The sequence below is a fragment of the Melanerpes formicivorus genome, unplaced genomic scaffold (genome assembly GCF_026170545.1).
Source record: "Melanerpes formicivorus ecotype bairdi unplaced genomic scaffold, bMelFor1.0.p_v2 SCAF_171, whole genome shotgun sequence".
Classification (NCBI taxonomy): Eukaryota; Metazoa; Chordata; class Aves; order Piciformes; family Picidae; genus Melanerpes; species Melanerpes formicivorus.
The window spans coordinates 515,298-582,989 of record NW_027142523.1 but is presented as its reverse complement, the minus strand read 5'-3'; the positions used below and the strand labels follow the sequence as shown (position 1 = coordinate 582,989).

At 58.3% G+C, this 67,692-nt stretch overlaps 1 protein-coding gene across 3 annotated transcripts; it reads right to left on the bottom strand.

The window, feature by feature from the left end:
* Positions 1-30,253: 30,253 nt before the first annotated feature.
* ASAH2 (N-acylsphingosine amidohydrolase 2) lies at positions 30,254-66,076 on the bottom strand. 3 transcript variants are annotated; one of them, XM_068169202.1, is made up of 21 exons: positions 66,010-66,076; positions 63,813-63,958; positions 61,513-61,592; positions 59,570-59,719; positions 57,065-57,241; positions 52,375-52,502; positions 51,654-51,731; positions 50,943-51,063; positions 49,325-49,450; positions 46,647-46,733; positions 43,367-43,471; positions 43,185-43,266; positions 42,808-42,923; positions 41,609-41,703; positions 39,435-39,474; positions 38,005-38,100; positions 37,156-37,251; positions 35,922-36,071; positions 34,528-34,587; positions 32,564-32,652; positions 30,254-30,482 (listed from the first exon to the last, which is right to left on the bottom strand). In XM_068169202.1, the coding sequence occupies exons 2-21, from the start codon at positions 63,946-63,948 to the stop codon at positions 30,293-30,295; spliced, it is 2,202 nt and encodes a 733-aa protein (XP_068025303.1). In that variant the 5' UTR covers positions 63,949-63,958; positions 66,010-66,076; the 3' UTR covers positions 30,254-30,292. The 3 variants fall into 3 exon arrangements, with proteins under 3 accessions (XP_068025303.1, XP_068025301.1, XP_068025302.1); XM_068169200.1 differs by lacking the exons at positions 63,813-63,958; positions 66,010-66,076 and having other exon boundaries at positions 61,513-61,588; XM_068169201.1 differs by lacking the exons at positions 38,005-38,100; positions 63,813-63,958; positions 66,010-66,076 and having other exon boundaries at positions 61,513-61,588.
* Between the last annotated feature and the right edge of the window lie 1,616 nt (positions 66,077-67,692).

Below are 67,692 nucleotides of genomic sequence, written 5' to 3'. Positions count from 1 at the left end.
GGCCGGGGCTGGGGCAGGGGCTGGGGAGGGCTGGGGCTGGGCTGGGGGCTGAACCCGGTGCCGGGGCTGGGCTGGGGCAGGGCTAGGGCTGGGCTGGGGCCGGGGCTGGGGCTGGAGCTGGGCTGCTGCTGTGCTGGGGTTGGGCTGGGGAGGGCTGGGGCTGGGTCCGCGGCTGGGCTGGGGCTTGGGGCTGGGCTGGGGCTGCGGCAGGGCTGGGGCTGGGGTCAGGGCTGGGGCTGGGCTGGGGCTGGGGCTGGGCTGGGCAGGGCCGGGGCGGGGGCAGGGCTGGGGCCAGGGCTGGGGCAGGGCTGGGGCTGGGCTAGGGCTGGGGCTGGGCAGGGATGGGACTGGGGCAGGGCTGGGGCCAGGGCTGGGGCAGGGCTGGGGCAGGGCTGGGGCTGGGCTGGGGCAGGGCAGGGGCTGGGGCTGGGCTGGGCTGAGGTTGAGCTTGGGCTGGGCCGGAGCTGGGGCTGGGGCTGGGGTCAGGGCTAGTGCTGGGCTGGAGCCGGGTCTGGGGCATGGCTGGGGACGGGTCTGGGCCAGGCGTGGGGGCAGGGCTGGGGGCAGGTCTGGGGCCGGGGCCAGGGCTGAGGTGTGGCTGGGGCTGGGCTGGGGCTGGGCAGGGATGGGGCTGGGTTGGGGCCGGGGCTGGGGCCGGGGCTGGGTTAGGCCTGGGGCCGGGTCTGGGCCCGGGCTGGGGGCAGGTCTGGGACCTGGGCCAGGGCTGAGGTGTGGCTGGGGCTGGGCTGTGGGCAGGGCTGGGCCGGGGCTGGGTGCAGGGCTGGGCTGGGCTGGGCTGGGGGCTGGGGCCGGGGCTGAGGGCAGGACTGGGGCTGGGGGCAGGGCTGGAGCCTGGGCTGGTGCTGGGGCTGGGCTGGGGGTAGGGCTGGGGCTGTGCTGGGGCTGGTCTTGGGACTGGGGCCGAGGCTGGGGCCGGAGCTGGGCTGGGGCTTGGGGCTGGGCTGGGGCAGTGCTAGGGCTGGGCTGGAGCCAGGGCTGGGGCACGGCTGGGGCCAGGTATGGGCCAAGCCTGGGGGCAGGGCTGGGGGCAGGTCTGGGGCCGGGGCCAGGGATGAGGTGTGGGTGGGGCTGGGCTCTGGGCAGGGCTGGGGCCATGGCTGGGGCCGGAGCTGGGCTGGGGCTTGGGGCTGCGCTGGGGCTGGCGCAGGGCTGGGGTAGGGCAGGGGCCGGGGCTGGGGCCGGGTCTGGGCTGGGGCTGGGGGCTTTGGTGGGCTGGTCTGGGACAGGTGCTGGGGCAGGGCTGGGGCAGGGCTTGGGCCGGGGCTGGGGGCTGGGCTGGTGATCGGCTGGGGGCAGGGCTGGGCTGGGCTGGGGCCAGGGCTGAGGTCGGGCTGGGGAAGGGGCTGGAGCAGGGCAGGGCTGTGGGTAGGGCAGGGGCCAGGGCGGTCTCAGGCAGCGCTGGGGCTGGGCAGAGACGGGGCTGGGGTCAGGGCTATGGCTGGGGCTCGTGCCGGGACTGGTGCCGGGGCTGGGGCTGGGCTAGGGCTGGGGCAGGGGCAGGGCTGGCGCTGGGGCTGGGCTGGGGCTGGGCTAGGGCTGGGGCTGGGGCAGGGCTGGGGCCGGGGCTGGGCTGGGGCTGGGCTGGGGCAGGGCAGGGGCCGGGGGTAGGCTGGGCTGGGGTTTAGCTTGGGCTGGGCTGGAGCTGGGGCTGGGGCTGGGGTCAGGGCTGGGGGCAGGGTGGGGGCAGGTCTGGGGCTGGGGCCAGGGCTGAGGTGTGTATGGGGCTGGGCTGTGGGCAGGGCTGGGCAGGAGCTGGGGCCGGGGCTGGGGTCGGGGCTGGGGTCAGGCCTGGGGCTGTGAGCAGGGCTGGGGCCGGGTCTGGGCCAGGGCTGGGTCAGGGCTGGGGCCGGGGCTGGGCTCGGGCTGAGCTTGGGCTGGGCTGGAGCTGGGGCCGGGTCTGGGCTAGGGCTGTGGGCTGGGCTGGGGCCGGGGCTGGGGCTGGGCTGCGGGCAGGTCTGGGGTCGGGGCCAGGGCTGAGGTGGGGCTGGAGCCGGGACTGGGTGCTGGACTGGGGTTGGGGGCAGTGCTGGGGCAGGGCTGGAGGCTGGGTTGGGGCAGGGGCTGGGGCAGGACAGGGGTCGGTGTTGGGGCCAGGGCTGGGGGCTGGGCTGGGGCCTGGGTCTGGGGCTGGGGGCTGCGGTGGGCTGGTCTGGGATAGGTGCTGGGGCAGGGCTGGGGCAGGGCTGGAGGCTGGGGCCTGGGCTGGGGCTGGGGCTGGGGGCTGCGGTGGGCTGGTCTGGGACAGGTGCTGGGGCAAGGCTGGGGCAGGGCTTGGGCCGGGGCTGGGCGCTGGGCTGGCGCTCGGCTTGGGGCAGGGCTGGGCTGGGCTGGGGCCAGGGCTGAGATGGGGCTGGGGCTGTGGTGTGGGCAGGGCTGAGCCGGGGCTGGGGCTGGGGCTGGGGTCAGGGCTGGGGAAGGGGCTGGGGCAGGGCAGGGCTGTGGGTAGGGCAGGGGCCGGGGCGGTCTCAGGCAGGGCTGGGGCTGGGCAGAAACGGGGCTGGGGTCAGGGCTAGGGCTGGGGCTGGTGCCGGGGCTGGGCTGGGGCTTGGGGCTTGGCTGGGACTGGGGCAGGGCTGGGGCCGGGGCTGGGCTGGGGCTGGGGGCAGGTCTGGGGCCTGGGCCAGGGTTGAGGTGTGGCTGGGGCTGGGCTGTGGGCCAAGACTGGGGCTGGGTAGTGACTGAGCTGGGGCTGGGCTTTGGCTGGGGCTGGGCTGGGCGTTGGGCAGGGGCTGGGGCAGGGCTGGGGCTGGGCTAGGGCTGGGGGCAGGGCTGGGGCCTGGGCCAGGGTTGAGGTGTGGCTGGGGCTGGGCTGTGTGCCATGACTGGGGCTGGGTAGTGACTGAGCTGGGGCAGGGCAGGGGCTGGGGCTGGGCTGGGGCTGGGGCAGGGCTGGTTCCTGGGCTGGTGCTGGGTCTGGGCTGGGGGTAGGGCTGGGGCTGTGCTGGGGCTGGTCTTGGGACTGGGGCCGAGGCTGGGGCTGGGCTGGGGCCAGGGCTGGGGCCGGAGGTGGGCTGGGGCTTGGGGCTTGGCTGGGACTGGGGCAGGGCTGGGGTAGGGCAGGGGCCGGGGCTGGGCTTGGGCTGAGCTTGGGCTGGGCCGGAGCTGGGGCCAGGTCTGGGCTAGGGCTGTGGGCTGGGCTGGGGCCAGGGCTGGGCTAGGGCTGTGGGCTGGGCTGGGGCCAGGGATGGGGCTGGGGCTGGGCTGGAGGCAGGTCTGGGGTCGGGGCCAGGGCTGAGGTGGGGCTGGATCCAGGACTGGGTGCTGGACTGGGGCTGGGGGCAGTGCTGGGGCTGGGCTGGGGCTGAGCTTGGGCTGGGCCGGAACTGGGGTTGGGGCTGGGGCAGGGCTGGGGCTGGGCTAGAGTTGGGGCTGGGGCTGGGCTGCGGCAGGGCTGGGGCTGGGCTGGGGCCGGGGCTGGGGCAGGGGCTGGGGAGGGCTGGGGCTGGGCTGGGGCTGGGGCCGGGGCTGGGGCAGGGCTGGGGTAGGGCTGGGGCTGGGCTAGGGCTGGGGCTGGGGCTGGGGCTGGGGCTGGGGCTGGGCTGGGCAGGGCCGGGGCGGGGGCTGGGGCTGGGCTGGGCTGGGCTAGGGCTGGGGCTGGGGCAGGGTTGGGGCCGGGGCCAGGGCTGAGGTGGGGCTGGGGCTGGGGCTGGGCTGTAGGCAGGGCTGGGCCGGGGCTGGGGCCAGGGCTGGGCTGGGGCCAGGGCTGAGGTGGGGCTGGGACTGTGCTGTGGACAGGGCTGGGCCGGGGCTGGGGCCAGGGCTGGGGCCAGGGCTGGGGTAGGGCAGGGGTTGAGCTTGGGCTGGGCCAGAGCGGGGGTTGGGGCTGGGGTCAGGGCTGGGGCTGGGTTGGGGCTGGGGCCGGGGCTGGGTTCAGGGCTGGGGAAGGGGCTGGGGCAGGGCAGGGCTGTGGGTTGGGCAGGGGCCGGGGCGGTCATGGGCAGGGCTGGGGCTGGGCAGGGCCGGGGCTGGGGCTGGGTCAGGACTGGGGCTGGGCTGGGGCTGGGGCTGGGGCCGGTGCTGGGGCAGGGGCTGGGGCAGGGCTGGGGCCGGGGCTGAGGCTGGAGAAGGGGCTGGGGCTGGAGCTGGGCTAGGGCTGTGCTGGGGGTGGGCTGGGGAGGGCTGGGGCTGGGCTGGGGGCTGGGGCCGGTGCCAAGGCTGGGCTGGGGCAGGGCTAGGCCTGGGCTGGGGCTGGGGCTGGGGCTGGGGCTGGGGCAGGGCTGGGGCTGGTCTGGGGCCGGGGCTGGGGCTGGGGCTGGGGATGGGCCTGCGGTCAGGTCTGGGGCTGGGCTGGGGCCAGGTCTGGGGCTGGGGAAGGGGCTGGGGCTGGAGCTCGGCTGGTGCTGTGCTGGGGGTGGGCTGGGGAGGGCTGGGGCTGGGTCCAGGGCTGGGCGAGGGCTGGGGCTGGGCTAGGGCTGGGGTCAGGGCTGGGGCTGGGCTGGGGCCAGGTCTGGGGCTGGGGCCGGGGCAGGGGCAGGGCTGGGGCAGGGCTGGGGCCAGGGTTGGGGCAGGGCTGGGGCAGGGCTGGGGTTGGGCTGGGGCCGGGGCTGGGGCCGGGGCGGGGGCAGAGCTGGGGCTGGCGCTGGGGCAGAGATGGGGCAGGGATGGGACTGGACAGGTGCTGGGGCTTGGGGCTGGGCTGGGGCTGGGGAAGGGCTGGGGTTGAGCTTGGGCTGGGCCGGAGCTGGGGCTGGGGCTGGGGTCAGGGCTGGGGCTGGGCTCGGGCTGGAGTTGGGCTGGGGCTGGGGCCAGGGCTGGGTCCGGGGCTGGGGCTGGGGCTGGAGCTGGGGCCGGGGATGGGGCTGGGGTCAGGGCTGGGGAAGGGGCTGGGGCAGGGCAGGGCTGTGGGTAGGGCAGGGGCCGGGGCGGTCTCAGGCAGGGCTGGGGCTGGGCAGGGCCGGGGCTGGGGCTGGGGCTGGGGCAGGGCTGGGGCTGGGCTGGGGCTGGGGCTGGATTTGGGCCGGTGCTGGGGCTGGGGCTGGGGCAGGACTGGGGCTTGGGCCAGGGCTGAGGTGTGGCTGGGGCTAGGCTGTGGGCAGGGCTGGGCCGGGGTTGGGTGCAGGGCTGGGGCTGGGCTGGGGGCTGGGGCCAGGGCTGAGGGCAGGGCTGGGGCTGGGGACAGGGTTGGAGCCTGGGCTGGGTGCCCAGATTGGGGCTGGGTAGGGACTGAGCTGGGGCTGGGCTTTGGCTGGGGATGTGCTGGGGCTGGTCTTGGGACTCGGCCGAGGTTGGGGCTGGGCTGGGGCCAGGGCTGGGGCCGGAGCTGGGCTGGGTCTTGGGGCTGGGCTGGGGCTGGGGCATGGCTGGGGCTGGGGCTGGGGCATGGCTGGGGCTGGGGCTGGGGCCGGGGCTGGGGCGGGGGGTGGGGCTGGGGCTGTGCTGGGGCCGGGGCTGGGGCAGGGGCTGGGGCAGGGCTGGGGCTGGGCTAGGGCTGGGGCTGGGGCAGGGCTGGGGCAGGGCTGGGGCTGGGAAGGGCCGGGGCTGGGGCAGGGCTGGGGCAGGGCTGGGGCTGGGAAGGGCCGGGGCTGGGGCCGGAGCTGGGGCAGGGCTGGGGCAGGGCTGGGGCTGGGCCGGGGCTGGGGGCAGGTCTGGGGCTTGGGCCAGGGCTGAGGTGTGGCTGGGGCTGGACTGTGGGCAGGGCTGGGCTGGGGCTGGGTGCAGGGCTGGGGCTGGGCTGGAGGCTGGGGCTAGGGCTGAGGGCAGGGCTGGCCTGGGGACAGGGCTGGAGCCTGGGCTGGGGGCCCAGACTGGGGCTGGGTAGGGACTGAGCTGGGGCTGGGCTTTGGCTGGGGCACGGCTGGGGAATGGGCTGGGGCAGGGCAGGTTCCTGGGCTAGTGCTGGGGCTGGGCTGGGGGTAGGGCTGGGGCCGGAGCTGGGCTGGGGCTGGGGCAGGGCTGGGGTAGGGCAGGGGCCAGGGCTGGGCTCGGGCAGAGCTTGGGCTGGGCTGGAGCTGGGGCCAGGTCTGGGGCAGGGCTGGGGGCAGGTCTGGGGCCGGGGCCAGGGCTGAGGTGGGGCTGGAGCTGGGAATGGGTGCTGGACTGGGGCTGGGGGTAGTGCTTGGGCAGGGCTGGAGGCAGGGACGGGGCCGGGGCTGGGGCAGGACAGGGGTCGGTGTTGGGGCCAGGGCTGGGGGCTGGGCTGGGGCCTGAGGCTGGGGCTGGGGCTTGAGGTTGGGGCTGGGGCTTGGGGCTGGGCTGGGGCTGGGAGCAGGGCTGGGGCTGGGCTGGTGCCCAGGCCGGGGCTGGGCAGGGGCTCAGCTGGGGCTGGGGTTTGGCGGGGGCTGGGCTTGGGGCTGGGCTGGGGCTGGGGCAGGGCTGGGGAAGGGGTTGGGGCAGGGCAGGAGCCTGGGCTGGTGCTGGGGCTGGGCTGGGGGTAGGGCTGGGGCTGTGGTGGTGCTGTGTTGGGGGTGGGCTGGGGCCGGCAGGGGCTGGGCTGGGGCCAGGGCTGGGGTAGGGCTGGGGCTGGTCTTGGGACTGGGGCCGAGGTTGGGGCTGGGGCTTGGGGCTGGGCTGGGGCTGAGCTTGGGCTGGGCCGGAGCTGGGGCCGGGTCTGGGCTAGGGCTGTGGGCTGGGCTAGGGCCAGGGATGGGGCAGGGCTGGGAGCAGGGCTGGGGAAGGTGTTGGGGCTGGGTCTGGGCTGGGGATAGGGCTGGGGCTGTTCTGGTAATGTGCTGGGGGTGGGCTGGGTCTGGGTCTGGGCTGGGTCTGGGCTGGGGCCGGGGCTGGGGCAGGGCTGGGGCTGGGCTAGGGCTGGGGCTGGTGCAGGGCTGGGCCTGGGCAGGGGCTGGGGTTTGGGGCTGGGCTGGGGCTGGGCAGGGACGGGGTCGGGCTGGAGCTGGGGCCGGGGCTGGGGCAGGGCTGGGGCTGGGCTAGGGCTGGGACTGGGGCAGGGCTGGGGCAGGGATGGGGCTGGGCTGGGGCCGGGGCTGGGGCTGGGGAAGGGGCTGGAGCTGGAGCTGGGCTGGTGCTTTGCTGGGGGTGGGCTGGCGAGGGCTGGGGCTGGGGCCGGGGCTGGGCTGGGGTTGAGCTTGGGCTAGGGATGGGGTAGGGCTGGGGCAGGGATGGGGCTGGGCGGGGCCGGGGGTGGGGCAGGGCTGGGGCTGAACTGTGGCCAGGGCTGGGGCAAGGCTGGGGCAGGGCTGGGGCTGTGCTTGGGCCGGGGCTGGGGCAGGGCTGGGGCTGGGCTAGGGCTGGGGCTGGGGCAGGGCTGGGCCTGGGCAGGGGCTGGGGCTTGGGGCTGGGCTGGGGCTGAGGCAGGGCTGGGGTAGGGCAGGGGCCACGGCTGGGCTGGGCTGCAGTTGAGCTTGGGCTGGGGCGGAGCTGGGGCTGGGGCTGGGGTCAGGGCTGGGGCTGGGCTGGGGCTGGGCAGGGCTGGGGCTGGGGCCGGGGCTGTGCAGGGCTGGGGCAGGGCTGGGTCCGGGGCCATGGCTGGGGCCGGGGCTGGGGCTGGGGAAGGGGCTGGGGCTGGGGAAGGGACTGGGGCTTGTTGTTGGTGTTTGTTTTGAGCAAGAGGGGACATGGGTCCCAGGAACACCTGTGCAATTCAGGCCTTGAAGAATTCTCTGTTGATAATATAGTGGCGGAGTAGGAGATGTGAGAAAGTGCTGATTGCTTGATATGCTGAAGTCCAGCTGCCCCTGAGATGGGAGGCAAGCAAGATAAGGAGGAGGCGAGATCTGGGAAAGAGAGCAATTAGGCCGGATAGAAGAATTCCACAGAGTTGTGAAAACAATGATGTAACCTGTTAGAGAGCAACCAATAGTATGTTGCCAAGTGGGCATAATTATAGCAAACTGTATATAAGATGTGTCTGATGCTCAATAAAGTTGGATTCCGCTGATCACATTGGTTGTTAAAGCGGCCCCTTCTTGCAGTAAGTGGCGCTCGAACACGGGACCCTAATGAAGACAAACGTTAGGGTTTAAGAAGTTCTTCGGGACGTTGGGAGATTCGCAGTAAGCCGGGAGGCAAGAAGGCGGCCGGCCCGGGATAGCAGTACCCGAGGCTGCCAGAAAAGGGAAGGCAGCCTTGAAGCCGAAGACGCTGTAGAGCCGGGAACTGCTTAAACAAGGACTGTGCGCACAGGTATTAACGTTTAAATACGGACATGGATAGGCAGGCAGCGTATGATTTATTTATATGCTTTTTAGAAAAGCGACAGTGTAAGTTAAATTTTACAAAGGATTTGGTGCCGCTGTTAAGCTATGCAGAAGAGTTAGGATATTTTAAGGACCCAAATGAGGTGTTTGAAAGATTGCAGTGGAAAAAGTCTGGACAAGACTTGTGGCTGCATGGCTTAGATGATGAAAAACGAGCAAAGGAGTGTGGAAAATGGTGGAAGATGGTTATGACAGCATTGGATCAGCATCGTGCTGAGCAAATGGCAGCCTATCAAGCCAGGGTACGATTAGATCATACGGACCCAAATGGAGCAAGTGTTACACACGCTGGGTTGCCTTTGTCAGAAGAGGTTCAGGATTATTTAAGAAAGGAGAAGGCTGCGTGTGTAAAAGGACTAGGTGGCAGAGTTGAATTACAATCTGTAACACAGGACTCTGCTGAGGAGCCTTCCCCGTCTCTTTTAGCTGAGCAAATTGTACAGGAGAAGAAAGTAGGTGAGGGAGAGGAGACAAACAGGCCGGTAGATCCTGGAGGTGGTGTTAAAGATCATGCCAGAAAGCACGCAGAGTATTGGCGAAAGGTTGCAGAACACTTAAACACCAAAGGAGATCAGGAAGGGCTTAGCCGGCTGGCTGCTTCACATCAAGCTTTTCCAGTGATGTATACACAGGTCCCTGGGGAGCAAAATGTTGTTCAGGCTGATGCAACTCAATTGCCATGGAAATTGTTATCTCAATTAAGACAGACTGCGAGTCAGTTTTTGGTTCAATCTGAACCAACTAGACAGATGATTGATTTTATTTACATGAACTATAATATGTTACCTAGAGATTCTTATAATGTTATGAACCTGATCCTAACAGCATCTCAATTTATGACATTTTTGAATGAGTGGGAACACCTAGCTAGACAATCAGCTGGAGTACAAAGACAGCAAAACGATCCATTATTTGGTGTAACAGTAGATCAGTTGTGTGGAACGGGACAGTATGAGAGACCAGAGTTACAGGCACTTTTACAGCCGCCTGTTTTGCAAGCATCAGCCCAGATAGTGAGGATGGCTTTTGACAAGCAGAAGGATGGAAATGCAAATCCTCACTATATGGGAATTAAGCAAGGTAGACAGGAACCTCTTGGTGAATTTGTAGATAAGTTGCTTGCCGCACTTAGAGCAGCAAGCGTAGGAGAAGGTATCCGAGAGGCAATTTTAAGGCAGTGTTTAATGCAGAATGGGAACCAGCAGACGCAGCAGCTTATTACATCAGCAGATCCTAGATGGACGGTAGCCGAATTGTTGCAGAGGGCTCAGGACTTGCCAAGCAATCCGATGGCCATGTTGACGGAGGTGATTGATAAGGGATTACAAAAACAGGCTGAGGTGTTGTCAATGACAATGACAAAACAGCTTGAGCATAGTCAACAGGTTATGGCAGCCTTAGTACCTTTGCGCACAAACTCGAAAGGGCAAGGCCGACCCTATAAGCAGTCATCAGACGAAATACAGTGTCATCGAAAAGCGTAAGGCGGAGATATCGTCTAAAGTAATGCCCGGACTTTTGGCCCATAGATCCGCTTTAGGGCATTTCCCTAGCGGAGATAGTTATTTTGATGAAGCTTGTTGGAGAGAATACAGGAACAAGTTGTGGGACTTGGTTATAGATGGTGATAAAACTGCTATAAAGCTGCAAAAGTCGTGGCGAGAATGCATGAACTGTGCTAAAACCTATGAACTGAAACAGCGAATGGCTGCTGCAGTTAGAGCAACTTTGTCAGGACGAGATGCAGCGCCAGGTGTATCTGAGTTGCAGCTGAAAGATGTGTCTGAGAACTGTCGACCGATCGACCGGGGCCGCCCCCGATACATCTTGCGGCGACCACACCGCGTTTACCAGCCGTCACCACTGCCGTTTGCACACAGCGGGGAACCTTCCTCTGACATCGCCAGCGACGGCTCGGTTTCGGAAGACAATACCGGCAGCGAGGAATTCAAACAGCGCCGACTTTGCTTTACGGCCCCTCTTAGAAAAAAAGGAGCGCTTGGAGGCTTGCGGTTACAGCGTTCCTGCCACCGCACTCCTCCCGCGAGCCCTGCCGGCCCCCGCGGATACCGACGGCTCCGACCAAGGCGGTACCGGCTGACGCACCACCGACACCGACAGCACCGACAGTAGCAGCGGAGCAGCTGCCACGGCAGCAGCCCCCACCCCTTTCCCCCGCAGCGGCTTTAGCCGCACTACTCTGTTTTGATTTAAAGCAACAGTACTCATTTTGTCATTTCTGATTGTAACGTCTTTCAGAGATTTGTTATTTAGAGTTTTGTTAAGTTTTTCTAAGAAGCATAATGAATAAGTAAGCATTTGGTATTTATAAGTACTTAGTACATAGTAATTGCAGTAAGGTGTATGCACTTAGTTAAGAGTTCAAATTGTAAGATTTTCTTTTGGTTCGAACCTTCTTAGTTGTCTGCCTAGGCATTTCAAAGGAGCTCCATGTAATATAGTTAAGGAATGTATAAACAGGTTTTAATTTTGGAAAGTGTTTTTTAGTTAATGTAACAATTTTATTTCTTTTTAGACACTGATTTGCTGGATTAATTTTAACATAGTTTTTTAAGGTTTTAAGGATTTTTTGGTATAAGTTAAGGTTTGTAGTAAATAGGTATTAATTTTAACAACTATTCCTTCACTAATGTGCAGAAGAACCAAGACTGAGAGGAAACAGCATTTCCCATGAAGTCGAACATCGATCACAATAACTGTTATGATAATCTGGGGTCAAAAGTATGATCAAAATAATATTTTGTCCTGAATGCTGAATTTGAAAATAGGCAGTTTGGGCTGGTAAATACAGAAAACCTATTTTGTGGTGAGAAAAAGGATTTAAATCCCCATGGAAAATTATTGAAAGGGATTGGCATAAGTGGGAAATAAAGACTAGAGAAATTTTAGTTGGGAAATATCAGGAATAATTAAAAGGATTAGTAAAAGGAAGAGTAAGAGACATAAGATTTTGAAGGCAGAGGAATTGAAATAACAAAAGCACAATGGAAAATGGTAAACAAACTAACCAAGGAAGTAGAGAAGAGACTCCAAATGGAATTTTGAAGTGGGTTAAGGAGTTAAAAAATCTGTAGGGCTCCTGAAGAATGTAGCTGCTACCGAGAAGAAAATACACCCGGCTGCTGGTTGCACCCCAGCAGGCCGAGGAGGCAGAGTTCACATATACTTGTGGAGCCTAATTTTGATCCTAACCCTATTTGTACATAAGTAGTCCAATCGAAATCAAAAACCACGTTCCCATGTGTGGAATCTTGATCAGATCGGAGAGAAAAGACTTGAACTTGAAAAAGCAATAGTAAATTTTTCTGCTACAGTTGAAATCATGATGAATGCAAGTATAGATGCAATAAAAGTGCAGCAAATTGAAATCAATAGTCTCTCGAAAATATCTACTCAGAATAGATTAGCTTTGGATTTTTTATATGTTAAGGAAGGGGGTGTATGTGTAGTCATAAATGTAAGTTGTTGTAGTTATGTTAATCTAGATAAACGAGTGAAAACAGATTTACAGGCGATTGTAAACCACAATCAGATATTACATCAGATTTCTTTAGATGATACTTCTTCTGGATTTAAAGAAATATGGGATAAATTAACTTTCTGGTTACCAAATCTAAATTGGCTTAAACATTTGTTTGTAATATTGTTGGAATAATTGTAATATTGCTATGCATAATACTCTGCAATTGTTGTTACAAAATACTAAGACCTTTAAGTAAGATTGCTCATGTCAACAAGTTACAAGTAGAGAATTATGATCAGAATGTGATCAGAACAGATGAACTTAATTATGATCCAATTAAGAAGGTTCTGAAATATCTGGAAATTTTAACACAAATCAATGGTGACAAAGAAAAAAAAAAGGGGGGGAATTGTGATGAATATACTGGTGATTCGTGTTAAAATTGTAAGACTTAGAGTGCACTGGGATTAAGGGTCAGGATCTTGTGAGGCCTGTTTAGAGGGTAAAGAGAAAGAAACCTCTCTTGCAGACTTGCAAGGACACTGTCTGGTTAATTGGAGACATCACGGCTGAGAAGGAGCTGTCTTAAAGATAAACATTCAGAACTGGGAATTTGTTTTCTTCAGATAAGAAGCCTGCACAATTGGGCATGTGTGAAAGTGGATGCTTTGACCCTTACCACACTGAATGTAGGGAGAAGGGATTTATATGTTATCTCACCAGTTCGCTATAATCTTACACACCTAGAGGGAAAATCAAAATTCATAACAACACAACATGCATTTTCATTTTCGGTTGAAAACATCAACAAATGGTACCAATAAGAGATCAGTATTACTAGGATGAGCAAAAACACATTATTATGGGTAATTTTATATTGGGCAAAGCAATGAAGCTCTTTTGCTCTTGCTGATTGCCTGCAAGTTTTCTGTCTGTGAAGCTAGAGCCTGGCCAGATCTACCTTTACAGATTAAAGAAATCTTGCTACCATTAAACAAATTATGATTTTTGACCATCCTAGAGAAAATAGAGGTGCAACATAACAGGTAATAATGAATTGATTGAACTTTTTCAGACATGTCTGATAGGGATACCCAGACTTAATGTTAATATGTTTGTTAATTATAGTAGTAAGTTTTAAGGTTCTTAGGTATTATTGTACTCATTTTGATTATTGTTAAACTTGTTTATAATTGTATTATGCAAAGTGTTCAAAGAATAACTTCCAAGGCCTTACTTGCACAAAAGAAAAACGGGGGAATTGTTGTCGGACAAGAGGGGACATGGGTCCCAGGAACACCTGTGCAATTCAGGCCTTGAAGAATTCTCTGTTGATAATATAGGGGCGGAGTAGGAGATGTGAGAAAGTGCTGATTGCTTGGTATGCTGAAGTCCAGCTGCCCCTGAGATGGGAGGCAAGCAAGATAAGGAGGAGGCGAGATCTGGGAAAGAGAGCAATTAGGCCGGATAGAAGAATTCCACAGAGTTGTGAAAACAATGATGTAACCATTTAGAGAGCAACCAATAATATGTTGCCAAGTGGGCATAATTATAGCAAACTGTATATAAGATGTGTCTGATGCTCAATAAAGTTGGAATCCGCTGATCAAATTGGTCGAATAAGCGGCCCCCTTCTTGCAGTACCTGTGTCCACCCACTGGGCTGGACTTCTGGACACAGGAAACACCCCTGTAGCAGAGGGCACCCAGCCCAAACTACGACACCTGCCCATCCTTGCCCTTCCCTGCTTTACTCTGCCCTGCCCTGCCCTACTCTAACCTGCCCTGGCCTGCTCTACCTTGCCCTGGCCTGCGCTGCCTTGCCTTGCCCAAGTCTGCCTTGCCCTGCCCTGCCCTGCCCTGCCTTTTACTGCCCTGCCCTGCCCTGCCCTGCCCTGCCTTTCCCTGCCCTGCCTTGCAAAGCCCTGCTCTGCCTTGCCCTGCCCTGCCCTGCCCTGCCCTGCCCTTCCCTGCCCTGCCCTGCCCTGCCCTACCATGCCTTGCACTGCCCTGCCCTGCCCTACCATGCCTTTCACTGCCTTGCCCTGCCCTACCCTGCTTTTCCCTGCCCTGCCTTGCCTAGCCCTGCCCTGCCCTGCTCTGCCCTGCCCTGCCCTGCCTTCCCCTGCCCTACCCTGCCCTGCCCTGCCTTCCCCTGCCCTACCCTGCCCTGCCCTGCCTTCCCCTGCCCTGCTCAACCCTACCCAGGCCTGCCTTCCTCTGCTCTACCCTGTCCTTCCCTGCCCTGCCCTTCTCTGCCCTATCCTGCCCTGCCCCGCCTTGCCCTGCCCTGTGTTGCCTTGCCCTGTCCAGCCCTGTCCTGCCCTGCCCTGCCTTGCCCTGTCCTGCCCTGCTCTGCCTTATCCTGCCCTGCCCTGCCTTGCCCTGCCATGCACTGCATTGCCCTGCCCTGCCCATCCTTGCCCTTCTCTGCCCTACTCTGTATGGCCCTGTCCTGCACTGCATTGCCCTACCCTGCCCATCCTTGCCCTTCCCTGCCCTGCTCTGTCTTGCCATGCCCTGCCCTGTCCTGCCCTGCCCTGCTCTAACCTGCCCTTCCCTGCTCTACCTTGCCTTGCCCTGCGCTGCCTTGCCCTGCCCAACTCTGCCTTGCCCTTTCTGGCCCTGCCCTACCCTGTCCTGCCTTCCCCTGCCCTGCCTTACTCTACCCTGCCCTGCCCTGCTCTGCCCTGTGTTGCCTTGCCCTGCCCTGACCTGCCTTGCCCTGTCCTGCCCTACACTGCCCTGCCCTGCTCTACCTTGCCCTGGCCTGCACTGGCCTGCCCTGCACTGCCTTTCACGGCCCTGCCCTCCATTACCTTGCCCTCCATTGCCCTGCCCTGCCTTTCCTGGCTTTCCTCTGTCCTGCCTTGCCCTGCCCTGCCTTCCATTGCCCTGCTCTGCCTTGCCCTGCCCTGCCATGCTCTTGCCTTACCATGCCCTGCCTTGACTTGCCCTGCCCTACCCTGCTTTTCCCTGCCATGCCCTGCCCTGCCCTCCCGTGCTTGCCCTGCCCTGCGCTGCCTTGCCCTGCCCAACTCTGCCTTGCCCTGTCTGGCCCTGCCCTACCCTGCCCTGCCTTCCCCTGCCCTGCCTTACCCTACCCTGCCCTGCCCTGCCCTGCCTTCCCCTGCCCTGCCTTCCTCTGCTCTACCCTGCCCTTACCTGCCCTGCCCTCCTCTGCCCTATCTTGCCCTGCTCTGCTCTGCCCTGCCCTGCCCTGCCTTTCACTGCCCAGCCCTGCAAAGCCCCGCCCTGCCTTGCCCTGCCCTGCCTTGCCTTGCCCTTCCCTGCCCCCCATTGCCCTGCCCTGCCTTTCCTGGCTTTCCTCTCTCCTGTCTTGCCCTGCCCTGACTTCCACTGCCGTGCCCTCCTTCCACTGCCCTGCCCTGCTGTGCTCTGCCTAGCCCTGCTCTGCCCTGCCCTGCCTAGCCCTGCTCTGCCCTGACCAACTCTGCCTTGCCCTGTCTGGCCCTGCCATGCCCTGCCCTGCCTTCCCCTGCCCTTCCTTACCCTACCTTGCCCTGCCTTCCCCTGCTCTACCCTGCCCTTCAATGCCCGGCCCTGCTCTGCCCTATCCTGCCCTGCCCTGCCTTGCCCTGCCCTGTGTTGTCTTGCCCTGCCCTGCCTTCCACTGGCCTGCGTTACCTTGCCATACGCTGCCCTACCCTGCCCTGGATTTTCCCCCCCTTCTGTACCTAGCCCTCCCTCGCCCTTCCCTGCCCTACTCTGTCTTGCCCTGCCCTGCCCTGCCCTAATCTGCCCTTCCCTGCTCTACCTTGCCCTGCCCAAGTCTACCCTGCCCTGCCCTGCCTTTCCCTGCCCGGCCCTGCCCTAGCCTGCCTTGCCCTGCTTTGCACTGCTCTACCTTCCGTCCCTTTCCCTGCCCTGCACTACCTTCTCCTGTCCTTCCCTGCACTGCCTTGCCCTGCCCTGCACTTCCCTGCCCTCCATTGCCATGCCCTGCCTTTCCTGGCTTTCCTCTGTCCTGCCTTGCACTGCCCTGCCTTCCACTGCCCTACCCTGCCTTGCCCTGCCCTGCCATGTTCTACCTTGCCCTGCCCTGCCTCGGCTTGCCTTGCCCTGCCCTGCCCTACCATGCCTCGCACTGCCTTGCCCTGCCCTACCCTACTTTTCCCTGCCCTGCCCTGCCTAGCCCTGCTCTGCCCTTCCCAACTCTGCCTTGCCCTGTCTGGCCCTGCCCTACCCTGCCCCGCCTTCCCCTGCCCTACTCTACACTACCCTGCCCTGCCTTCCTCTGCTCTAACCTGCCCTATCCTGCCCTGCCCTGCCTTGCCCTGCCCTGTGTTGCCTTTCCTTGCCCTGCCCTGTCCTGCCATGCCCAGCCTTTCCCCGACCTGCCCTGCCTTTCCCTGTCCTGCCCTGCCCTGCCTTGCCCTGTTCTGCCCTGGCTGCCTTGCCCTACCCTGCTCTGCCCTGCCCTGTCCTGCCCTGCCCTGGCTTGCCCTTCCCTGCCTTTCACTGCTCTGCCTTATCCTGCCCTGCCCTGCCTTGCCCTGCCCGGCCCTGCCCTACCCTGCCCTTCCCTGCTCTACCTTGCCCTGGCCTGCGCAGCCTTGCCCTGCCCTGCCCTGCTTTTGACTGCCCTACCCTGCAAAGCACTGCCCTGCTTTAACCTGCCCTGCCCTGCCTTTCCCTGCCCTGCCTTGCAAAGCCCTGCTCTGCCTTGCCCTGCCATGCCCTGCCTTGCCCTGTTCTGCCCCAGCCTGCCTTGCCCTGCTTTGCACGCTCTACCCTTCCCTCCCTTTCCCTGCCCTGCATTACCTTCTCCTCTCTTTCCCTGCACTGCCCTACTCTGCCCGGCCCTGCCCTTCCTGTCCTTCCCTGCACTGCCTTGCCCTGCCCTGCCCTGCCCTAGCCTGCCTTGCCCTGCTTTGCACAGCTCTACCATTCACTCCATTTCCCTGCCCTGCCCTACCTTCTCCTGTCTTTCCCTGCACTGCCCTACTCTGCCCGGCCCTGCCCTTCCTGTCCTTCCCTGCACTGCCTTGCCCTGCCTAACTCTGCCTTGCCCTCTCTGGCCCTGCCCTACCCTGCCCTGCCTTCTCCTGCCCTACCCTGCCCTGCCCTGCCCTGCCTTCCACTGCCCTGCCTTACCCTACCCTGCCCTGCCTTCCCCTGCTCTAACCTGCACTTCCCTGCCCTGCCCTGGTCTGCCCTATCCTGCCCTGTCCTGCCTTGCCCTGCCCTGTGGTGCCTTGCCCTACCTTGACCTGCCCTGCCCTGCCCTGCCCTGCCTTCCACTGCCCTGCGTTACCTTGCCCTACCTTGCCCTGTCCTGCCCTGGCTGCCTTGCTCTACCTTGCCCTGTCCTGTCCTTCCCCGGCTGCCTTGCCCTGCCCTGCCCTGGCTTGCCCTTCCCTGCCCTTCCCTGCTCTGCCGTTGCCTCCCTTGTCTTACCCTGTGTTGCCTTGCCCTGCCCTGTCCAGCCCTGCCCTGCCTTGCTCTGTCCTGCCATGCCCTGCCTTGTCCTGCCCTGCCCTGCCTTCCACTGCCCTGCGTTACCTTGCCCTACTCTGCCTTGCCCTGCCCTGCCTTTTCCCCCGCTTCCGTACCTAGCCCTCTCCTGCCCTGCCCTGCCCTACACTGTCCTTCCCTGCTCTACCTTATCCTGCCCTGCCTTGCCCTGCCCTGCTCTGCCTTGTCCTGCCCTGCCCTGCCCTGCTTTTCCCTGCCCTGCCCTGCAATGATCTGCTCTTCCTTGCCCTGTACTGCCCTGCCCTGCCCTGCCTTGCCCTGTCCTGCCCTGCCCTGCCTTGCTCTGTCCTGCCCTGGCTGCCTTGCCCTACCCTGCTCTGCCCTGCCCTGTCCTGTCCTGCCCTGGCTGCTTTGCCCTACCCTGCCCTGGCTTGCCTTTCCCTGCCCTTCCCTGCTCTGCCTTATCCTGCCCTGCCCATCCTTGCCCTTCCCTGCCCTACTCTGTCTTGCCCTGCCCTGCCCTGCCCTGCCTTGCCCTGACCTAACCTGCCTTTCCCTGCTCTACCTTGACCTGGCCTGTGCTGCCCTGCCCTGCTCTGCCCTGCCTTTGACTGCCCTGCCCTGCTCTGCCTTGCCCTGCCCTGCCTTGCCCTGCCTTGCCCAGCCCTACCATGCCTTGCCCTGCCCTGCCTTGCCCTGCCCTACCATGCCTTGCCCTGCTTTGCACTGCTCTACCCTTCCCTCCCTTTCCCTGCCCTACCCTACCTTCTCCTGTCCTTCCCTGCACTGCCCTACTCTGCCTTGCGCTGCCCTTCCCTGCCCTGCCCTAGCCTGCCTTGCCCTGCTTTGCACTGCTATATCCTTCCCTCCCTTTCTCTGCCCTGCACTACCTTCTCCTGTCCTGCCCTACCCTGCCTTGCCCTGCCCTGCCATGCTCTGCCTTGCCCTGCCCTGCCCTACCATGCCTTTCACTGCCTTGCCCAGCCCTACCCTGCTTGTCCCTGCCCTACCCTGACTTCCGCTGCCCTACTCTACCCTACCCTGCCCTGCCTTCCACTGCTGTAACTTGCCCTTCCCTGCCCTGCCCTGCTCTGCCCTATCCTGCCCTGCCCTGCCTTGCCCTGACGTGCCCTGCCTGCCCTGCCTTGCCCTGTCCTGCACTGGCTGCCTTGCCCAACCCTGCTCTGCCCTGCCCTGCCCTGCCTTCCCCTGCCCTGTCTTCCCCTGCCCTACCCTGCCCAACCCTACCCTGCCTTCCCCTGCCCTACCCTGCCGTGCCCTGCCCTGCCTTCCTCTGCCCTGCTCTACCCTGCCCTGCCCTGCCCTGCCCTGCCTTCCTCTGCTCTACCCTGCCCTACCTTGCGCTGCCCTGCCATGCCCTGCCCTGCCTTGTCCTGCCCTGTGTTGCCCTGCCCTGCCCTGGTCTGCCCTGCCCTGTCCTGTCCTGCCCTGGCTGCCTTGCACTATCCTGCCCTGCCCTGTCCTGCCCTGCCCTACCTTGCCCTGCCCTGCCCTGCCTTTCACTGCCCTGCTTTACCTTGCCCTGTCCTGCCCTGCCCTGCCCTGCCTTGCCCTGCCTTGCCCTGTCCAGCCCTGGCTGCCTTGCCCTACCCTGCCCTGGCTTGCCCTTCCCTGCCCTTCCCTGCTCTGCAATATCTTGCACTGCCCTGCCTTGCCCTGTCCTGCCCTGCCCTGCCCTGTCCTGCCCTGGCTGCGTTGCCCTACCCTGCTCTGCCTTGCATTGCCCTTCCCTGGCTTGCCCTTCCCTGCTCTTACCTGCCTTCTCCTGCTTAGCCCTGCCCTGCGCTGCCTTGCCCTGCCTAATTCTGCCTTGCCCTGTCTGGCCCTGCCCTACCCTGCCCTGCCCTACCCTGCCCTGCCCTGCCTTACCCTGCCCTGCCTTACCCTACCCTGCCCTGCCTTCCCCTGCTCTATCCTGCCCTGCCCTGCCCTGCCCTACCCTACCCTGGCCTGTCCTGCCCACCTATGCCCTGTCTTCCTCTGCCCTGCGTTACCTTGCCCGGCCTTACCCTGCCCTGCCCTGCACTGCATTGCCCTGCCCTGCCCTACCCATCCTCGCCCTTCCCTGCCCTACTCTATCTTGCCCTGCCCTAACCTGCCATGCCCTGCACTGCCCTGCCCTGCTTTTCCCTGCCCTGCTTTTCCCTGCCCTGCCCTGCTTTTCCCTGCCCTGCTCTGCAAATCCCTGCTCTTCCTTCCCCTGTTGTGCCCTGCCCTGCCCTGCCCTGCCTTCCACTTCCCTGCCCTGCAAAGCCCTGCTCTGCCTTGCCTTGCCCTGCCCTGCCCTGCTGTGAGAGTCTAATAATTTTGTCTCTCTCTATGTGAGTCAAGAAAGATAAAGTGATAGCAGAGCCACTGGAAAGAAGGTGGAAAGAATCCTGTCCACCAATCCTGGATGCAAATCAGCTTGTGATTGCATCGTGATAACACGGGACTACATCAATAGGACCCAAGGACCCAGCCATCACACCTTTAGGGCAAGATAATCACCACCTGTTTCCTGAGCCTTGCCTGGATGGAGACGGGGTAGACGGAGATTCCCCCCCCCTCCAGCCAGGATCTTGCCCAAACACACAGATTTCCTGCCACTGGAATTCCTGAGGGACAATATTTGACTACATACCTAAGGACTAAAAACTGTATCAAAGACTGGAGCAACTACTGGTTTGTAGAGAGAAACAGAGGAGAGAAACAGAGGAGGAAAACGGGGAGAAAAACGGAGATGAAGGAAAACACAGGAGATGGGCCAGGCCGCTGAGAAGAGAAAGCCGGGACAATGCTGCTCTAGAGAAAAGAAGCTGCCCGGAGGACCACAGCTCCAGCCAAGCCTCAGCACCCTTTCTCTACAGACCCAGGCTGCCCAGAGGAGCCTCAGCACCGTTCCTCTATCAACCCAACATCTCCCCAGAGGACCACAGCTGTTCTCCAGCAAAAGCCTCACCACGGTTTCTCTACAAACCCAGCAGCACCTTTCCTCCATAGACTTTAACTGTCTTGGGGGCGATGAGGGGTGTGGTAATATAATTCCTTTCCTCTTCTCTCTCTCTTCTATCTCTCATCTCTCTCTCTCTCTCTCTCTCTTTTCTCCCTCTCCCTTCTTATGTCCACTTTATTTATGTAATAAATAGTCTAGCTGTTGATACTTTGGCCTCGTTTGTGCCTTTAATTTCACAACATGGGAATATTTAAAAGAACTGTGTCTCCGGACCGAGACATCTAATGTCTCCGGACCTTGACACCTGCCTAGCCCTGCTTTGCCCTGCCCAACTCTGCCTTGCCCTTCCCAACACTGCCTTGCCCTGCCCTGCCCTGCCCTGCCCAGCCCTGCCCTGCCTTCCCCTGCTCTGCCCTGCCCTTCCCTGCCCTGCTCTGCCCTGCCCTATCCTGCCTTGCCCTGCCCTGCCCTATCCTGCCTTGCTCTGCCCTGTCCTGTCCTGCCCAGGCTGCCTTGTCCTGCCCTGCCCTGGCTTGCCCTTCCCTGCCCTTACCTTCCTTGTCCTGCCTTGCCCTGCCCTGTGTTGCCTTGCCCTGCCCTGTCCTGCCCTGCCCTGCCCTGCCCTGCCCTGTCCTGCCTTGCCCTGTCCTGCCCTGCCCTGCCTTGCCCTGCCCTGCCCTGCCTTCCACTGCCCTGCGTTAATTTGCCCTACTCTGCCCTGCCCTGCCCTGCCCTGCCTTCCACTGCCCTGCCTTACCCTACCCTTCCCTTCCCTGCCCTGCCCTGCCTTCCCCTGCCCTGCCTTACCCTACCCTGCACTGCCTTCCTCTGCTCTACACTGCCCTTCCCTGCCCTGCCCTGCTCTGCCATGTGTTGCCTTGCCCTTCCCTGCCTTACCCTGCCCTGCCCTGCCCTGCGCTGCATTGCCCTGCCCTGCCCATTCTTGCCTTTCCCTGACCTACTCTGTCTTACCCTGCCCTACCCTGCAAAGCCCTGCTCTACCTCGTCCTGGCCTGCACTGCCCTGCCCTGCACTGCCTTTCACTGCCCTGCCCTGCAAAGCCCTGCCCTGTCCTGCCCAACTCTGACTTGCCCTGTCTGGCCCTGCCCTACCCTGCCCTACCTTCCCCTGCCCTACCCTTCCCTGCCCTGCCCTGCTCTGCCCTATCCTGCCCTGCCCTGCCTTGCCCTGCCCTGTGTTGCCTTGCCCTGTGCTGCCCTGTCCTGCCCTGCCCTGCCATGCCCTGCCTTGCACTGCCCTGCGTTACCTTGCCCTACTCTGCTTTGCCCTGCCCTGCCTTTCCCCCCGCTTCCGTACCTAGCCCTCCCCTGCCCTGACCTGCCTTGCCCTGTCCTGCCCTGCCTGCCCTGCCCTACCCTGCCTTGTCCTGTCCCGCCCAGGCTGCCTTGCCCTGCCCTGCCCTGGCTTGCCCTTCCCTGCCCTTCCCTGCTCTGCCGTTACCTGCCTTGTCCTGCCCTGTGTTGCCTTGCCCTGCCCTGCCCTGCCTTGCCCTGCCCTGCCTTCCACTGTCCTGCGTTACCTTGCCCTACTCTGCCTTGCCCTGCCCTGCCTTTCCCCCCGCTTCTGTACCTAGCCCTCCCCTGCCCTGCCCTGCCCTGCTCTGCCCTGCCCTGCTCTACCTTATCCTGCCCTGCCCTGCCTTGCCCTGCCCTGCCTTGCCCTGTCCTGCCCTGCCCTGCCCTGCCTTGCCCTGTCCTGTCCTGCCCTGCCTTGCTCTGTCCTGCCCCGGCTGCCTTGCCCTACCCTGCTCTGCCCTGCTCTGTCCTGTCCTGCCCTGGCTGCCTTGCCCTGCCCTGCCCTGGCTTGCCCTTCCCTGCCTTTCGCTGCTCTGCCTTATCCTGCCCTGCCCTGCATTGCCCTGCCCAACCTTGTCCTTCCCTGCCCTACTCTGTCTTGCCCTGCCCTGCCCTGCCCTACCCTGCCCTTCCCTGCTCTACCTTGCCCTGGCCTACACTGCCCTGCCCTGCCCTGCCCTGCCTTTCCCCGCCCTGCCTTGCAAAGCCCTGCTCTGTCTTGCCCTGCCATGCCCTGCCTTGCCCCGCCCTGCCCCAGCCTGCCTTGCCCTGCTTTGCACTGCTCTACCCTTCCCTCCCTTTCCCTGCCCTGCATTACCTTCTCCTGTCTTTCCCTGCACTACCCTACTCTGCCCTGTCCTGCCCTGTCCTTCCCTGCACTGCCTTGCCCTGCCCTGCCCTGCCCTGCCCTGCCCTGTCCTGTCCTGCCCAGGCTGCCTTGCCCTGCCCTGCCCTGCCTTGCCCTTCCCTGCCCTTCCCTACTCTGCCCTTACCTTCCTTGTACTGCATTGCCCTGTCCTGCCTTGCCTTGCCCTGCCCTGCCCTACCCTGCCCTAGCCTGCCTTGCCCCGCTTTGCACTGCTCTACCCTTCCCTCCCTTTCCCTGCCCTGCATTACCTTCTCCTGTCTTTTCCTGCACTACCCTACTCTGCCCTGTACTGCCCTGCCCTGCCCTGCCCTGTCCTTCCCTGCACTGCCTTGCCCTGCCCTGCCCTACCCTGCCCTGCCCTGTCCTGTCCTGCCCAGGCTGCCTTGCCCTGCCCTGCCCTGCCTTGCCCTTCCCTGCCCTTCCCTACTCTGCCCTTACCTTCCTTGTCCTGCATTGCCCTGTCCTGCCTTGCCTTGCCCTGCCTTGCCCTACTCTGCCCTAGCCTGCCTTGCCCCGCTTTGCACAGCTCTACCATTCACTCCCTTTCCCTGCCCTGCCCTACCTTCTCCTGTCTTTCCCTGCCCTGCCCTACTCTGCCCTGCCCTGCCCTTCCTGTCCTTCCCTGCACTGCCTTGCCCTGCCCAACTCTGCCTTGCCCTCTCTGGCCCTACCCTACCCTACCCTGCCTTTGCCTGCCCTACCCTGCCCTGCCCTGCCCTGCCTTCCACTGCCCTGCCTTACCCTTCCCTGCCCTGCCTTCCCATGCTCTACCCTGCCCTGCCCTGCCTTGCCCTGCCCTGTGTTGCCTTGCCCTACCTTGACCTGCCCTGCCCTGCCCTGCCTTCCACTGCCCTGCGTTACCTTGCCCTGCCTTGCCCTGTCCTGCCCTGCCTGCCTTGCCCTACCCTGCCCTGTCCTGTCCTGCCCAGGCTGCCTTGCCCTGCCCTGCCCTGGCTTGCCCTTCCCTGCCATTCCCTGCTCTGCCATTACCTGCCTTGTCCTGCCCTGTGTTGCCTTGCCCTGCCCTGCCCTGCGTTGCCTTGCCCTGCCCTGCCTTGCCCTGCTCAGCCCTTCCCTGCCTTGCCCTGCCCTGCCCTACCCTGCCCTGCCCTGCCTTCCCCTGCCCTGCTCTACCCTACCCTGACCTGCCTTCCTCTGCTCCACCCTGCCCTTCCCTGCTCTGCCTTATCCTGCCCTGCCCTGTGTTCCCTTTCCCTGCCCTGCCCTGTCCTGCCCTGCCCTGCCTTGCCCTGACCTGCCCTGCCTTTCACTGCCCTGCTTTACCTTGCCCTGCCTTGCCCTGCCCTGTATTGCCTTACCCTGGTCATGGTCTGCCCTGCCCTGTCCTGTCCTGCCCTGGCTGCCTTGCACTACCCTGCCCTGCCCTGTCCTGCCCTGCCCTGCCTTGCCCTGACCTGCCCTGCCTTTCACTGCCCTGCTTTACCTTGCCCTGTCCTGCCCTGCCCTGTCCTGCCCTGCCCTGCCCTGTCCTGTCCTGCCCTGGCTGCCTTGCACTACCCTGCCCTGCCCTGTCCTGCCCTGCCCTGCCTTGCCCTGACCTGCCCTGCCTTTCACTGCCCTGCTTTACCTTGCCCTGTCCTGCCCTGCCCTGCCCTGCCCTGTCCTGCCCTGCCCTGTCCTGCCCTGCCCTGCCCTTCCCTGCTCTGCAGTATCCTGCCCTGCCCTGCCTTGTCCTGCCTTGCCCTGTCGTGTTCTGCCCTGCTCTAACCTGCCCTTCCCTGCTCTACCTTGCTCTGCCCAACTCTGCCTTGCCCTGCCCAACTCTGCCTTGCCCCGCCCAACTCTGCCTTGCCCCGCCCAACTCTGCCTTGCCCCGTCTGGCCCTGCCCTACCCTGCCCTGCCTTCCCCTGCCTTGCCCTGCCCTACCCTGCCCTGCCCTGCCCTGCCCTGCCTTCCACTGCCCTGCCTTACCCTTCCCTGCCCTGCCTTCCCCTGCCCTGCCTTACCCTTCCCTGCCCTGCCTTCCCCTGCTCTACCCTGTTCTTCCCTGCCCTGCCCTGCGCTATCCTGCCCTGCCCTGCCTTGCCCTGCCCTGTGTTGCCTTGCCCTACCTTGACCTGCCCTGACCTGCCCTGCCCTGCCCTGCCTTCCACTGCCCTGCGTTACCTTGCCCTGCCTTGCCCTGTCCTGCCCTGCCTGCCTTGCCCTACCCTGCCCTGTCCTGTCCTGCCCAGGCTGCCTTGCCCTGCCCTGCCCTGGCTTGCCCTTCCCTGCCCTTCCCTGCTCTGCCGTTACCTGCCTTGTCCTGCCCTGTGTTGCCTTGCCCTGCCCTGCCCTGTCCAGCCCTGCCCTGCCTTGCCCTGTCTTGCCATGCCCTGCCCTGCCCTGCATTACCTTGCCCTACTCTGCCTTGCCCTGACCTGCCTTTCCCCCCGCTTCTGTACCTAGCCCTCCCCTGCCCTGCCCTGCCCTGCCCTGCCCTACCCTACCCTTCCCTGCTCTACCTTATCCTGCCCTGCCCTGCCTTGCCCTGCCCTGCCTTGCCCTGCCCTGCCCTGCCTTGCCCTTCCCTGCTCTGCCTTATCCTGCCCTACCCTGCCTTGCCCTGCCCTGCCCATCCTTGCCCTTACCTGCCCTACTCTGTATTGCCCAGTTCTGCCCTGCCCTGCCCTGCCCTGTCCTAACCTGCCTTTCCCTGCTCTGCCTTCCCCTGCCCTGCCTTGGCTTGCCTTGCCCTGCCCTGCCCTAACCATGCCTTTCACTGCCTTGCCCTGCCCTACCCTGCTTTTCCCTGCCCTGCCTTGCCCTACCCTGCCTAGACCTGCTCTGCCCTGCCCAACTCTGACTTGCCCTCCCCAACTCTGCCTTGCACTGTCTGGCCCTGCCCTACCCTGCCCTGCCTTCCTCTGCTCTACTCTTCCGTGCCCTGCCCTGCTCTGCCCTATCCTGCCCTACCCTGCCCTACACTGCCTTGGCCTGTCTTGCCGTGCACTTCCCTACCCTGTCTTTCCCTGCTCTGCCTTGCCCTGCCCTTCCCTACCCAAGTCTGCCCTGTCCTGCCCTACCCTAACCTGCCCTGCAAAGCCCTGATGTGCCTTGCCTTGCCTTGCCCTGCCCTGCCTTTTCCTGCCCTGCCCTGCCCTGCCTTGCCCTGCCCCGCCCTGCCTTGCCCTGCCCTGCTTTCCCCTGCTCTACCCTGCCCTTCCCTGCCCTGCCCTGCTCTGCCCTATCCTGCCCTGCCCTGCTCTGCCCTGCCGTTCCCTCTCCTATCTTACCTTGTCCTGCCTTGCCTTGCCCTGCGGTGCCTTGCACTGCCCTTCCCTCCCCTGCTCTTTCTTTCACTGCCCTGCCTTGCCCTGCCCTGCCCTGGCCTGGCCTGGCCTGCCCTTCCTTGCCCTGCACTTCCCTGCCCTGCTCTGCCTTCCTCTGCCCTGTCCTACTCTGCCGTGCCCTGCCCTGACTTTCCCCCGCCCTTCCATACCTAGCCCTCCCTCGACCTGACCTGCCATACCCTGCCTTGCCCTGCCTTGTCCTGCTCTACCCTTCCCTCCCTTTCCCTGCCCTGCCCTACCCTTTCCTGTCTTGCCCTGCCCTGCCCTGCCCCTCCCTGCCCTGCCCTGCCTCGCCCTGCCCTGCGCTGTCTTGCACTGCCCTGTCCTCCCCTGCTCTCTCTTACCCTGTCCTGCCTTGCCCTGCTCTGCCCTGTGTTCCTGGCCCTACCCTTCCCTGCCTTGCCCTGCCCTGGCTTGCCCTGCCCTGCTCTGCCCTTCCATGTCCTACCTTGCCCTACCCTGCTCTGCTATGCCCTGCACTGCCCTGCCCGGCCTGGCCCTGCCCTTCCCTGCCTTTCCCTACCCTGGCTTGCCCTTCCCTGCCCTGCCCTGCCTTTCCATGTCCTACCTTGCCCAGCCCTGCCTTGCCCAGTCCTGTCCTGCCCTGCCTAGCCCTACCCTGCACTGCGTTGCACTGCCCTGCCCTGCCCTGCCCAGCCCCGGGTGCCTGGCCCTGCCCTTCCCTGCCCTGCCCTGCCCTGCCCTGCCATGTCCTACCTTGCCCAGCCCTGCCTAGCTCTACCCTGTGCTGCCTTGCACTGTCCTGCCCTCCCCTGTTCTGCCTTGCCTTGCCCTGCCCTGCCCTGCCTTCCACTGCCCTGCCCTGCCTTCCACTGCCCTGCCCTGCCATTCCTGGCTTTCTTCTGTCCTGCCTTGCCCTGACCTGCCTTGCCCTGCCTTGCTCTTCCCAGCCCTGACATGCCTTGCCCTGCCTTCCAGTGCCCTGCCCTGCCCTGCCCTGCCCTACCATGCCTTGCCCTGCCTTTCCCTGCCCTGCCCTGCAAAGCCCTGCTCTGCTTTCTCCTGCCTCACCCTGCCTTGCTATGCCCTCCCCTGCCCTGCCCTGCTTTGCCCAGCCCTGCTCTTCCCTGCCCTGCCTTGCCCTGCCCTGCCTTACACTGCCCTGTTCTGCCTTGCCTTGCACTACCCTGCCTTGCCCTGTGTGGTGGGTTAACACCTTTTTCTGAAAACAAAAGAAGAAAGCAGGGGGGAGGGCTTGCGGGTACTTTACACTCCCTGAAGGGCGTCTCCCCCCTGGGAAAGCTGAGTCTGTTCCACTCCCCCCTCCCTGCCCAGCAAGGGTATAAAAAGCAGGACTTCATAGCTGTTGGATCTCCTTTTTGGCTCCTGCCTCTGCTGGATGAGAGCTACTGCAGCTGCTCTCCTGATCCTCAGCCACGTGGCCGGACCTGATCCTTCTCCCTGCTGCCTCTGCGCCTCTTCAGAGACAGACTGGTTTTGTATTATTTTTTTTTTCTATTCCCCTCCCATCCATTCTTGTTCCTTGCCCTTGTGAACCTTTTTTCCCTGTTATTGCTATATATATATATATTTTGAAGAAAAAAAATTACTTGCCTCTCTACTTCCAAGCTGACTCCAGATTGTTGATTAGTGGGTTTGCTCCTTACCTTTTTTTTTCCCTCCTCTCCCTGTTTGGAGGGAGGAGGTGGGGGGGAAGTGGGGAAGAGATTCTCAGCCTTTTCCCCATTTGAGCTTTTAACTCTCAGTTAAGACTCAAACCACTACACCCTGCCCTGCTCTGCCCTGCCCTTCCTTGCACTGTGTTGCCATGCCCTGCCCTTACCCTGACCTGCGTTGCCCTGCCCTGCCTTGCACTGCCCTGCCTTTCCCTGCCCTGCCCTGTCCTGCCCTGCCTGTTCTGCCTTGCCCTGCCCTGCCCTGCCCTGCCCTGCCCTGCCCTGGGGGAAAGGCTGAGAATCTCTCCCCTGCTCCCCCCTCCTCCCTCCCAACAGAGAGGGAAAAAAAAGGGAAAGGAGCAAATCCACCAAACAACAATTTGGAGTCGTCTTGGAAGTAGAGAGGTGAAGAGTTTTTCTTTAAACAAAAATAAAACAAAACAAAAAATACACATCAATAACAGGTAAGGGTCACAAGGGCAAGGAACAAGGAGGGATGGGAGGGGGACAACGAGGAAGAATACAAAACCAGGTTTTTCTCTGAAGAGGCATGGAGGCAGCAGGGAGAAGGATCAGGCCCGACCGTGTGGCTGAGGAGCAGGAGGGCAGCCGCAGTAGTTCTCATCCAGGAGAGGCAGGAGGCAAAAGGAGAACTAATGACCCCAATGCTTTCCCTTTTATACCCTAGCTGGGCAGGGAGGGGGGGAGTGGAACAGACTCAGTTTCCCAGGGGAAACGCCCTGCAGGGAAGGCAAAGCACCCACAAGCCCTCCCCTCTTTGTTTTCAGAAAGGGCATTAACCCACCACAGCTACCCAGAGAGGTTGTGGAGTCTCCTGCTCTGGAGCCTTTGCAGCCCTGTCTGGATGTGTTCCTGTGCAGACTGCCCTGGGTGACCCTGCCCTGGCAGGGATTTTGGGCTGGATGATCTCTGGAGGTCCCTTCCAACCTCAGATCTACTCTGACACTGTGGTCTCCACATGGTTAGGTCAAGATGGGGTTTTCTGTGTCCCAGTCTCCGAAGGGGTATGAATGCACTGTGAAGTTGAGAGAGATAGGGGGCTCCTAAGAATCAGGAAGTTCTAGGGGCTCAAAGCTAGGATCCAAGGGGTATGAAAACCAGGGGTGATTGCTGCATGCCTCCTCAAGACGACTAGTACCAGCTACACCCCTTGTCCAATTGCTTGTCCTTAGAAACCATTTGGGCCAAGCCAGCATCCCCTCCATAGGCATGGGTACATTCCCAGAGGGCTCTGTGACAGGACACTTGCTTTGGCTGAATTTTTGCCCCTCTCATATTCCAAACATTCAAAGCACTGGGAGGCCAAATTGTATTAATGCTTCTGAGCTGCTGTGCTTCTATGATGCTGTTCTGTCCCGTGACTGAATCCAGCAATGATTCCCAGTGTGATGGACAACATTGCCTGTTACAGTCCCTATTGGTGGTCTGGAACAACTGCTCTGCACTCAGCCTCTCCAGGAGAGCCTGCTCACCACCAGCAAGGACTTGTCTGAGGACTAAACAGAACCACAGATATCTTTTTATTACAGCAATCAACTGCAGTGAGATCTGGCCAGGCTGGGAACCAGTGCAAAGAGAATACATTGGACTGGTGAGATCAAAGCCAAAGCTGCGCAGGAATGCTCAGTGAAGAATGCCCAGCAGCAAGCAAGGGACAGCAGTCATGTAGAGATGCCACAATAAACCTCCTGGGCATGAACTGTGAACATCCCAGGGATCAAATCTCCTCTTCAGAGGAAACAATTCAACAAGAGTCAGTGCAGGGTTGTGGCAGTTTAGGCTAAGTGCCTCCTGCTGCTGCCACACAAGACACACCTCTGGTGTCAGGAGTGTCCAGCCCAGGGGGTGGACACAGGGAATAGCCTATTTCATCCCCATCATGTCCTGCTCCCTATAACCCTATCAGCAAGGTCTCACACTTGTTCTTTCTTCTCTCCCTACTCCTGTGGGAGATGCTCCCTATGTGGTAATGGTGGGGGCGTATCTCAAGGCTCTTAGGCCAGGCTAGGCCTAATGCCAGGAGGAGAAAGGAGGTGGGGGAGGGAGGAGGCAGTTTCAGACCTGACCAGCCTGAGACCAGCCTAGCAGGGGAGGGGGAAGAAAGAGCCCTGGGGGTTAAGGGTGTACCCTCAGGAAGGGAGAAGGGAAATGTTTTGGGAGGCTTTTGGGTGTGCTGTAAGGGACTCCGTATGCTTTGGGTTTGTCACTATGCTTGTAGCTTCTGTAAAACACTTTGCTGCTTTCCCATTTAAATTTTCCATCACTTCTGCAATCCACTTGTGTGAGTCTCATTTTTCTGCCCCAGTGGGAGGCAAGAAAGGATATGCCTGGCCTCAAACCGGGACAAGGATCCTGCCCCTGGGGAAGAACAACCTCCTGCAGCAGGACAGGTTGGGGGTGACCTGCTGGAAAACAGCTCCAAGGAGAAGGACCTGGGAATGCTTGTGGGCAACAAGTTCTGCACGGGACAGCAATGTGCCCTGGGGGCCAAGAAGGAAAACAGGGTCCTGGGCTGCATGCAGCCGAGTTCTCTTCCCCCTCTGCTCTGCCCTGATGAAATCAAATCCAGAGGATTGTGCCCAGTTCTGGGCTGCACAGTTCAGGGGGGACAGGGATCTGCTGGGGAGAGTCCAATGGAGGCTACAAAGCTGCTGAAGGGAAGTGGAACATCTGTCCAGTGAGGAAAGGCTGAGAGCCCTGGGGCTGTTGAGTCTGGAGAAGAGCAGCCCCAGAGGGCATCTTATTGCTGTTTATAAATATCTGAAGGGTAGAGGTCAAGAAGCAGGGGCCAGGCTCTGCTGAGTGGTGCCCAGTGCCAGGCCAAGGGGCAAGGGGCACAAAGTGGCAGGCAGGAGGTTGGAGCTGAGCAGGAGGAGAAAGTTGTTTGTTGTGAGGCTGCTGGAGGCCTGGAGCAGGCTGCCCAGAGAGGTTGTGGAGTGTCCTGGTGTGGAGAGCTTCCAAACCCTACTGGATGTGTTCCTGTGTGACCTGCCCTGGGTGATCCTGCTTGGGCAGGAGGTTGGAACTGGATGATATCTGGAAACCACTCTGTGATTGTGTGATTTTATGATTGCATGAATGCTTTTAATAAGTGAGGCCTCCTATTGAGCTGTGACCTCAAATGCTGAAGATGTGCCTTCAAAAGGGACAGTGATGACGAGAAAGATGGAGACTCTTCTCCTGTAGTGCCCGAAGTATCGTATCCTGTAGAGGCCTGGCTCTGTGTCACTGGGGATGTGCCACTCGATGGTCACGTTGCTCGCACCCAGGGATCCTTTGGTCCAGTAAAATCTAGCAGGCAAACCAAAAAACTGTGGTCAGCAAGAAAATCACAAAACCACAGAATGCTCTGGCTTGGAAGGGAGCTCCGGAGCTCCAGAGCTCAGCCAGCCCAGCCCCCTGTACTCAGCAGGGACACCTCGAATACTGTGTCCAGTTCTGGGCCCCTCAGTTTAGGAAGGAGGTTGACTTGCTGGAACGAGTCCAGAGAAGAGCAACAAAGTTGGTGAGGGGTTTGGAACACAAGCCCTATGAGGAGAGGCTGAGGGAGCTGGGGCTGCTTAGCCTGGAGAAGAGGAGACTCAGGGGTGACCTTATCACTCTCTACAACTACCTGAAGGGAGGTTGTAGACAGGCTGATGATGGTCTCTTCTCCCAGGCAGCCAGTACCAGAACAAGAGGACACAGTCTCAGGCTGCGCCAGGGGAGGTTCAGGTTGGATGTTAGGAAGAAGTTCTATAAAGAAAGAGTGATTGCCCATTGGAATGGGCTGCCCGGGGAGGTGGTGGAGTCGCCGTCATTGAAGGTGTTCAGAAGGAGACTTGCTGGGGTGCTTGGTGCCATGGGTTAGCTGTTTGGGTGGATTGGATTGGTTGATGGGTTGGACACGATGATCTTGAAGGTCTCTTCCAAGCTGGTTTGGTTTATTCTATTCTAATAAAGACATCCTCCACTGGAACAGGCTGCCCAGAGCCCTCTCCAGCCTCCCCTGCAATAGCTCAAGGGCTGGAGTCCAACCTCAACCACCTCCCTGGGCAGCCTGCTGCAGTGTTCCAGCAGCCTCCTGGGGCAGAACTTGTTCCTCACATCCAATCTCAATCTGCTCTGCTCTGCTTTGCAGCCCTTGCCCCTGCTGCTGTCCCTGCAGGCCTTTGGGAGCAGTCTCTCTGCAGCCTTCTTGTAGCCTCTTCAGGTCCTGGCAGGCTGCTCTGAGGACTGCCTGGAGCCTTCTCTTCCCCAGGCTGAACACCCCCAGCTCCCTCAGCCTGTCCTCACAGCAGAGCTGCTGGAAACCCCTGAGTATTTTCATGACCTCCTCTGGACCCTCTCCATCAGGTCTATGTCCTTCCTGCATTGAGGGCTCCAGAGCTGGATGCAGTAGAGCCAAGGGATTTTTCATCCAGCCATGATGGAGCACTTCTTGTGAAGATAAAGAAGATGAACCAGCTGTTCTTTTGATAGTACCAATGAGGGACACAATGAGGAGTTATAGCTAATTGAGGGAGTTCTAGGCTAGGTTAAAGGAAGACACTTTTACAGTGAGCCCAGAGAGCTGGGAGCTGCCCCATGGCTGGCACCAGTGCAGCTCAGGTTGTTTGGGGCTGTGAGCAACCTGCTCTGGCTGCAGATCATAGAATACTAGAATCACCTGTGTTGTAAGGGACCTCCAAAGCTCATCCAGCCCAATCCTCTTTGCAGTCAGCAGGGACCTCCTCCTCTCAATCAGGTTGCCCAGAGCCCTGACCAGCCTCACCATCTCCAAGGATGGGACCTCAACCACCTCCCTGGGCTACCTGTTCCAAGATTCCCCTGCTGGCTGCAGGTGACTTGGACTGGGTGACCTTCGAAGCTCCCTTCCAGCCCAAACCAATCTGTGGTCCCTTGGTAAGCCATACTCAAGGGAAAAACTGATTCTTGTGGCCTTATCAAGTTCCCCAACCAAATAGGAGCTATTCCATCTCCAGGAAGAATCATCCATGGGGACAAAACCAACATAAAGTTGGCAGCTCTGAAATTAAGCCCTTCAAGTCAGCTGATAAGGGACTTTTCAGGTTGTCAGGGAGGGATAGGAGTGGGGGGGATGGAGCAAAAGCAGAAGTGGGGAGCTGGAGCTTGGCTGTGAGGAAGAAGTTGTTGGCCAGGAGGGTGGTGAGAGCCTGGCCCAGGCTGCCCAGGGAGGTGGTGGAAGCCTCCTGCCTGGAGGTGTTTGCAGCCAGGCTGGAGGTGGCTGTGAGCAACCTGCTGTGGTGTGAGGTGTCCCTGCCCATGGCAGGGGGTTGGCACTGGACAATTCCATGATTCTGTGATTCTAAGTTAAAACCAAGTTACTCCCTGGAGCCCATGGAAGAGGGAAATCTGATCAGGGCACCCACCTGGTGTCCCAGGAGGCATCATTCTGTACCACCTGCCAGCTGGCTGCACTGCTGTTGTGTCTCTCCACTGTCAGGAAGTTGTGTTCAGTCTGCAATGACAAGGACAGAGATAGGCAGTGAACGGACAGGCACTTGAAACAGGAGGAGGCTCTGTGCCCCTGCAGCCCAGAAGGCCAATCACAGCCTGGGCTGCATCCAAAGCAGTGTGGCCAGAGATCCAGGGAGGTGATTCTGACACTTTGCTCCGCTCAGACCTCGCCTGGAGTGCTGTGTTCAGGTCTGTGGCCCTCAGCACAGCAAGAACGTGGACCTGATGGAGAGGGTCCAGAGAAGGCCACAAAAGTAATCAGGGGGTTGAAGAAGCTCTGCTGTGGGGAGAGGCTGAGGGAGCTGGGAGTGTTCAGCCTGGAGAAGAGAAGGCTCCAGGCAGACCTCAGAGCAGCCTGCCAGGACCTGAAGAGGCTACAAGAAGGCTACAGAGAGACTGCTCCCAAAGGCCTGCAGGGACAGGAGCAGGGGCAAGGGCTGCAAAGCAGAGCAGAGCAGATTGAGATTGGATGTGAGGAACAAGTTCTGCCCCAGGAGGCTGCTGGAGCACTGCAGCAGGCTGCCCAGGGAGGTGGTTGAGGCTCCCTGCCTGGAGCTATTGCAGGGGAGGCTGGAGAGGGCTCTGGGCAGCCTGCTCCAGTGGAGAATGTCCCTGCTGAGTGCAGGGGGCTGGGCTGGCTGAGTTCTCGAGGTCCCTTCCAAGCCAGAGCATTCTATGATTCTGTGGCTCTGTGCTTCACTGGCTGATGCGGTCAGGGCAGGCAAAAATCCTTGCATCTTGCTGCCAAAGCACAAATGGAAGCTGAGAAGATGCAAAGACTGAGCAAAGAACTCAGTCATTGGAGAGAGGATGAGGAGGTGAGGTGTTCACTGCCAGTGGCTGTGCAAGAGGAGTGCTGGGAGGAGTTGGAGGCTTCTCTGCTTTTCATTGTGCTATGAAAACAATGCATCAGGCTGAGAGGATGGAGAGCAGAGACTGCGCTTGCCACGCTGGGTGGCACTGGACACCAAGCCAGGAAGGGTCCTGCCAAATGCACACCATGGGTGCCTTCAGCTTCAGAACTAGGAAGAGATCAATCAGTGGTCTCCACCTGACCAAACTAAGAGCTTTGCCCCAGAAGTGCTCTGGGGTTGTGAATTCCCAGTGGAGATGCTGAGAGGAGAAGCTATCTGCTTCTAAACCCCCAGCAAGGAGAAAAGGCACTGGGAGCACCAAATCCTCCTTCTGAAACCTGAATGGCAAAGATCAAAATGTACCAGGGAGTAACTAAATTGGCCAAGGAGGGTCCTGGGTTGCATGAAGAAGAGTGTGGCCAGCAGGCCACCTCTACTCTGACCAAGTGAGGACACAACTGACTCCTGGCTCCAGTTCTGGGCTCCCCAGTTCCAGAGGCAGGGAAGTGCTGGAGAGAGCCCAGGGCAGGCTGGGAAGCTGCTGAGGGGCCTGGAGCAGCTCTGGGAGCAGCAAAGGCTGAGAGCCCTGGGACTGAGAGCCTGCAGAAGAGCAGCCCCAGAGGGCAGCTGAGCAATGCTCAGCAAGAGCTAAAGGAGCTGTGGGGGGCAAGAGGCTGGGGCCAGGCTCTGCTGAGTGGTGCCCAGGGCCAGGCCAAGGGGCAAGGGGCACAGAGTGGCAGGCAGGAGGTTGGATCTGAGCAGGAGGAGAAAGTTGTCTGGGGCGAGGCTGGTGGAGGCCTGGAGCAGGCTGCCCAGAGAGGTTGTGGAGTCTCCTGGTGTGGAGAGCTTCCAACTCCCCCTGGGCACTGTGCTGCTGGGCAAGCTGCTGGGGGTGCCCTGCTGGAGCAGGGGCTCGGGCTGGGGGATGTCCAGAGGTCTCTTCCAGTTTACACCATGTTGCCATTCTGTAAATATTCCCTCCCCACACTCCCCCAGCTCCAGCAGCATCTTCTCATATTTACCACATTCTCTGCAGAAGTCCTGGGATTGGCACCTACAAAAGTGACTTCAGCAACTTCACTCTGTGGGGAAAGGAAGATTCACTCAGAATCTGAGCTGCACATGGCACACAAAAGCACTCTTGGAAGATGCCACAAGAGCATCACAGCTTTGGCTGTGGGTTGGCTTTCTCTTGGAGTGGGTCCAGAGGAGGTCAGGAAGATGATCAGAGGCTGGAGAACCTCCCCTGTGGGGCAGGCTGAGAGAGTTGGGGCTGAAGAGAAGGCTGCAGGCAGACCTCAGAGCAGCCTTGCAGTATCCCCAGGAGGCTCCAGGAGAGCTGGGGAGGGACTTTGGACAAGGGCTGGGAGTGTGTGGTGGGTTAACACCTATTCTGAAAACAAAGCAGGGTGGAGGGCTTGCGGGTACTTTGCCCTCCCTGCAGGGTATTTTCCCCTGGGAAACTGAGTCTGTTCCACTCCCCCCTCCCTGCCCAGATAGGGTATAAAAGGCAGGACATCACAGCTGTTGGCCCTTCTTTTGCCTCTTGCCTCTGCTGGATGAGAGCTACTGCAGCTGCCCTCCTGCTCCTCAGCCACCTGATCCTTTTCCCTGCTGCCTCTGCACCTCCTCAGAGAAAGACTGGTTTTGTATTATTCTTTTTTGTCCCTCTCCCATCCATCCTTGTTTCTTGCCCTTGTGAACCTTACCTGTTATTGATATATATATATATATATTGTTTAAAGAAAATTCTTTACTTCTCTACTTCCAAATTATTGTTTGGTGGATTTGCTCTTTCCTTTTTTTTCCCCTTTCTGTTGGGAGGGAGGAGGGGGGGAGTGGGGGAGAGATTCTCAGCCTTGCCCCCATCTGAGCTCTTAACTCCCAGTTAAGGCTTAAACCATCACAGAGTGCCAGGCCCAGGGACAATGGCTTTGAGCTGGGAGAGGAGAGATTGAGAGTGGAGAGGAGGAAGAAATTGCTGAGAGTGAGGGTGGGGAGACTCTGGCACAGGTTGCCCAGGGAGGCTGTGGCTGCCTCCTGCCTGGAGGTGTTGCAGGCCAGGCTGGATGAGGCCTGGAGCAAGCTGGGCTGGGGGGTGTGTGTGTCCCTGCCCATAGCATGAGGTTGGCACTGGATGATCTTTAAGGTCTCTTCCAACCCAAGACCCCTCCTGTGCTGCCATGACAGGAAGAGTGCAGGGCTGATATTTTCCTCCTCCTTTACCCATTTCAGCCTCGCTCATTACAGTGACATTGGCCTGCAAACCTTCCGTCTCTTTTTCAATCATCTCCACTCAGAGCAAGGAGACCTTTGTGGTCTGAGAACACCACAACCCTTTAGAACAAAAGAGGACTTTTTCAGCTGAGGGGTCAGAATGTAAAGGCAGTTAGAAGCATAGCCTTGGAGCTCTCACCACTCGGTACTGTGGCCTCACTTCTTGGAGCACGTCCCCGAAGGTCATGTTCTGTGGCGCGCGATCCACCCCCACAGCAGGCACCAAGGTGAGGTTGACTAGGTTGAAAACTGGGGGCTCTGGACCAGGTGGCAAATCCTGGACTGTGTTCTGGTGGGGAGGGAAGATGAGCTCATCATTCACGCATCTAGGTAACCAGCAACTCCCTGGTGAGGCACACCCCTGCTGCAGCTCTTCCCCACCCCTGCTCTGGAAGGGGAGTTGGACTGGATGATCTTTGGAGGTCCCTTCCAGCCCCTAACTTTCTGATTCTCTGATTCTCTGATTCTCTGATTCTGATTCTGTGATACTGTGATTCTGTGATCATGTGATTCTGTGATTCTCTGACTCTGTGATTTTGTGATTCCTTGATTCTGAATCTCTGATTCTCCGATTCTATGATTCTGTGATTCTGTGATTCATCCAAGGCCACTACTTGAGTAGGTTTTAGGGACAAGAACAGTAAAGTGAGCACACAAAAAAAACCCAAAGAATCTTCATCTATTTTGTGTCCAGTTCGGGGCTTCCCAGTGGGGGTTGGAAGCTCTCCACACCAGGAGACTCCACAACCTCTCTGGACAGCCTGCTCCAGGCCTCCACCAGCCTCACAACAAACAACTTTCTCCTCCTGCTCAGCTCCAACCTCCTGCCTGCCACTCTGTGCCCCTTGCCCCTTGGCCTGGCCCTGGGCACCACTCAGCAGAGCCTGGCCCCAGCCTCTTGCCCCCCACAGCTCCTTTAGCTCTTGCTGAGCATTGCTCAGCTGCCCTCTGGGGCTGCTCTTCTGCAGGCTCTCAGCCCCAGGGCTCTCAGCCTCTGCTGCTCCCAGAGCTGCTCCAGTCCCTTTATCACCCTTGTGGCTCTCTGTTGGTCTCTCTCCAGTCTATCCCTTTCCCTCTTGAACTGAAGAGCCCGGAACTGGACAGAATATTCCAGATGTAGTCTACTTAGGGCTAAGTAGACAGGGAGGAGAACCTCCCTTGCCCTGCTGCCCACATTCTTCTCAATGCAGCCCAGGTTAGCCTTGGTCTTCTTGGCCATCAGGGCACATTACTGTCCTATGGAGAACTTATTACCAACCAAGACTCTGGGGTTCTTCTCCTTGGAGCTGCTTTCCAGCAGGTCACCTCCCTCTACCTGTAGCGTACATTTAAGTTTCTTGAGCAGCAGGTGACAGAGAGAGCACTTGAATTACCGTGGCAATGGCCCTGGCCAGTCCTCTGTAGAGCTGGATGTAAGCAGCAAGGGTGTGTGGCCCATAGATTGTTGACGCCGCCTCGTAGCGCTGAGCCTAGCAAAGCACAGAGTTAGAAAATGAGGGTTTGAAAGACTCCTTCAAAACCAGCACCACACCTCAAGGGTTTGTTGTCTCCTTTTACTGCTAGGGAGACAGCTCAGCAACTTGCCTAAGTACTTATGCTGCAATTTGAGGTCACTCTTTGTCCTCCCAACCCATCACAGACAGGAAGGGACAGTTGTCACCCTTCCTGTGCTTTCACACTCTCAAAGGTTTCTGAGGAAGACCATCTCCCCTCCAACGTTTTGGGTAGGACAAACCTCCCAGTTTAGGGTTTCTAAACCCAAGGAGTCCAGCCAGTGGTCCACAGCAGAGTTTTGGGGAGCCTTCCAAGTGGGTCTTCCAAGATGTACTGTGGTTTTCCCCACAGCAGCATAGCACTGCAATCCATCACCACCTTACAACCCTGCAGCTCCCTGTTTGCTTCTAGTGGTTTGGCCACCTGCTGAAGGTAATTTCTCATTCATCCAAGCCATCAGGAGGTTCCTAGACCAGACCTGAGCTCACAGGAGTGAGTACCCCTGGCCATTTCCACACAAAATCATCCATATCTACTCTCTAGCTGCAGGCACAAAACCACTTTGGCCCTTGGACCACATTATTGAGGGCAGAACAAACACGGAGGTCTTTGTGACTACTGCTTCAGTCTCTTGAGCTCTTTGTGGCAGAAGATTCTAATCATAAATAGTTTCACAGAGCCAAAATCCCAACTCAATCAATTGAATGTGCTGAATGCTTCCCAGTTACCTGGTACTCTTCATAGGTGGTGATGTAGTGGGTATAGACGTTGCACAGACCTGCAATGACAATGTCCATTCCTGCTCTGCCATGGGAAGCAAATTCCTAAGGGAGGGAATAAATCACTCAGCTCCTGAAAACTGCTTCATGCACAGTTAAAGAGCTGCTATTATTGCTTGGGTTGCTATTGCTATCATTATTGTTGTTGTTATCATCATTAGTCATCATTACTATTAGTCATTATTGTTAGCAGCAGCAGCAGCAGCTTTGTTTTCCAGAGTCACAGCTTGCATCGGGTTGGAAGGGAGCCTCAAAGTTCAAATTGTCCAAAACCCCTTGCCCTCAGCAGAGACACCTCCAGCTACAGCAGGCAGCCCAGAGCCATGTCAAGTTTGACCTTGAATGTCTCCAGGGATGGAGCCTCAAGCACCTCCCTGGACAGCCTGTGCCATTGTTTCCCCACCCTGACTGTGCAGAACTTCTCCAGTTTCAAACCATTGCCTGGATGAAATCTCAGTGAGCTTCTGTTGCTCCCAGGGACTGAAATTTGATCCATTTGGCTCTTCTGTGGAGGACACTCCTTCAGGCAGCACAGGCAAAAGTTGCCTGAAGCAACTGGGGTCAGAGTGGCTGGAGAGCTCCCAAACAGAGAGGGACCTGGGGGTGCTGATCGACAGCTGCCTGAATATGAGCCAGCAGTGTGCCCAGGTGGCCAGGAGGGCCAATGGCATCCTGGCCTGCATTAGGAATAGTGTGGCCAGCAGGAGCAGGGAGGTCATTGTGCCCCTGTACTCTGCATTGGTTAGGCTGCACCTTGAGTCCTGTGTCCAGTTCTGGGCTCCTCAGTTTAAGAAGGACATCGAAACACTTGAACGTGTCCAGAGAAGGGCAACAAGGCTGGGGAGAGGCCTTGAGCACAGCCCTGTGAGGAGAGGCTGAGGGAGCTGGGATTGTTTAGCCTGGAGAAGAGGAGGCTCAGGGGTGACCTTATTGCCCTCTACAACTACCTGAAGGGTGGTTGTAGCCAGGAAGGGGTTGGTCTCTTCTCCCAGGCACCCAGCACCAGAACAAGGGGACACAGTCTCAAGCTGTGCCAGGGGAGGTTTAGACTCGAGGTGAGGAGGAAGTTCTTCACCGAGCGAGTCGTTCATCATTGGAATGTGCTGCCCAGGGAGGTGGTTGAGTCATCGACCCTGGAGGTGTTCAAGAGGGGATTGGATGTGGCACTTGGTGCCATGGTCTAGTCATGGGGTCTGTGTTGATAGGTTGGACTCGATGATCCTCGAGGTCCTTTCCAACCTGAGTTATACTGTGATAACTGTGAGACACAAGACCCTGAATGCAAGGCAGAAGACAGGGGAAGAAGCAAAAGTACGAAGAACCAGAGAGCTTCTCTTAGATATGCTGCACCTGCAGAGAGCTCTCCCTCTGCAACTTACTCTTTGAACAGCTTCCCGTAGCCTGCGTCCAGACATGGTCCTGGGGACACAGAGGGAACAGTGTCAGTCTCCAGAAATGCAAGGAGCTAGGGCAGGGACCACTGGCTGGGTACACCAGCAGAAATCCCTACAGTGCTTGCAGCGCTGTTCAGCTGTGAAGAGCTCAACCCCAACATCTCAGGACATTTCACACACAGCAGCACAGTCAGGGTGAGGCTAGAAGTCAGGATGAGATAGACAAATACCAGAGCCCCAGCATGGGGAGGGCTGGAAGGGACCTCTGGGCATCACCCAGTCTAACCACCCTGCTCCAGCTGGGCACCCACAGCAGCTGGCCCAGCAGCACAGCGCCCAGGGGGGGTTGGAAGCTCTCCACACCAGGAGACTCCACAACCTCTCTGGGCAGCCTGCTCCAGGCCTCCAGCAGCCTCACAACAAACAACTTTCTCCTCCTGCTCAGATCCAACCTCCTGCCTGCCACTCTGTGCCCCTTGCCTCTTGGCCTGGCCCTGGGCACCACTCAGCAGAGCCTGGCCCCAGCCTCTTGCCCCCCACAGCTCCTTTAGCTCTTGCTGAGCATTGCTCAGCTGCCCTCTGGGGCTGCTCTTCTGCAGGCTCTCAGCCCCAGGGCTCTCAGCCTTTGCTGCTCCCAGAGCTGCTCCAGGCCCCTCAGCAGCTCTTAAGCCTGCCCTGGGCTCTCCCCAGCAGTTCTCTGTCTTTCTGGGACTGGGGAGCCCAGAAGTGGAGCCAGTGATTCAGACGTGGCCTGGCTGGATAAAGGTTGAAGTACACACTGCCCACCCAGATCCATGAAGCAGCCTTCTTCTAAGGGCCACAGCAAGGAATCCATTTCCTACTTCTAGATTTTAGTTTGCTTGTAAATCCAGCTTCATTGGCTTCCAGACCTTCTCAGCTAGCCTGGTGATTTATTTTGGGAGTAATTCACAACATTAAAGCTGGGGGGTGGGGGTGAGCAATTCCTACACCTGCTACAGGGGAGGGGGGAAAAGAGCACCAAGGCCCTGAGCATTAAATGAAGTTACAGCTGGGGAGAAGGTTGGGTTTTTTTCTTGGTGTGTAGTGTGGATTATGGATTTGGTGTATTCTATATGCTTGGCACTGGAGCAGGTAGTTGATTTCAACTTCCACATTCTATCCAATCCACCTGTGAGGTGTTTCTCACCAGCTCAGAGGATGGGAGGGGTTGGAAGGGAGCTCTGGAGAGCTTCCAGCCCAAGCCCTGCCAGAGCAGCACCATAGAATCCAGCACAGGTCCCACAGGAACACATCCAGACAGGGCTGCAAAGGCTCCAGAGCAGGAGACTCCACAACCTCTCTGGGCAGCCTGCTCCAGGCCTCTGGCAGCCTCCCAGGCAAGAAGTTCCTCCTCCTGCTGAGCTGCACCCTCCTGGCCTGCACTTTCCATCCCTTGCCCCTTGGCCTATGCCAGGGCACAGTGAGCAGAGCCTGGCCCTGGCCCTTCCTTCCTGCCCCCCAGCCCTCAGCTCTTGACAGACATTGAGCAGATCCCTCTCAGCCTTCTCCTCTCCAGCCTCAGCAGCCCCAGGGCTCTCAGCCTCTCCTCAGCAGCAGTGCTCCAGGCCCTTCAGCAGCCTTGCAGCCCTCCCTTGGCCTCTCCCCAGCAGATCCCTGTCCCTGCTGAGCTGGGGAGCCCAGAGCTGGCTGCAATCTTGCAGCTGGGGCCTCAGCAGGGCAGAGCAGAGGGGGAGGAGAAGCTCCCTGGCTCTGCTGGCCACACTCTGCTGAGTGCAGCCCAGGAGCCCCTTGGCCTTCTTGGCCCCCAGGGCACACTGCTGTGCCCTGCAGACCTTGCTGCCCCCCCAGCACTCCCAGGTGCTTCTCCTTGGGGCTGCTCTCCAGCAGATCCCCTCCCAGCTGTGCTGCTGCAGGTTATTCTTCCTGCCCAGCTGCAGGACTCTGCACTTTATCCTTCCTGACCCTCCTTAGGTTCTTCTGTGCCCAGCTCTCACTCTGTCCAAGTCTCTGAATGGCCTCACAGCCTTCAGCTGTCTCATCAGAGCCTCCCAGCTTGGTATCATCAGCAACTGCTTTGAGTTCAAGGGAGCCTGCCTTGCTGACAATAAACCCAAGAGAAGAGGTTTGAAGCAAACCTTGCTGACTGCAGCAGAGAGAAGGAGCCAAGAGACACCTACGTGAACTCTCCAGGGACAGCAACGATGGCCAGTGATCCAATGGTAGCTATCTGAACATCCACAATGTCAGGGTGCCATGGGTGAGGCCAACTCATCTGAGGGGGAAATGAAACACTGGGGTTGACTTTTGTAGAAAAACCAAAACAAAAACAAAGAAAGAAAACCAAAGCCAAACCCAAAAGGTAGCTGGGAAGTTCTCCTTTGGAAAATCATCAATGAGGAAAATGAATTTCCCTTGGAGACAAACTCCTGGGCAAGCATTTCACCTCCATCCAGCTCTGTGGCCACGTCAGCACTGTGGCCAAGGCAAAAAGAAGGTTGTTGCCAAAGGGGTGGCTCAAAGCAAAGTGGGGTAAATAAGGTCAGGGTGGCACCTAGAAGCCCTTCCCCTGGAAAAGAATAGTGGTAGGATCAGTAAGGTTGAAGATCTGATCAGTAAAGCAGATGTGAATGAGGTAAGTCATAGACCCACAGAAGCCCAGCATGGTAGGGGGCTGGAAGAGACCTCAGTGGAGGCTGAGAGCCCTGGGGCTGTTGAGCCTGGAGAAGAGCAGCCCCGGAGGGGATCTGAGCAATGCTCAGTGTTAAGAAGAGTATGACCAAGATATGTTCTCTGCTCTGCCCTAGCCAGGCCACATCTGAATCACTGGCTCCACTTCTGGGCTCCCCAGTTCCAGAGGCAGGGAAGTGCTGGAGAGAGCCCAGGGCAGGCTGGAAAGCTGCTGAGGGGCCTGGAGCAGCTCTGGGAGCAGCAAAGGCTGAGAGCCCTGGGGCTGAGAGCCTGCAGAAGAGCAGCCCCAGAGGGCAGCTGAGCAATGCTCAGCAAGAGCTAAAGGAGCTGTGGGGGGCAAGAGGCTGGGGCCAGGCTCTGCTGAGTGGTGTCCAGGGCCAGGCCAAGGGGCAAGGGGCACAGAGTGTCAGGCAGGAGGTTGGATCTGAGCAGGAGGAGAAAGTTGTTTGTTGTGAGGTTGCTGGAGGCCTGGAGCAGGCTGCCCAGAGAGGTTGTGGAGTCTCCTGGTGTGGAGAGCTTCCAACCCCCCCTGGGCACTGTGCTGCTGGGCAGGGTGCTGTGGGTGCCCAGCTGGAGCAGGGGGGGTTGGACTGGGTGAGCTCCAGAGGTCCCTTCCAAGGCCTGCATGCTGGCCTTGTGTGATCAGCAATACCTGCACTTCCCAGGGCACACAGCAGCAGATCCTTACCTCTCCAGTGTTGAAGAGGATGGGCTTGGGGCTGTGGCAGGCTTTAGTTTCGTTGGATGGCTCTCCCAGCAGCATGTCCCGAATTCCATCCCAGAAGGGGTCCCCTTCTACTGAGCCTTGAGGGAACAATAAAAGAACCTCTTTAATGCTGTTCCTGCAGCAGCTGTCAGACATAAAATTCATCCCTTGTCCTCTCCCTGCTGGTATGGGCTGCGATATTTCTGAGCAGGTTCTGACCTTTTCTGGGGTGGTCTGGAACCACCAAGGTTTGGCCTTCCTGGAAGTCAGAGAGGCTAAATCTTGGGTTTTTTTTCAAAAGAGAAAGCTCCCAGCCAGCTGTTTCTTCTCCCCCCTCCACCCAAACCTTCCGCACCTACCTTGGGTGAAGTTGAAAGCCCCCACTCCATCGATCGTCCCCGCTGCAAAGCTGTGTCCCAAGGCTGGTTTGCAAGTTTTAGCCTTCATCAAAATGGGGGGGAAGGCATAAAAAAAGATTTTAAGCCCTGTTCTCAACGTGCTGAGAAGATCAGAGCATATCTCCCTTCCTTATCCCTCTTACAGTGTGGGTAGTGTTGAGCTCCACTGTGACACTGCTCATGTTCACCCACTGGTGAGCTGTGCTGAGGGCTCCTGTGACCTCCTGGGAGGCTTCTTCATACAGCTCCTATGGGACAGGGAAGGTGGGAAAGCCTTAAGGAAGAAGAAATTAGGAATCCCAGCTCTTAGGAGAAACAACTTTAAGAATCAGAGAAGCCCTCCAAGCTCACCCAGTTCAGCACCAACCCAACCCCACCATGGCCACCAACCATGGCCCCAGGTGCCATGGCCACAGCTTGCTGGAGCATCTCCAGGCATGGGGACTCCATCACCTCCCTGGGCAGCCTCTGCCACTCCCTGACCACTCTGGCACCAGAGAAATTGTTCCTCAGCTCCAACCTAACCCTGCCCTGGCACAATTTCAGGCCAGTTCCTCTCCTTCTTTCACCTGAGACTGGGGAGCAGAGCCCAACCCCCAGCTGGCTGCAGCCTCCTCTCAGGAGCTGCAGAGAGCAAGGAGGTCTCCCTCAGCCTCCTCTGCTCCACACTCAACCCCCCCAGCTCCCTCAGCTGCTCCTCCCCAGCCCTCTTCTCCACACCCTTCCCCAGCTCTCTTGCCCTTCTCTGGCCCTGCTCCAGCCCTCCAGCTCCTGCTGCCAGGGAGGGCCCAGAGCTGAAGGCAGCACTCAAGCTGTGGCCTCCCCAGTGCCCAGCCCAGGGCACAATCCCTGCCCTGCTCCTGCTGCCCACACCATTGCTGCTCCAGGCCAGGCTGCTGCTGCCCTTCTTGCCCCCCTGGGCACTGCTGCCTCCTCTCCAGCTGCTGCAATCTAGCACCCCCAGGGCCACTGGACACTTTCCAGCCCCTCTGCCCCCAGGCTGGAGCCTTCCTGGGGTTGTTATGACCCAAGTGCAGGACCCAGCACTTGGCATTGTTGAGCTTCATCCCACTGTCCTCATCCCATGGCTGCAGTGTGAGAGACTAAAGCTTGTCTCTCCTGATGTGACTCAACAAAGATAAAATCAAGGACAGAGGCCACCTTCAGGACTATGCATCAGACAAGATAATCTCCACCCATCAAGTACCCTGGAAAGGGAGGATGGTGAGACAATGGATTCACCACCTGGCCCCTGATTTCCTGAGGGACAATACTTGGACACATAGCTAAGGACTAAAAAACTGTATAAAAGACTTGAGCAACTCCTGGCTCAGTAGAAGAAAAACAGAGAACCAAAACACAGGAGAAGAAAAACACAGAAGGAAAACACAGGTGAAGAAAAACACAGGAGAAGGACAATGCTGCTGAGAAGGAAGAAGGAGAGAATACCAGGAGAGAAAAATGACAGAGACATCATCATGGAGCCTGGAAGAAGCAGACTGAACCCTCTCTCTGTGTCCTAAGATCCTCCTGCTGCAACTCATGGAGCTGAAGAGGCTGCCCAGAGGACCACATCTCACAGCCAAAGCCTCAGCACCCTTTCTCTACAGATCCAACATCTCCTGCAGCACTTTTCCTCCACAGACTCAAACTGTCTTGGGGGAGTGAGGGTAATATAATTCCTTTCCTCTTCTCTCTCTCCCTCTCTATTTTCTCTCTCTCCTCTTCTGATCCATCCACTTTATTTGTGTAATCAATAGTCTGGCTGTTGATGTTTTGGCCTCCTTTATGCCTCTCATTTCACAACATGGGAATAAATATCCAAAAGAACTGAGTCTCTTTCCCTCTCCAGACCGAGACATGCAGCCTGGCCAGGTCCCTCTGCACAGCCTCCCTACCTTCCAGCAGAACAGTGTCAACCAGTTCAGTGTCCTCTGCAAACTTTCAGAGGCTGCACTCAATGCCCACATCTAGATCATTGATAAAGATGCTCAACAGAACTGCCCCAAGCTCCTTTGTTTTCACCCCCTCGTCCCACAGTGCCATGCCCACACATTTCTCCAGAGATGGTGACTCCACCACCTCCCTGGGCAGCCTGCTCCAGGGCCTGATGTCTCTGAGTTCTGTTAGGAGTCTTCATCACCATTTAATTTTACCCATCAAGCCACCTCTGAGATGTGTGCATGGGGGGAGGGGAAGACTAGAAGGAGCAACAGCCACATTGTGTATTGATGAAGAACACTGAGATTAAAAGCTCAAACCAACATCTACTGGGACCAGTGGGACCAGCTCAGACCAATCATCTGCTGGCACCAGCACTGGTTAACAGCTTTGCCAGTGACAGGCACTGGCACTGAGGCTCCCTCAGCAGGTTTGGGCATGACACCAAGCTGTGTGGTGCTGCTGACACACTGGAGGGAAGGATCCATCCAGAGGGACCTGGACAGGCTGCAGAGCTGGGCCCAAGTCAACCTCAGGAGGCTCAACAAGGCCAAGGGCAAGGTCCTACAGCTGGCTCAGGGCAATCCCCAGCACAGATCCAGGCTGGGTGAGGAAAGGCTGAGAGCAGCCTGCAGGAGAAGGCCTTGGGGGTGTCAGCTGGTGACAGAGTCCCCAGGAGCCAGCAGTGGTCCCTGGCAGCCCAGAGCCAGCTGAGTGCTGAGCTGCAGCCAGAGCAGGGAGAGCAGCAGCACAGGGAGGGGATTCTGCCCCTCTGCTCTGCTCAGAGCCCACCTGCAGCACTGCCTCCAGCTCTGGGGCCCCCAGCACAAGAAGGACCTGGAGCTGCTGGAGAGGTTCCAGAGGAGGCCACAGAGATGAGCAGAGGCTGCAGAACCTCCCCTGTGGGGCCAGGCTGGGAGAGCTGGGGCTGTGCAGCCTGCAGAAGAGAAGGCTGCAGGCAGACCTCAGAGCAGCCTTGCAGGAGCTGAAGGGCCCCAGGAGAGCTGGGGAGGGACTTTGGAGAAGGGCTGGGAGTGCCAGGCCCAGGGATAATGGCTTTGAGCTGGGAGAGGAGAGATTGAGAGTGGAGAGGAGGAAGAAATTGTTGGCAGTGAGGCTGGGGAGACTCTGGCACAGGCTGCCCAGGGAGGCTGTGGCTGCCTCCTGCCTGGAGGTGTTGCAGGCCAGGCTGGATGAGGCCTGGAGCAGGCTGGGCTGGGGGGAGGGGTCCCTGCCCATGGCAGGGGGCTGGGACTGGGTGATCTTTAAGGTCCCTTCCAACCCAAAGCACTCAGTGATGTTCCCATTGCAGCAGTCACAATGCTCTAGCTCCAACCTGTGCTTACTGAATAACCAGGAACCTCTTCATGCAAGTCCATGCACGTGGACTTTAGAGCCATCGGTGTCTACAGACCTTCATAAGAAGAGGTGCAGGGAGGTTCAGGTGGCAGAAGGCATTCACACACTCATCCTGTCACTCACCCTTGCCTTGGAGTAGATGTTGTGCCCAATAATTCTGGTGCTCTCAAACATGTCACCTCCAGGCCCCATGGCCATGCACATCGTTGCCTGTGGGAAGAAGCCTGGTGAGCACCCAGTGCCTGTGCAGGACATGTGGCACTGCAGCCTGCCTCAGCTCACAGCTGTTGGCTCAGACTGTGGCAACTAACTGCTTCTTGCTACTCACCCTCCAAAGCTGAGCACTGGGTTACCACATGGTATAGGTGAATTCAAATCAAGAGTTAATTGGTACAACCCCATAGAAAACTCCTCCAGAGGCTAGAGAGTGCCAGGGGGGTAAGCACCTTCTCCCAGGGTATTGCAACCTGCTATTATTATTATCTGCAGCCCAGAGAGCCAAGCAGAGCCTGGGCTGCAGCTAGGGAAGTGTGGCCAGCAGGGCCAGGGAGGGGATTCTGCCCCTCTGCTCCACTCTGCTGAGCCCACAGCTGCAGCTCTGGGGCCAGTGCTGGAGCCCCCAGCACAGGAAGGCTCTGGAGGGGCTGGAAGGTGTCCAGAGCAGGGCCAGGAGGAGGAGCAGAGGGCTGGAGCTGCTCTGCTCTGCAGACAGCCTGAGAGAGTTGGGCTTGTGCAGGCTGGAGAGGAGAAGGCTCCCACGAGACCTTCTGGTGGCCTTCCAGGGTCTGCAGGGGGCTGCAAGCAAGCTGGGGAGGGACTTTGGAGGGGGTGAGGGAGGGAGAGGAGTGGGGGGGATGGAGCAAAAGTAGAAGTGGGGAGCTGGAGCTTGGCTGTGAGGAAGAAGTTGTTGGCCAGGAGGGTGGTGAGAGCCTGGCCCAGGCTGCCCAGGGAGGTGGTGGAAGCCTCCTGCCTGGAGGTGTTTGCAGCCAGGCTGGAGGTGGCTGTGAGCAAGCTGCTGTGGTGTGAGGTGTCCCTGCCCATGGCAGGGGGTTGGCACTGGCTGAGCCTTGAGCTCCCTTCCAGCCCTGACAGTTCTGTGCTTCTGTTCCCTTTCCCTGTGTCTTTCTGTTGCAGGCACTGCACATCCAAAGCTCTCTCTCTCTCCTCTCCATCTCAGGCCCTGTGCTGTTATCTTATGGTGTGTGGGGCAGAGGCTTTCTCCTGGCCTTGGCTGGCAGCAAATTTCCAGCTCCAGCACAGGGCCTGGGGAAGCCTGTGGCAGGCCTGGCTCTACTGGGGAGCAGTTTGGCTGCTCCTGGGCTGCTGAGGCTGAGTGGGGTGAAGGTTCCTGGAAGACTCTGGAAGGTTTTGGGCTGGTAGGCTCAGGTGAAGAACTGAGCCTGATTTGGGAATGTATTTTCCTTTTACCTGGAATGCATCTTGTGTATACTTGTGAATAGAATTCCCATTTAAACCTCCAAGCCAGTGTGGAGCATTTTTGCTCCTTGGGAAAGGGGTGAAAGACCTTTTGCCCTGGGCAGTTGGTGGCTCAAAACTTGGGCACGTGACTAGTTGTCTGTCCTGACCCTCAGCTTTAGCACCTCCCCTGCTGGTTTTGTACCAGTTTTTGCTTCCATCTCCGATTCCTACCACCTCCAAAGACTCTTGGTCTGAAAGTCCTGTCTTGGGAAAGAGGCAAAAGATCTTTTCTGTCCTCTTACCCTGGGCAGCTTGTGGCTCAAAACCAGGACACCCGCCCCGGCACCGTCAGGAAGCGATGCTTGGGTACCCCCTGGCTCCCATGAGAGGGGCTGCTGGCCACACAGAGCTGCACCAGAGATCACTGCCAACACCTTGCAGACGCACTTGGCACAGGGCATCAGACCAGACCCTGCTCCCAAGGGGGTTTCCAGGGCTCATTTACTTCTTCACCCATGCTGTTTAGTCCACCCCAGGATGGCAGCTGAAGGTTAAGGTGAGGTTGGGAGCACGATCAGACGTGGTGGCTGTTATGGCTTGAGGCTGGTGCTTGATCCAAGTGTCTTAGTTATAAACAAGAAGAGGAACTTTCTGGACATCTTTGAGGAAAGAAAGGAGGGGATTGGATACAGAAGAATAATATAGATGTGTCTATATCATTCCATTTGTTTGCTGACTGGGACAGTTTGCTGCACAAACTATTCTGACTCCTTTTGGCTTCTTCTCTCTGCAGCTTTCAGTATTCAGTATCACCAAGGTTGGAAGAGACCTCAAAGATCATCGAGTCCAACCTGTCACCACAGACCTCATGACTAGAGTAGGTAGGACACTGCTGCCCACTGCAGGCTTGAACTCACAACCTTCCCATTAAGGGTCCTCTGCGCTACCAAGTGAGCCACTACTCAGGTTATTTTTGCATGGCTTGCTCCCTTATCTCTCTCTCCTGAGCTTCCACTGGCTCATACTGGGACAGGGATCTGCTAGAGGGAGTCCAAGGGAGGGCTGCAAGGCTGCTGAAGGGCCTGGAGCACTGCTGCTGAGGAGAGGCTGAGGGCCCTGGGGCTGTTGAGGAGAAGGCTGAGAGGGAATCTGATCACCAGAAGACACATTGACATTTGGGCTGAAGAGCCAGCAAGCAAGGGGTGTGAGGACAAGACACAGGGAGTTCCTGAAACAGGTATCCAGAACACTCCCAAAAGAGGTGATCTTTGGTTTCATGTCCTCTGCACGCACAGTAGCACACCAGTGTCTCTCTATTTGCTGCTCCACATGGAGTTTTCTCCCCTCCAGAAGCTGGGACAGAGCAGGTAGGACATACTTACCCCTCCTGTGGGACAGGTGCTCTGAGGGTTGTTGCATGACTCCCCTGTGTTGACACAGAAGGGGCCTCTGGTGTTGGGGGACACATCTCCCAGGTTGGAGGATGCAAAGGCAGCAACAAAGGAGCCCTACCAAAAGCAAAGGTGATCAGAGGGATGTTAGTGCCTTGAGTGGCTTGCAAGCATCACCTGCAGCTTTGTCTGCAGTCACAGCTGCCACTGTCACCTTTTGATGAGCAAGCTAATGTTTCTGAAGTCACTGGGAGCACAGGAAGCAAGAGACAATAGGACACTTTACACCACCTTGGTATCCAGATCACCTTTCCTCATCCTCCTCAGTGGCAGCTCTTCCCACTGTGCTACAAAGGCCTGCAGGGACAGGAGCAGGGGCAAGGGCTTCAAAGCAGAGCAGAGCAGATTGAGATTGGATGTGAGGAACAAGTTCTGCCCCAGGAGGCTGCTGGAGCACTGCAGCAGGCTGCCCAGGGAGGTGGTTGAGGCTCCATGCCTGGAGCTATTGCAGGGGAGGCTGGAGAGGGCTCTGGGCAGCCTGCTCCAGGGGAGGATGTCCCTGCTGAGTGCAGGGGGCTGGGCTGGCTGGGCTCTGGAGGTGCCTCCCAGCCCAGAGCATTCTGTGGTTCTGTGATGTCCTCAGTTTCTCATACAGTCACAGAGTCATTTCAGTTGGAAGAGACCTCTGAGGTCATCCAGTCCAACCTTCAACCTAAAACCACCACGGCCATGAAACCAGGTCCCAAAGTGCCATGGCCACTCCTTCATGTTGCTGATAGCATGAGGGCTGCACCCAAAGGGTGGCTGTCAATGGTCTATGGCCAAGGGGAGGCCAGGGACAAGTGGAGTCCTCAGGGCTCAGCACTGGCACCAGTGCTGCTTAACATCTCTGTTGGTGCCAGGGACAGTGGCACTGAGGCTCCCTTCTGGTGAGGAGACCTTCTGGTGGCCTTCCAGGATCTGCAGGGGGCTGCAAGCAAGCTGGGGAGGGACTTTGGAGGGGGTGAGGGAGGGATGGGAGTGGGGGGGATGGAGCAAAAGGAGAAGTGGGGAGCTGGAGCTTGGCTGTGAGGAAGAAGTTGTTGGCCAGGAGGGTGGTGAGAGCCTGGCCCAGGTTGCCCAGGGAGGTGGTGGAAGCCTCCTGGCTGGAGGTGTTTGCAGCCAGGCTGGAGGTGCCCCTTGGCCCACTGCCAGTGGGCACTACGAACAGAGCCTGGTCCCATCCTGCTAACACCCACCTTTGAAGTATTGATCAGCATTGCTCAGATCCCCTCTGGGGCTGCTTGTCTCCAGGCTCTCAGCCCCAGGGTTCTCATTCTGTCCTCCTCACAGAGATGCTCCAGGCCCCTCAGCAGCTTTGTAGCCCTTTGCCCTTCCCTCTCCAGCAAGTCTCTGTCCTTCTTCCTCTGAGCTCATAACTGGCCAAAACCCTCCAACTGTGGCCTGACCAGAGCAGAAGCAGGAGAGCCTCCCTCGGCCTGCTGGCCATGCTCCTTTTGATGCTCCCCAGGATGCTGTTGGCCTTGTAAGCCAGGAGGACACCCTGCTGGCTCACCCTGTTGTCCCCCAGCATTCCCCACTAGTTCCTACGGCATGGCCAGGCTCCCACCTGCCCAGGCAGCATCCCCTTGTTCTTCTCCTGCTCGAAGAGGTGGGAAGCATAGCCCACGTTGTCGCTGTTCACCAGGTGGTTGCTGTTGTTCATGCTGACTGGGTGCACTGCAAACCAGCTGCAGAGGAGGCAGAGCACACACAGAGCAAACCTGGTGGTCAGTCTGGGCATTGACAGGTGGCCTCGGAGGAGAACTGCTGCTGGGGAGGGCAAAGGCAGGCTGCTGGTGCCTAGGGATGGCTTCACGAGGGCAGGCAGAGAGAGTTTCTCCTCCCCTTCTCCTCTGCCATGGTAATGCTGAGTGGTTGGAAGTACCTAGTTCCTAAACTGGGGCTGGGAAAACCCTCACATTCCTCAAGAGGTGTGAGACCTCCAGGAAAGTAGTTTCATACCACATGAGAACTCAAAGTGCTGTTTACAAGGAAAGAGGGGAGCAGTGCTCAGACCCCACCTGCAATTCTCTGCTTCTATGCTTGCTCCTTGAAAGGACAGACCAGGCCCCAGCTGGCTCCAACCACCTTTCAGGGAGTTGTAGACATCCAGAAGCTCTGCCCTCAGCTTCCTGCCCTCAGAGACCCAGGTGGGGACAATGCTGCCCAGGCAAGGGGCAGTGGTTGGAAGGAGAGCTGCTACAGAAAGACAGAACTGCTCCAGTGCTGTGCTTTAGGAGGATCTGGAGATAAACTCTGTTTCTCCAGTGCTCAGTACCTGAAAAGGCCTAGGTCTTGTCCTTGCTCATCTACCATCTTCAGCACCACCATTTCTTTGTCTGTGTCAGATGCATACCTGGATGTGGAGGAAGCAGGGACAGATCATTAGCACCAGAGCCATGGTCACTGCGCTGCTCAGCCATCTCACATCTCCACTGGCTCCAATCAGCCAAGCAAAGGAGGAGGATCTTTCAGGAGTTACCAGAGCACAAGGACAGCTCAGAGGACCATCTCAAATGAGCTGTGAAGGCAAGGGAAGAGTTATGGCGGCTGCCAACCTCAGGTGCTGATTCTCCAGGGGATGGAGAGAGGAGATCCAAGGATGCCAGGATGCAGTTGCACCAAGGATGGCACTTCAGTGCTGCCTGACTCCAATATCAAGGCCTGCTAAAGACTTTTTGTCTTCTTTCCATGTCTTTTAATCAAAACCTGAGGTTGCATCCTTGCCCAATGCCCCACGTGCTTGCAGGGGCTGACCACAAACTTCCACCTCACACCTTGTGACCGTTTGAGGCACGCCTGCAGCTCATTTTGGTGGGTGGGATGCATACATCCAAGGACCAGGGTGGCAGCAGTGTCTTTCTGCCATGGTCTTGGCACCACATTTCCAACCATCCCATAAATAACCAGATACAAGGGGGCCAGAGGGCCAGCTCATGGTCCCAGCTGAGGGCACCTCCCCAGAGCTCTGTTTCTCTCCTGCATTGAGGAGCTCTTACCTGCTTCGTTCAGCTGCTGGGTTCTCCAGGTAGGAGAAAGGGCTTCTGTTGATCTGGCTGTTCTCTACAGTGCCTCTGTTTATCAAAATCCTGCCTTTCCTCATGTTCTGGTGTGCTGTGTCAATGCTCTGGGGACAGCAGGAAGACAAGGGAATATCAGACCACACGCACATGGCAGAGGTGAGATCCCTGGAGAGCCTCTCTCCTTCCCTCCTGGTTGCTCCCCAGACCTTCCTTGGAATTGGGGGGTCTTTTTTCCCCCCCTTAGATAGACTAAAACCCTTGAGGAGGGGAGATTGAGAGTGGAGATGAGGAAGAAATCCTTTCCTGTTAGGGTGGGGAGAGCCTGGCACAGGCTGCCCAGGGAGGCTGTGGCTGCCTCCTGCCTGGAGGGGTTGCAGGCCAGGCTGGATGAGGCCTGGAGCAGGCTGGGCTGGTGGGAGGGGTCCCGGCCCAGGGCAGGGGGCTGGCACTGGGTGCTCTTGAAGGTCCCTTCCAACCCAACCCATTCTATGAAAATTATAATATTTGGAAACCCTCCACAAGTATCTCTTGCTCAATAAAGACTTGAAGACTTCTGAGTCTATCTGACCTCACTGGCAGCCATATCCCAGCTCCAGGTGTGTTTTAAGACTCTAACCTTCAGGAGTTCTACCACAAACAGCATAGAGACATCCAGGGAGGCAAAGCCCCTCAGGATCACCAACCACAACCCCTGACCCTACCCTGCAAGGCTCACCCCTAATCCACAGCCCCAAGCACCACAGCCAAACCACCCTGAAACACCTCCAGGCTTGGGGACTCCACCACCTCCCTGGGCAGCCTCTGCCAAGCTCTGACCACTCCTGCTGGCAAAAGCCTTTGCCTGGTGTCCAGTCTGAGCCTGCCCTGCTGCAGCCTGAGGCCATTGCCTCTTGTTCATCCCCTGTGAGAGGAGAGCAGCAGCAACCTCTGCACAGCCTCCTCTCAGGGAGCTGCAGAGAGCAGGGAGCTCTGCCCTCAGCCTCCTCTCCTGCACACTAACCATCCCCAGCTCCTTCAGCCTCTCCTCATCAGATTTCTCCTGCAGGCCCTTCCCAGCTTCCTTGCCCTGCTCTGCCCTGGCTCCAGCACCTCCACCTCCCTCTTGTCTTGAGGAGCCCAACGCTGGGCACAGCACTGGAGCTGTGGCCCCAGCAGTGCCTGGCACAGGGGGACAGTCCCCTGCCTGCTCCTGCTGGGCACAGCATTGCTGCTCCCAGCCAGGATGCCAGTGGCTTTCTTGGCCAGCTGGGCACACTGCTGCCTCCTGTTGATCAGCACCCCCAGGTCCCTTTCTGCCAGCAGCTTCCCAGCCCCACTGCCCCAAGGCTGTAGCTCCCCAGGGGGTTGTTGTGAGCCCAGTGCAGGACCCTGTGAGGGAGCTGGGGTTGTTTAGCCTGGAGAAGAGGAGGCTCAGGGGAGATCTTCTTACTCTCTACAACTACCTGAAGGGAGGCTGTAGCCAGGTGGGGGTTGGACTCTTCTCACAGTCTCACAGTATAACTCAGGTTGGAAAGAACCTCGAGGATCATCGAGTCCAACCTATCACCACAGACCTCATGACTAGACCATGGCACCAAGTGCCACATCCAATCCCCTCTTGAACACCTCCAAGGACGGTGACTCCACCACCTCCCTGGGCAGCACATCCCAATGACGAATGACTCGCTCAGTGAAGAACTTTCTCCTCACCTCCAGCCTAAACCTCCCCTGGCACAGCTTGAGACTGTGTCCTCTTGTTCTGGTGCTGGTTGCCTGGGAGAAGAGACCAACCCCTTCCTGGCTGCAACCACGCTTCAGGTAGTTGTAGAGGGCAATGAGGTCACCCCTGAGCCTCCTCTTCTCCAGGCTAAACAATCCCAGCTCCCTCAGCCTCTCCTCACAGGGCTGTGCTCAAGGCCTCTCCCCAGCCTTGTTGCCCTTCTCTGGACACCTTCAAGTCTCTCAATGTCCTTCTTAAACTGAGGGGCCCAGAACTGGACACAGGACTCAAGGACCAATGCAGAGTCCAGGGGCACAATGACTTCCCTGCTCCTGCTGGCCACACTCTTCCTGATGCAGGCCAGGATGCCATTGACTCTCTTGGCCACCTGGGCACACTGCTGGCTCATATTCAGGCAGCTGTCGATCAACACCCCCAGGTCCCTCTCTGCCTGGCTGCTCTCAGCCACTCTGACCCCAGCCTGTGGCTCTGCCTGGGGTTGGTGTGGCCACAGTGCACTTGGCACTTGGACTTGTTGAATGCCATCCTGTTGGCCTTTGCCCATCTGTCCAGTCAGTCGAGGTCCCTCTGCAGAGCCTTTATGCCCTCTAACTGACCAGCTTGGTGTCATCTGCAAACTTGTTGATGACTGACTCAAAGCCCTCATCCAGATCATCAATGAAGATGTTAAAGAGGATGGGGCCCAGCACGGATCCCTGGGGGATGCCACTGGTGCCTGGCTGCCAGCTGGCTGTGGCACCATTCACCACCACTCTCTGGGCTCAGCCTCCAGCCAATTCCTAACCCAGCTCAGAGTGCTGCTGCCCAGGCCAGGGGCTGACAGCTTGGCCAGCAGTTTACTGTGGGGGACGGTGTCAAAGGCCTTGCTGAAGTCCAGGCAGACCACATCCACAGCCTGCCCCATGTCCACCAGATGGGTCATCTGATCATAGAAAGAGATCAGGTTGGAGAGGCAGGACCTGCCCTGCCTAAATCCATGCTGGCTGGACCTGAGCCCTTGGCCATCCTTCAGGTGCAGTTATTGCCCCCAGGATAATCTGCTCCATCACTTTCCCTGGCACTGAGCTCAGGCTGCCAGGCCTGGAGTTTCCAGGTTCCTCCATCCGACCCTTCTTGTGGATGGGGACCACAGTGGCCAGTTTCAGTCACCTGGGACCTCTCCAGTGAGCCAGGACTGGAGGAAAATGATGGAGAGCAGCTTGGCAGCTCATCTGCCAGCTCTCTCAGCACCCTAGGATGGATCCCATCCGGTCCCATGGACTTGTGAGTGTCCAAGTGGCTCAGCAGGTCCCAAACTAATTGCTCATGGATTTCTGGGGCATTACACTGCTCCCTGACCCCATCGCCCAGCTCAGGAGGCCACTCCTCCTGAACTCCTCCTGCCTTGCTGTTAAACACTGAGGCAAAGAAGGTGTTCAGGACCTCAGCCTTTTCCTCCCTTCAGTCACAGTGTTCCCCTCCAGGTCCAATAAGGAGTGGAGTGTTGATGTGTTTGTAACACTGCTGTTTGTTGCCTTTCACAGAGGTGTTCAGCTTCAGTCCCAGCTGGGCCTTGGCCTCTCTCATTTTATTCCTACATAATCTAACAGCTTCCTTGAACTTATAAGGAGAAGCCTTCCCCTCCTTCCAAAGGTGATGCAGCCTCTTTTTTCCCCTTACATCCTCCAGGAGCTGCTTGCTCATCCAGGCCCAGAGCCTTCCCCTGGGCTCATCTTTTGGCACATGGGAACCGCCAGTTCCTGTGCCTTCAAGAGCTCCTGTTTGAAGTAGCTCCAACTCTCCTGGACCCCTTGGTTCTTGAGGGCTGCTACCCAGGGGACTTTACAAATAAGTTCCTTAAACAGGCTGTAGTTTGCCCTCCTGCAGCCCAAGGTGAAGGTTCTGTTGGTGCTCCTCCCTATCCCCCTGCATATTGAACACTTCACTATCTCGTGGTCACTGCACCCTAGGCAGCCTCCCACCATCACCTCTCCCACCAGCCCTTCCCTACTGGAGCACAGCAGGTCAGGCAGAGCCTGGCCCCTGATAGGCTCACTCAACAGCTGTGTCAGGAAGCTGTCCTCACGAGCTCCAGGAACCTTCTGGACTGCCTCCTCTCTGCTGAGTTAAGTTCCCAGCAGATATCTGGCAGGTTGCAGTCACCCACAAGGACAAGATCTGATGATCTTGAGATGGCCTCCAGTTGTTTGTAGAACAATTCATCAGCCTCCCCATCCTGGTTGGGTGGTCTGTAACAGACTCCAACCAGGATGTCAGATTTGTTAGGCTGCCCTCTGATTTTAACCCACAGGCTCTCAATCCCTCATCTTCCACCTCAAGCTCTGTGGCAGAGAGTGACTCCCTCATATACAGAGCCACCCCTCCTCCTCTTCTCCCTCACCTGTCCCTCCTACAGAGCCTGTAGCCCCCCAGAGCAGCACTCCAATCATGTGTGCTGTCCCACCATGTTTCTGAGATGGTGACTACATCATAGTCACCCTGGTGGGCCAGGACCTCCAGCTCCTCTTGCTTATTGCACAGGCTGGGTGCATTGGTGTCCATGCACTGCAACTGGGCTCCCACTTCTCAACTGACCCTACCTTGTGCCCTCCCAGGCAGCCAGCACCAGAACAAGAGGACACAGTCTCAAGCTGTGCCAGGAGAGGTTTAGGCTGGAGGTGAGGAGAAATTTCTTCCCAGACAGAGAGACTGGCCCTTGGGATGTGCTGCCCAGGGAGGTGGTGGAGTCCCCATCCCTGGAAGTGTTTAAGAAGAGCCTGGATGAGGCACTTGGTGCCATGGTTTGGTTGATTGGATGGTGCTGGATGGTAGGTTGGACTCAATGATCTCGAAGGTCTCTTGCAGCCTGGTTCATTCTGTATGCTGCATTCTGATCCTGTCAACGCTGGCCCATCTGCTCCCACCTCCTCCCTGTGCCCATGGGCTCCCAAGCTGGTTGACACCAACCTTTACAATGCCATTGACAATGGCCTCAAGGGAGGGCTTGATGAGGCCTTTGCTGCTGATCCAGAAGAGGGTGTACTGGAAGTAGCCCCCAGGCCCTGAGTGGGTGTGGGTGCCGCTCAGGATGACATTGTCCTGCCGGTACAGATCACCGTACTTGCTCTGCAGTCTCTTGAGCACCTAAGAGGAAGGAGGTGGTCCTAGGAAGAAAAACTTTTTCACACAGCCTAGAAAAAAACAATTTTTTTTCACAGAAGGGATCTGCTCAATGTCTCTCAAGAGCTGAGGGCTGGGGGGCAGGAAGGAAGGGCCAGGGCCAGGCTCTGCTGACTGTGCCCTGGCATAGGCCAAGGGGCAAGGGATGGAAAGTGCAGGCCAGGAGGTTGCAGCTCAGCAGGAGGAGGAACTTCTTGCCTGGGAGGCTCCCAGAGGCCTGGAGCAGGCTGCCCAGAGAGGTTGTGGAGTCTCCTGCTCTGGAGCCTTTGCAGCCCTGTCTGAATGTGTTCCTGTGGGACCTGTGCTGGATTCTCTGCTCCTGCTCTGGCAGGGGCTTGGCCTGGAAGCTCTCCAGAGGTCCCTTCCAGCCCCTCACATCCTCTGAGCCTGTGATAGCCCAGAGGATACAGAGATATGTAGCAGCCCTCACAACAAGCTCAACCATTCATCTTCCTGCTCGCCCTTCTTTATCTGCCCACTGCTCCCACCCAGTGTCACAACAAGTAGATTACAGCTGCTGACTTGGCAAGAGCCTTAAGATGATAAAAGTCAGGTAAGTGAAGATCAGTGAAGCCCAGATCATCCAAGGAGTCTCCAGTGCTCCAGTACCTCCTTCCTCCCTGGTACTGGAGACCCAGCATTGCACAGGCCCCACGAGAATGCTTTCATGATCATTTATTTTTCACTCAGGAAAGCATGGCCAAAGCCCAGCCTCATGTGCTGAGCAACCAGAACCTCGCCTCCAGCAGAGACACAACTCTGCCTCCAAGGTCATGATGCAAGGACACCCCAAAGCAAATGGCATCGAGGATACCCTAAGGACACCCAAAGCAATGGGATCAAGGACACCCTAAGGACACCCAAAGCAAATGGGATCAAGGACACCCTAAGGACACCCAAAGCAAACAGGATTAAGGACACCCTAAGGACACCCAAAGCAAATGGCATCAAGGATACCCTAAGGACACTGTGACCGTTTGAGGCTGTGCCTTTAAGAAAGGGAATATGGTGGACGGAAGTTGGTAAATGAAAAGAACGGATCTAAACTAATTTCATTGGTAAAGTGGGAGGAAGCACCTTCTGAACTGGGAGTGCAGGAAGGTATACTGGGCTTTCCAGCACTTTTCTGCAGTCTTGCTTCCGCTTCTCCTCGGGCAGCAGCTTGCAGCTCCTGGGCTTTCTGCCAAAGCTTCGGCCTTGAAACCGATAAGCTATAAGGCCTGTATTAACTGCTTTCCAATTAACACAAACTGCTTTTAACTTCTTTCTTTCTCTTTCTCTCTCTCTCCTAACCTGCTCTGGGGAAAAGGGGGAGAGAGGGGGAGAGCGGAGGTGGGGAACCCCATCAGCAGAGGGGGGGAACTCTCATTTCTGTGCTACTTTATTGTATATCTTTGTATATATTGTAAATATTGTAAATCTGTATATATTTCCCTGCATATCCTACATTGCTTTGTAAATATACAGCTCCACTGCTTTGCTAATTCAGCTGTGAGGTTTTTTTTCCTTTCCCTTCAATTTTTTTTTCCTTTTACTTCACAAGGGGGAAGGAAGGAGGCTTCTTGGCCTTACCCTTCCAACCCCACGACAGACACCCAAAGGAAATGGGATCGAGGACACCCTAAGGACACCCAAAGCAAATGGCATCAAGGATACCCTAAGGACACCAAAAGCAATGGGATCAAGGACACCCTAAGGACACCCAAAGCAAATGGCATCGAGGACACCCTAAACACACCCAAAGGAAATGGGATCAAGGACACCCTAAGGACACCCAAAGCAAATGGGATCAAGGACACCCTAAGGACACTCAAAGCAAATGGCATCGAGGATACCCTAAGGACACTCAAAGGAAATGGGATCAAGGACACCCTAAGGACACCCAAAGCAAATGGGATCAAGGACACCCTAAGGACACCCATAGCAATGGGATCAAGGACACCCTAAGGACACCCAAAGCAAATGGGATCAAGGACACCCTAAGGACACCCAAAGCAAATGGCATCGAGGATACCCCAAGGACACCCAAAGCAATGGGATCAAGGACACCCTAAGGACACCCATAGCAATGGGATCAAGGACACCCTAAGGACACCCATAGCAATGGGATCAAGGACACCCTAAGGACACCCATAGCAATGGGATCAAGGACACCCTAAGGACACCCATAGCAATGGGATCAAGGACCTCCCCAAGCTGCAGTGCCAGCTATTATTTAGCAATGCCTACAACACTCCTGCCCCTACCAGCAACATCCCAAAGTGTGCCAATCACTCCCTTCCAGCCACCTACCTCCAGCCTGAGTTTCTGGGACACCATGCCGATGTCAGCGCTGACGAACACCACCCTGCTGCGGTCCTTGGCGTCCGCCACGATGAACGCTCGGCTGTAGAGGTGCGAGAGGAGTCCTCCGGCCACCTGCTCGGCCTTGGCATAGCCCATCTGGAAGGGAGGTGTTCCATCAGGACAAGACACTCAGCAAAGTGCTCATCTGCATCTATTCTTCCAAAGCAGGATCTCACAATGCCAGGGGCTGGAAGGGACCTCCAGAGCTCCTCCAGTCCAAGCCCTGCCAGAGCAGGGGCACACAGGGCAGGGCACACAGCAACACAGCCAGGGGGGGTTGGAATCTCTCCACAGAGGGAGACTCCACAGCCCCCCTGGGCAGCCTGCTCCAGGCCTCTGGCACCCTCCCAGGGAAAAACTTCTCCCTCCTCTTCCCATGCAACTTCCTCTGCCTCAGCTTCCACCACTGCCCCTTGTGCTGGCACTGGGCAGCCCCCAGCAGAGCCTGGCTCCAGCCTCTGGGCACTGCCCCTGCACAGCTTTAGCCCCAGCAAGGAGCTCCCCTCTCAGGCTCCTCCTCTCCAAGCTCCAGAGCCCTCAGCTCCCTCAGGCTCTGCTCCTGAGGAAGATCTTCCCCTGCCTGCAGCAGCTCTGTGCCTCTGCCATGGACTCTCTCCAGCACTTCCCTCAGGCCCTTCCTGACCTGAGGGGCCCAGACCTGGACACCAGATTCCAGCTGTGGCCTCAGCAGGGCAAAGCAGAGGGGCAGGAGAACCTCTCTGACCTGCTGCCCACAGCCCTTCTCATGCAGCCCAGGCTGCCCTTGGCCTTCTTGGCCACCAGAGCTCCTTGCTGGCTCCTGCTCAGCCTCCCACCCCCCAGCACCCCCAGCTCCTTGTCCCCTTCACTGCTCTCCAGCAGCTCAGTCCCCAGGTGGTCAGAGAATTATTCAACATTTGTTCATTTATGCTCAGAGTTCAGTTTTTCTGCCCTGTGATTACAAGAACCACAGGATGGGTAGGCAGGGTCAGAATCACAGAATAGTAGGGTTGGAAGAGACCTCCTGAAGATCACCAAGTCCAGCTCCCTTGCCAAAGCAGGATCACCTAGCGCAGGTCACACAGGAACATATCCACGCTAGGTATTGAAGGTCTCCAGAGAAGGAGACTCCACAACCTCTCTGGGCGGCCTGCTCCAGGGCTCTGCCTGCCTCAAAGAAGTTCTTCCTTCCTCGTGTTTAGATGGAACTTTCTGTGTTCAAGCTTATGCCCAGTACCTCTTGTCCTGTCACTGGGGACCACCAAGAAGAGTCTGGGCCTGGCCTCCTGACCACCCATTGGATATTTTGTTAGGAATGAGAAGATGGAATCACAGAATCACAGAGTGCTCTGGGCTGGAAGGCACCTCCAGAGCTCAGCCAGCCCAGCCCCCTGCACTCAGCAGGGACATCCTCCACTGGAGCAGGCTGCCCAGAGCCCTCTCCAGCCTCCCCTGCAATAGCTCCAGGCATGGAGCCTCAACCACCTCCCTGGGCAGCCTGCTGCAGTGTTCCAGCAGCCTCCTGGGGCACAACTTGTTCCTCACATCCAATCTCAATCTGCTCTGCTCTGCTTTGCAGCCCTTGCCCCTGCTCCTGTCCCTGCAGGCCTTTGGGAGCAGTCTCTCTGCAGCCTTCAGGTACTGGATCCCCTTCGGTCTTCTCTTATCCAAGACAACCAGCCCCACCTCTCTCAGCCTTGTCCTTACAGACCACCTTGTTCCAACCCCTCTGCCATCAGCTATCTCACACTAGAGATTGCTCCAAGGCCCAAAGAAAATTCCACCTCAGGTCTGCAGATGACAATCACTATGCAAAGGCAGAGCCTCCCAGCCATAAGTCCTGCCAAAAGCACTCAGGGATGATACAAATCAGCCTTTGGCCCACCTCCTGCTCAGCTCTTCCCACTCACCAGAGGGATTTCTGCCACGGGTCCTGTGCAGTCAGCTCGACCCACACCCAGCAAGTAGTGTGGAGCTCCTTCACTGGGGTCTATGATAAGAACAAAGAGTGGATTAGTAGCCAGAACTGGGGACAGAAGAGGCCATGCAGCCTTTGTGAGGATGACTGCATGACTGAAAGCTGCTCAGCAACTCCAGCAGGGCTGTGGGCAGGGGGATCCTGTCCTGATAGGGCAATGGATGGAAAGTGCAGGCCAGGAGGTTGCAGCTCAGCAGGAGGAGGAACTTCTTGCCTGGGAGGCTGCCAGAGGCCTGGAGCAGGCTGCCCAGAGAGGTTGTGGAGTCTCCTGCTCTGGAGCCTTTGCAGCCCTGTCTGGATGTGTTCCTGTGGGACCTGTGCTGGATTCTCTGCTCCTGCTCTGGCAGGGCTTGGCCTGGAAGCTCTCCAGAGGTCCCTCCCAGCCCCTCACATCCTGTGATGGTGTCATGGTGTGATCCTGTGATCCAGCTGATACTCTCTGCTTGGGTTTCTAATGAGCTGTGAAGGTGTTCTGGGGAGGTCCTTTTGGGTGCAGCAGCCATGAAGGAGCTCACGAGCTGAGGTCCCTGGGCTGTGTGAAACCTGTGGAGCTTCACAGCAAGGGGGGACAAGATTAAGCTCTCCAAGCCCCACCACTGCCCTGCAGGAAACAGAGATGTTTGCACAGAAGAAAAAAACATCTCAGCAGCAGTAAGAAAAAAGGGGATGGCAGGTCAGGAGCTCCTGGGAAAGGACAAGGGGGGACATTCATAGTCATACAATCACACAATCATAGAACGAGTTGGGTTGGAAGGGACCTCAAAGACCATCCAGCTCCAAGCCCCTGCCATGGGCAGGGACCCCTCCCACCAGCCCAGCCTGCTCCAGGCCTCAGCCAGCCTGGCCTGCAACACCTCCAGGCAGGAGGCAGCCACAGCCTCCCTGGGCAGCCTGTGCCAGGCTCTCCCCAGCCTCACTCTCAGCAATTTCTTCCTCCTCTCCACTCTCAATCTCTCCTCTCCCAGCTCAAAGCCATTGTCCCTGGGCCTGGCACTCCCAGCCCTTCTCCAGAGTCCCTCCCCAGCTCTCCTGGAGCCCTTCAGCTCCTGCAAGGCTGCTCTGAGGTCTGCCTGGAGCCTTCTCTTCTGCAGGCTGCACAGCCCCAGCTCTCCCAGCCTGGCCCCATAGGTGTGTCATGACCAGATGGGAAGCAGCAGCCATATCTCAGGCTGTCAAGTAGTGAGCAAGGGGGAGAGGAAGGATAAGAAATCCTTGTTCCCAAGTTCCTTGAGCACTGGAGCCTGGGCACTGCCATCCTGGGAAGGTTGTTCTAGAGATAGGTGCTGGCTGGGACATGACATAAACCTCTCTGAGCCTGTCCCCAGAGGGAAGGGTCTCCAGCTCTCTGGTCATTTTGTGCAAAACTCTTATCTGCTGCAACATGAAGCAAAGATAAACTCCATTCAATCTGAGGTCAGTATTTTAAGGTCCTAGCTACCTGCTCCTGGTTTGTGTCACATGGAAACCTTTAAAGCTTAAACATGCTTTCTTTTCCCATAAGATTCTCTCTCTCCAGGGATGTTAGGAACAAATTCTTCCCAGAAAAAGAGATTGGCCCTTGGGATGTGCTGCCCAGGGAGGTGGTGGAGTCCCCATCCCTGGAGGTGTTTAGGAAGAGCCTGGATGAGGCCCTTGGTGCCATGGTTGAGTTGATCAGATGGTGCTGGGGGAGAGGTTGGACTCCATGATCTCAAAGGTCTTTTCCAACCTGGTTAATTCTATTCTGTTCTGTTCTATTCTATTCTATTCTATTCTATTCTATTCTATTCTATTCTATTCTACTCTATTCTGTTCTATTCTATTCTATTCTATTCTATTCTATTCTATTCTATTTGTTAATTCTGTTCTGTTCTATTCTTCTTAGAAAGGAACTTAGCATTAACTTTGGGCAGCTCCCAGCAGCCACCTGCCCAATGCTGGTGATGGGGTTGGAGGTGTAAAAAAGTGCTGTGATGGGATTGCAACACCTTGGTGCAGAGTCAGGAGTGAGTGCTCCCAGATTTCCTTTATGGTGGAGAAAGGGAAGAAGCTGTGTCTGCACCCATCCTTCCCCACCAGAGCAAAGGCTGTGCAGCCATAGCCCTGGAGATGCTTGCCCTGGCTTTGACCACCTTGCTCCTGCTGCGCCTTGCTCAGTAGTGGCCCACTGACCCTCTAACTGTACCCCTTTAATTGCAATGACTGTGCTGGACACACACTTGAGCAGGATTGCCACAGCTGGAGTGAGGCAGCTCCACTTGCCTTGGTGTTCCTGGTCGAGGAAGTGGAGGACGAGGAGCACCACGGTCACCACAAGCATCAGTGTCAGGCAGCCAATGAGGATCAGCTCCAGCCTGGAGAAGGAGCACTTGGACCTCCTCCTGCACATGGTGGAGGCACTGTGGAAGCAGAAAGAAGCCCATGGGGAAGGCAGATGACAGGAAGGTCCCACCCAGAGCATCACATTGCATGCTCAAATAGCTCTCTGGTGCTTGGGGGCCCCTGCCTTGGCGCCTGGGAGGGCAGGACTGGCTGTGAGGGTGGGAAGTGCAACCCTGGGACAGGACAATCCTCACTGTCAGTACAGACTGGGAGAGGAGGGGATAGAAAGCAGCCCTGAGGAAAAGATCCTAGGGATGCTGGTGGGGGAGAAGCTGGCCAGGAGCCAGCAACGGGCTCTGGCAGCACAAGAGGCCAAGGGCAGCCTGGGCTGCAGCCAAAGCAGTGTGGCCAGAGCTGGAGAGAGGATCCTGCCCCTCTGCTCTGCTCTGGGGAGACCTCACTTGCAGGGCTGTGTGCAGGTCTTGAGCCCTCAACACAGGAAGGATATGGAGCTGATGGAGAGGGTCCAGAGGAGGGGGTTGTAACAGCTCTGCTGTGAGGACAGGCTGAGGGAACTGGAGAAGGGAAGGCTCCAGGCAGACCTCAGAGCAGCCTGCCAGGACCTGAAGAGGCTACAAGAAGGCTGCAGAGAGACTGCTCCCAAAGGCCTGCAGGGACAGGAGCAGGGGCAAGGGCTGCAAAGCAGAGCAGAGCAGATTGAGATTGGATGTGAGGAACAAGTTCTGCACCAGGAGGCTGCTGGAGCACTGCAGCAGGCTGCCCAGGGAGGTGGTTGAGGCTCCCTGCCTGGAGCTATTGCAGGGGAGGCTGGAGAGGGCTCTGGGCAGCCTGCTCCAGTGGAGGATGTCCCTGCTGAGTGCAGGGGGCTGGGCTGGCTGAGCTCTGGAGCTCCCTCCCAGCCCAGAGCACTCTGTGATTCTAAGTGGAGATGGCTTTTCCAGTCTGCTTAAGGCAGCAGAATGCTATCTGCTGGGAGCAGCAATCACTCCCTGTCACAAGGCCAGATAAGGCAGGTTGAGCAGCCAGGATCCCCACCCCACACTGCCCAGGACATATGGGGACAAATCTTGGAAGTGTAGACCCCAGAGGAAAAGCAGGTAATGAATGCTTGGTGCTGGCTTTGTGCTAGGTCAGAGCTGACTTCCTTCCAGGACCTGAAGGGATCCTGCAGGAAGGCTGCAGAGAGACTTCCTGAGGGTGTCTGAGACAGGACAGGGGCAATGGTTTGAAGCTGAGGCAGAGCAGGGTCAGAGTGGAGCTGGGGAAGAAGTTCTTCAGTGTGAGGATGGTGAGACTCTGGCACAGGCTGCCCAGGGAGGCTGTGGCTGCCTCCTGCCTGGCTGGATGAGCAGCCAAGTCCAGTTGAGAGGTGCTCCTGCCCATGGTGGGGAGGTTGGACCGACCCTGACAATACTCTGATTTTATGAATTGTTGTGGCTGGAAAAGACCTCTGAGATCATTGAGCCCAACCACTGGAGTGGATATCACAGAAGCAGCCTTAAGCACACCTGCAGGGACCTCCAGGAAACTCAATGTTTTCTGGTGCCAGCTGATTAAAATGCCCCAGGAATGCTGCAGGAAGCCAATGTGACTCCCAGAGCTGGCAGGGACCCCAAGGCTCAGCCAGTGCCCCTACCCCCTGCCATGGGCAGGGACACCTCACACCACAGCAGGTTGCTCACAGCCACCTCCAGCCTGGCTGCAAACACCTCCAGCCAGGAGGCTTCCACCACCTCCCTGGGCAACCTGGGCCAGGCTCTCACCACCCTCCTGGCCAACAACTTCTTCCTCACAGCCAAGCTCCAGCTCCCCACTTCTCCTTTTGCTCCAGCCCCCCCACTCCTATCCCTCCCTCACCCCCTCCAAAGTCCCTCCCCAGCTTGCTTGCAGCCCCCTGCACATCCTGGAAGGCCACCAGAAGGGCTCCTGGGAGCCTTCTCCTCTCCAGCCTGCACAAGCCCAACTCTCTCAGGCTGTCTGCAGAGCAGAGCAGCTCCAGCCCTCTGCTCCTCCTCCTGGCCCTGCTCTGGACACCTTCCAGCCCCTCCAGAGCCTTCCTGTGCTGGGGGCTCCAGCACTGGACACAGTGAACCCCACTGAAGCTTACCTGAGAGCCCTAGCCTGTGGCAGCGGCAGGAGGAAGGTCTCCCAATTCTGGCTCCCTGTTTCACACTGACAAGTTCAGCTTGAGAATGCTGATGGCTGTTACACACCTGTGACCAGAGCCCTGCACAAGATAAGAAGAAATTAATCAATAATTTCTTCCATGCAAGGAGCTCAGAGAGGTTTATGTCATGTCCCAGCCAGCACCTATCTCTCGAACAACCTTTCCAGGATGGCAGTGCCCAGGCTCCAGTGCTCAAGGAACTTGGGAACAAGAATTTCTTATCCTTCCTCTCCCCCTTGCTCACTGCTTGACAGCCTGAGATATGGCTGCTGCTTCCCATCTGGTCATGACACACCTATGGGGCCAGGCTGGGAGAGCTGGGGCTGTGCAGCCTGGAGAAGAGAAGGCTGCAGGCAGACCTCAGAGCAGCCTTGCAGGAGCTGAAGGGCTCCAGGAGAGCTAAGGAGGGACTTTGGACAAGGGCTGGGAGTGCCAGGCCCAGGGACAATGGCTTTGAGCTGGGAGAGGAGAGATTGAGAGTGGAGAGGAGGAAGAAATTGCTGAGAGTGAGGGTGGGGAGCGCCTGGCCCAGGCTGCCCAGGGAGGCTGTGGCTGCCTCCTGCCTGGAGGTGTTGCAGGCCAGGCTGGATGAGGCCTGGAGCAGGCTGGGCTGGTGGGAGGGGTCCCTGCCCATGGCAAGTGGGTTGGAGCTGGATGCTCTTGAAGGTCCCTTCCAACCCAAACCACTCCCTGCAGGGAGGCTGGAGTCAGGAGGGGGCAGCCTCTGCTCCTTGGTGGCAGAGGCAGCCCCAGAGGCAATGGTTCCAAGCTGCCCCAGGGGAGGCTGAGGCTGGAGCTCAGGAGAGATTCCTGCCCTGGAAGGGCTCTCAGCCATTGGAATGCTCTGCCCAGGGCAGTGCTGGAGTCCCCATCCCTGGGGGTGTTCCAGCAGTGTGGAGCTGGTGCTTAGGGACAGGGTTTGGTGCTGAGCCTGCAGTGCTGGCTGGAGGGTTGGGGCTGGGGGAGCTTGGAGGGCTTTTCCAACCAGAGCTGTTCTGTGGTCTCTAAGGTCCTTTCCAACCCAAACCATTCTATGATTCTATGACCATATCCCTCAGAACATGGCTGCTTGCCCTTTCTGACAGGGTGGAAGACCCCAGGAGCAGTCCCCCATTGCTTCCCCCAGCACCTGGCTGGTTTTGAGTTTAAGGCTGGAGCAACCTCCCATTCATCCTCCAGCTGATAAACATCTCAGGAGAGTCAGCTTTCCTCTGACCCAGGGGTTAACATTCCAACTAGTGCCAAGCACAGGCAGCCTGAGTCACTCCCTCCAGGTCACCTTCAGCATGGCTTTCAGGCTCAGTGATTTTTGGACTGGCTGCTCAAGACAAATGTGCTGATCCATCATCTCCTTGTGGCACCACTGAAGGACCTTGCTGGTCCCTGCCAGCAGTGCAGATGCAACCTGCTCTGCTCTCTGGGCAGAATCCTGGCCACCTCTGTGCTGCTGGCAGTAGCCAGGGGCAAAAGGTTGCCTCAATCTGGGCACTGTCCTTGGGAGTAACTGAAGAGCCTTGTTGGACAAAGACACCAGGAGACAGCCACTGTGCTGAGCAGGCGATGTTGCTGGGACAGAGATGAGGCCAGTGGTGTGCTGGGGTGCACCAAGGTTGCCACAGCTCC

Excerpts from the sequence above, each read along its gene's own strand:
- ASAH2 (XM_068169202.1), bottom strand. The coding sequence starts at position 63,948 with ATGTGCAGGAGGAGGTCCAAGTGCTCCTTCTCCAGGCTGGAGCTGATC. Across the intron at positions 52,503-57,064 it reads TTGTCAATGGCATTGTAAAG|AGCATTGACACAGCACACCA; the intron begins GTTGGTGTCAAC and ends TGCTGTCCCCAG. Across the intron at positions 49,451-50,942 it reads AGGGGATGCTGCCTGGGCAG|GGCTCCTTTGTTGCTGCCTT; the intron begins GTGGGAGCCTGG and ends TGCTTTTGGTAG.